General features: G+C 34.3%; 3 protein-coding genes across 5 annotated transcripts in view; all 3 read left to right on the forward strand.

Moving 5' to 3' along the window:
- Nucleotides 1–21205: 21205 nt before the first annotated feature.
- On the forward strand, nucleotides 21206–37856 carry LOC119633163 (prominin-2). Of its 2 annotated transcripts, XM_038026508.1 has the most exons (18): nucleotides 21206–22111; nucleotides 23782–23993; nucleotides 24048–24103; nucleotides 25670–25899; nucleotides 25979–26166; nucleotides 26312–26407; nucleotides 26609–26820; nucleotides 27800–27956; nucleotides 29747–30329; nucleotides 31558–31849; nucleotides 32629–32882; nucleotides 33290–33673; nucleotides 33731–33919; nucleotides 34541–34705; nucleotides 34807–35103; nucleotides 37431–37514; nucleotides 37574–37630; nucleotides 37747–37856. In XM_038026508.1, the coding sequence occupies exons 2-18, from the start codon at nucleotides 23840–23842 to the stop codon at nucleotides 37823–37825; spliced, it is 3477 nt and encodes a 1158-aa protein (XP_037882436.1). In that variant the 5' UTR covers nucleotides 21206–22111; nucleotides 23782–23839; the 3' UTR covers nucleotides 37826–37856. The 2 variants fall into 2 exon arrangements, with proteins under 2 accessions (XP_037882436.1, XP_037882437.1); XM_038026509.1 differs by lacking the exons at nucleotides 34541–34705; nucleotides 34807–35103 and having other exon boundaries at nucleotides 21207–22111.
- Nucleotides 37857–39464: 1608 nt separating this feature from the next.
- On the forward strand, nucleotides 39465–52091 carry LOC119633162. Of its 2 annotated transcripts, XM_038026506.1 has the most exons (11): nucleotides 39465–39558; nucleotides 41395–41610; nucleotides 41678–41908; nucleotides 41974–42653; nucleotides 42717–42837; nucleotides 44274–44488; nucleotides 45226–45642; nucleotides 46264–47497; nucleotides 47570–47929; nucleotides 47992–48120; nucleotides 49284–52091. In XM_038026506.1, the coding sequence occupies exons 2-11, from the start codon at nucleotides 41446–41448 to the stop codon at nucleotides 50163–50165; spliced, it is 4434 nt and encodes a 1477-aa protein (XP_037882434.1). In that variant the 5' UTR covers nucleotides 39465–39558; nucleotides 41395–41445; the 3' UTR covers nucleotides 50166–52091. The 2 variants fall into 2 exon arrangements, with proteins under 2 accessions (XP_037882434.1, XP_037882435.1); XM_038026507.1 differs by lacking the exons at nucleotides 39465–39558; nucleotides 41395–41610 and having other exon boundaries at nucleotides 41870–41908; nucleotides 41953–42653.
- Nucleotides 52092–69978: 17887 nt separating this feature from the next.
- Nucleotides 69979–72089, forward strand: part of LOC119633231 — a 2165-nt gene continuing 54 nt past the window's right edge. Inside the window, exons 1-3 of the mRNA XM_038026663.1 lie at nucleotides 69979–71067; nucleotides 71286–71650; nucleotides 71716–72089. The exon at nucleotides 71716–72089 is cut by the window's right edge and continues 54 nt beyond it. Coding sequence (XP_037882591.1) covers nucleotides 70416–71067; nucleotides 71286–71650; nucleotides 71716–71889 — 1191 coding nt within the window. The 5' untranslated portion in view covers nucleotides 69979–70415 and the 3' untranslated portion in view covers nucleotides 71890–72089. The remainder of the gene's footprint in view (nucleotides 71068–71285; nucleotides 71651–71715) is intronic.

Here is a 72089-nt window from a genome sequence, read left to right on the forward strand (position 1 = left end):
AGTTTTTCTCAGTTTAGAGTCATTTTGTGAAATGCATAAGAAAATTTCAAATTTTCCCTTAAAATAATATCACTTTCATCAAAAATTGCGTTTGTTTTTGCTGAAATTCACGAAACGTTGCACATATCCATTGGACATCTTCTCCCAAAAGTGTAATGCTATTACCGTACTCCCGAACTTTTTTAAGCAGCATTACATTTGCTATTAGCATTGTTTTAAGAAAAAGTCCAAGATTCTCCGTTCATAAATATGTCTTCCGGAAGCTGGTTATTCACAGTTTAACATTGCATCCAAGCTATCCACTATCTCACCATTTAAAGCGGTATAGTTTTACATGCTAATATATTGCCCGCTTGCAGCACATAAAAGCGTAATGAAAGCTTAATGAGAAGTCTTTTGCGCTCAGAAAAAATAGACCAACCCGTACCTCGAAAATTATAAGAAGAATAATCCGAAACAACGTACACTTTGTATTGGAACCATCTCGTAGTGAGCAAGCTTGAGATAGCCTAGGCATAATTTTGCCTCTCATTGAGCCTTGACAAAGGCTATCAATATGCAAATATAAACAAGCATATAACTGTATCCTCTATTTTGCAATATTTCACCTTCTTGTTAAAGAGATATATATATATAAAAATGAAATTCAGTTTGATTGAATATTACGTAATAGTCATAACGCATTAATTAGTGCTGTTTTCGCTTATGTAGCGAGTTTTTTACAAAAAGGTTAACCTCACATGGCTACTGGTGAACGATGCACTTCTTAACTTTTCTATGAAAAATTTCAAGTATAACAGACATGAAGGGAATCAATAACAAGAATTATTTTGGTGGCTCTGTGGTGCCGATCCAGGAATCTGAGTGGTCAAATACAGTTGTGCACGATTGTTTCCGGACTTCAGCAGATGCAAAGTAAAGTGAAAGATTGCATTGAAGCAGGCTTAGGTGGTCTTCTAAACTTGGTTCTTAAACAACTTCTGGAACACCCGCTTAGTGGGCTTGGAAGTGTAAAGTACTTTTGCTGGATACAATAATCTGTTGGATAATGCCATTAAATTGGCTCAATATTATTTGTAACATTGTTTTATTATATTTTGCATCATTTACAACGTATTCAAAGAGATAGTCAGTAAATGCTAAGGCAAGATGAGGAAAATAACAGAGGATATTGTCCCACTGCATCTAGCATAACAACGCAAGGGATGATGATGTTATACATTGACATTTACATTATTTTATTCACATTATTTTATTTTTTATATAAAGCCATTCGTACACACTCTGCGTTTGTGCATGTAAATGAACATTAACTTTGGTTCTTATTAAGGGCATTGCTGCTCAAGTACAAACTGATTATTAGCAGTCGAAAAAGCTGAAACTCAATAACAACGTCCCATGGCGTTGTAAAACAGACCCGTAACATCAGCTAAGCGCATTTAATAGCGATTTCTTAATCAATTATAACTTTTTCACAATTATTATTGCTTTTGACAACCACACATGCAGCTACTCTACAAAAATCGAAATATTCCTTTAAAAAAAAAAGAACAAGAAATATGCATTTTTTACATCCGCGCCAACGTCGTTCGACGCCATACTTCCTTGTAAATATCTTCAATCAATTATTCCAATTGGAGTAAAAATTAAATATTTGGAATTGAATTTGTTTTCCTGGAAAGCCTCTTACACATGCTTACGATTCAATTTAGGCCAGGCGTGCAACCATTTGACGAATGTCATACGGCGACTCTACTTCCTACGCTATGCATATGCAGTCAATTTTCTCCATTTTCCTAGGGTGAATATACATTTATCTGTAGAATAAATGCGTGAATTTTAATCATTGTATTTGTTGTAGTGCACAAGTAGCGAGCAAAAATCCAATTTTTTCTTTTAAAAGCAGAGAACCCGCCCATGAGAACTTCTAACATTTTCGCCGAATGTGAACCCGATATAAACATTTTTGCGACATGCTTAGATCGCTCCAGAATTTGATAGCTTACATATTGATATGTTTCATATACAGTTTGCAAGGCTTCCTTCCGTGGAGGCTATAAAAATATAAACTGTGAAACCCTAATTATATCCCGATTGTTTCTAATTTCTGAACTTAGTATAAGAAAACTGATTAGAAGGAATTTAAAATCAAATTTGTTCTGCTAGACATAGCTTTGCTATGTCTATGGTTGTAATCGTAATCTTAATCGATCGACGCCAGCTACAGATAGATGAGTCGACAGCGGAGCTTTACTTTCAGCGGTACGAATTCCTCCAAGTTAGAAACGGTATGGTAAGGTGAATGCAGGTTTCTGCTCTCCTGCTCTGCTCATTAGTTCACATCTTTTCAAGGCGGCCTCTGAAATAACAATCATTTACAATTCACATCTAAATTACGCAAGCCTAAGCAAATGTTATTTCATCAAATGTTATTTTCATCAACCTTTATTTATAAAATAGACAGCAACGTGATAAAAAAAACGAAAAAGGATGAGAAGGGAAATCAGCTCGAGTCAGACCTTATTAATGAAATTTTCCTCGTTGTTTATTGACGGTTGGAGCCTAAAAAAAATTTTCTTTAGAATTTTTAATTACTCGTACCCGAGTTATTCAACCTTTTCCAGGGAACTTTTTTAAGTTTACTTATCTTACCGCTCACTTCTCATAACTGTACATAAAGTTCGTAATTATTTGCATTCTTTTGTTAATTTAAAAGGCAAAGTAGAAGATGTGGAAGGAACTTTAATCTGAGCCATTATTAATTGTTATCGTGTCCAATTTCAAATTCTGTAGATTGATGAAAACGCACTTAAATTTCCAATTTTTTTAGTGTTTTTTTTTTTTTAGTCTTTGAATTGTCATGATTATAGCCAGTTCGTATCTCCTTTAGAACAACACGTATATAGAAAAGAATTGTATATATGTAAACATGTTTGCCGCACCAGCATATACAAATGTTAAGAAATATAAGTACATGCAGCACTAGATATGATATGATAGCACCTATGATATGATGGTGACCCCCTATATGAAGCGGGAACATACGAAAACATCAAAGGAAAGCTTAATCACAATGGAAAATAAACCAAAAAATAGAACGAGAATGTTTCAGTGAAATTCCCCCAACCCGGTGTAGCTGATTCTATCTTTAAGTTCTTTATACCTCCTCTCTGCGCTTTTCACAGACGACCCCACTAATAAATGCAGAGTGATTTGCCTACTTTGCCTAAATGATATAAAACTAGGCAGCTGTATATCAATGTCGGTGTAACTACGAGCTTTTTAAACCATTCAACCTGAATGATTTCCATAATATAATCTCAACGTCAGACTCGTTAAATAATATTAAAATCAATGCGCTTCAATACGCATGATCTGCCGATGTCATATCCGGACTAATTCATCCATGAAAGTTAAAATATTGGTAGTTTCGCCTGTTAATCCAGATATGCTCAGTACAATAACCTTCCAAGCACTTACTTAAAACTTTATTAAATCTTATTATTTCAAGTTCACGTAATAACATATATTATAACTTGTTATAGCATCTATATCCGAAGGACATAAGATAGACCCGACTTTGGATTATACCGATCGATTCCTGTCTGCCTATTTGTCCGTCTGATGCCAGTCATTGCAAATTTGTGTTCACGCTACGGGTCGCAATTTTCGAGATATTTCGATGAAATTTCCTATACTGCTGTGCTTAGGTCCAATGGCGAATGCTATTGAAAATGTTTTGCCTGGGTCCGTTCTTTCGAATACTCAACCAATTTTTCGACAAAAGTGGCTAAGCAAAGGATTTTGGCCTTCTAATTTGGTGCGAAAACTTTGGACCGGCTGTGGCAATTTCTTGAACCCACTCTTATGTAACCCTCCCTTTGAAAATTGCATTGTTATATGAAAAAAAGTATAACTTTCAATATATCATGAAAAAAATTGGTCAATAGTAGCGAATTGACAGAGAAATCTATCTTATCGGGTTATAAGTTCAAGATCGTGTAGGCTTTGCTCGACCACAATGTTCTTACTTGTTGGCCAAAGCAGGGCTTTATGAAGTTAGTGTCATCAAACTAAAGTAACGCAAAAAAAAAAAAACCTATTGTGGTAAACACCACAAAGTATTCTTCTGTCCAGATATATTACAAAAAAAGAAGATAAATGATTTTTTCCTATACTTTCGTTTGTCTATTTTCATCGGAAACAAGCGTAATCGGCAAATAGATACATAGATGTAACTTAATATCGCATGTTCAACACTCAGATCACGTAACAGGATAGTGCAAAGATGATTACATGCCTTATAAACAACAATATGGTGGAGATTTCGGTAAATGTGGACGTCTTGTGCTTCGTGCAATGTAGTAAATAATTCCTAAGAAAAAAGTTCTTTTGATCATAGTCAATGACTGAAATTCATATAACGAAAAGGTCGAATTTTTAAATTAATCATAATAGTAATTTAAAATAAAAAAATGAACTGCAGCAATTTGGATTATCCCGGCCTATTGGTTCTATTCTACCCTATATAAGAATTTGCTGGAAATTTGATTCCTTATAGGGCAGAAAAGTCTAAATAATATATTATGATGAAAATTAAGAATTGATATAAAAAATAACTCTACCAAATTTGGACCACACACGCCCATTTTTATTTTTTAGGGCAAAAAAGTTCAAGTTTTAATATTTTATGATGAAAATTGATCCGTAATAGAGATTTGGTATAAAAATATCAATTTTTGACCATGTAGCTAAATTTTTAAACCTCTTGGGTACAATCATTCTTACGGATAGTAAGTCGTTATTTTTAAAGAGATCTTGTCTTTAATATACAGTTCCATAATAATAAGTTCATACAAAAACAGGCTATAATTTTTGGGTTCTACGGCAAACATAAGAATGGTATTAGACGATGCGGTGTAGGGTATTTAAGAGTCGGCCTAGCCAGACCCTAATGTTTTCATTTGTTTTAAATGTATTGCTAAACAATCGGCAGAAAGAATTGAAAATTGCTGAACTTACACTGTCGATTTCTATCGCACCCTTTCTTACTTTCTTGGCAGAAACGGTGACTTTCGAGTCGTGATTGCCTATATCTATCTATTCGAAGGTAATGATTTGGAAATGCCCTCAAATGAGCGGAAACACTGTAAAATAATATCTATTGCATTGAAGATGTTTGAAATCAACCGGCATGGCTTTTGGTTGTAGCTTCCCAAGAGGGATTTGTTTGATACCGGTAATCTCTTGGGATTGCTTGGAAAAGAGTTTGCGGTTTGAATTTCCTTCAGGTAATGAAGTTTTTTACCCCAAATTGTTAAAATATCCTTTGAAAAAAAAAAGACAAAAAAATTCATTCTCTTGAACATCTAGAGTGACGTAATCACTTCATTTAAGATTTTAAGTGATACTTTGATCAAGTCAGCCTAATGGTGAAAATATTTAGTTGAAGAGGAAAGAAATTTCAAGTTAACGAAGATTTTTGTTTTTATGTTTAAAATACATGTTTGTGGATCCCTTTCACCATTTAAAGTTCGAAATGTTAAAGTATCAAGCATATATAACTTACTATTATTATAATTGTTACATATGAACGAAAAATAATTATATGGAATATTTTTGTGAAAATCCAAGTTTTCTTCAGGAAAAAAAAAAGCCTGTTTCTTTCTTCAAATTGGGAACTCCTTATCTAAAGCTTAACTAATCTGTCCAAATGGAATAATTTTATATATCCCCACTGGTATTTAATTATAAAGCATTCTTCTTTTTCGTGTACCTTGACTGCATGCCGCTGTGTGAGAACATTTTCTATGTAGGAAATTTTCTAAAACGTAAAAGTTTGAGATTTTGTCTTTGATAGTCGTATAATTATATAAATATTCACCCAAATGTAAATATACGCATATCTATACATACATATATACTATATAAATATGCCATACCTTGCTTTTTTGTTCACATTTTCATTTACAGATAATTGAGCTCATCCCACAAATTGTAAGACTGCAATTAATAAAAACACACTTAAGCCTAAATAAAAAGAAGACAGAGGAATGATAGGCATGTAAGCAGTTGAAAGTTGTTGTTGTTGCTATACACCGCAGAACCATAGAAATCTTAACCGACAACTTTTTTCATTAGTAATTTTATTTCTTAAATATTTACGTTATTTTCACATAAGTGCTTCAAACGTATTTACGTATTTACGTGTTTACGTATTTACGATTACACCCATGAACGTGAGAGTTGAAGAATGTTGTCGAGAAATGCGTACACAATACGTCCTAAATTGTGGAGCGATCTATTTCGATGTTTTTCTGTGTGTATGTATATATGTGTGTGTGTGTGTGTGCGTGACAACATTCTACAGAAATGACTTCCACAACATATATTATCCTATTATCCTTTCACACGTTATACATTTCAGATATAGTCCTAATTGATTGCCGCAATCCAGATTTGAATAAAAACTTAATCAGCGCACAAACACCCTCATAATTCTCTGCTTGTTTTATATATGAGTTTTGTAAACAGATATAGACGTAATTACATTCCGCTATCTGTGTTGGCGCACTCTGCGAGGTATCCGAGATATATATTTCTTTATGCTGAACTAACTCCCAACCTACTCTTAATGTGACTTTTAAGAGAGCAACAGAGAGAGAGAGAAAGAGAGATTAGTTACATATTATCCGCTTTAAACACTCATGGCTGGTAATGCAAGAAAAAGGTTACAACAAGTGTGACTTTTGGATAAACACTTAAGGCCTCAAACACGCTTTGATGCAAGGTTATAAATTCAGCGGCTAAAACATTCTACATGTCGGGGGAGCAGATCAGTGTCCCAATTGTATTCCAAGCACCCAACGGGGCTGCTATGGGCGTGGCAGCTCAACATTCTCAATATTTTGCGGCTTGATATTCCCTTTTTTTTTTCATCAGCAGTTCCTAGAGGATTTGCAGTGTTCTTTAAGTCATCTTCTTATCTTTTATTTTATTAAGCTTAGCTACGTGCAAGCTTGTAAAGTACTATTGCTCTACAATTCCATCAAACACGCCTCCTTTAGATTCAATTCCATCTTGGCCTCAGTGGTATGGTAGCTCTTTATATTTTCTTTTTGCCTCACTTAAAATGATTTGAAAAATTTATTTCACCCCGAAATTTTTTTAATATAAACAACAGGTGCTCTTAAATTTCATTTGAATACACAAGACGAACTATGATTGTTTGCGCAGAAGCACAAAAAGGTGATAAATCATCAAATTTTATTTACCTATCTATTCGAGATTCAACTTTGATCGACTTATGCAAGAATTAATCAAATAAAAAAAACAAAAAAATAAAAACATTAAAGTAAAATAGTATGCCTTAGAACTACATCTCCTATTATGTATAGATAGGTGGTATCATTTCAGATACTAGCTTGGCTTCTTTCTAAATAAGATGGGCTTTGCTTACATACGATTAGGTTAGGGAAGTAAGTAGCAAAGCATGAAACAGTTCTAAAATGCTCTTGTCATAGTTCGTAAGAGAAAAGGAAAACAACTGTTATCTCACATTGGAATAAACACAAGAGAAGGAGAAGCAATTATTGTAAACCGTTACCAGACATACCAGGCAAAATGAACCGTGTGTGTGTGAGTAATAAAGGAAAGTTTCAGGCGCGTACATGTCATAATTGTAGCAAAAATGTTTCAAATGCTATTTGTGCGTCATCACTTATAACAAAGTTTTATTATAAATTTAGTGTTGTTCTTCAGAAGAGTTGCATTAAATTTGTTGGCAACGCTAGGCGACTCCGCAAAATATTTACACTCCTGCTAATGATAATTAGCTCTCTCTTTTATTTCTTCTCTTTCACATTTCTTTCAATTCACCATCAAGAGTGAACTAAACGTGCACAAAGATTTGTTCGCAATTAGCGAAAAAATTCTATTTAGAAATCCCCCTTTCAGTGCTGTTGATGTAATAGGCTTTGAATTATACTATAGCATGTTATCAATTAGTAGTACCTTACAATTATGCTACCATGCAAATAAAGAAATTAAATGCGGCCAAGTTGTGCGTACATTGTTGCCAGCTGCTATTGCAGTCAGCTCATTTAAGCTTGCAGATTTTTCTACTGCAACACGAAAATCATTTTGAATTTAATGGAACGTCCACAATACAGCGTCTATTAACCATAGTTACGTATATGTGTTTTGTTAAACAGTTTAACAAATTACGGTTTTAATAAAGAGAGCATGAAGCATATCTTCGTTGAGAAAATCCTTCTTCGAATTTTTTAAGTGGAGCGAAATGGTCATCATCGACAACTATGAAGCCTAACTTCCTAACTGTTAAACAGATAGAATAGTTGTGTCAGATCGTTTAATAGTCGCTATAATCCACAGGTGAATGGATCAGTACCCATTCTGTCTTTATGTGACACCGCATCGCTTAAATATATGCGTAACTATGAAACTCCAATCTTAATCATATTACTATTAGCAGCTTGGGACAAAAGCAGATTATAAGGGAGAGTTCAAATTGTAAGAAACAAAGATCTCCGGCCTTCAGCAGTCTTTTCCAAAAGAATGAAAAAAACCCTAATTAGACTCATAACTTGAGGTTGACACCGTTCGGATAGTTAATTATTCAAATAATGATTTCAATTTTATTATAATGATTTTACGGAATGTAGCAAAGAGTGTTACAAAATTTTATTCAATTCTTTAACTCAATATTTAATTTTAATAATAATTCTGCGTACTTCGTCCTTTCTTCGCTCGAGTTTGTACCTCATTCACATAGTCTCCTTTCCTCGTTTCACTCACCTATTCATTCACTTCTTACAGGGCTCTTTCTGGTAGCATTGCGCTAAGTATAGGCAAAGATGGCGTGCATCAATAAATTAGAGGACAACGCGTTCAATGTTGACGGTGTTCTGCGGAAAAGGACACTGGTTTGCTCTCGTCAGTGTTTGAGTCAAAAACCAGGCCAAAACTATCTTCATTTCGACGTTTGGCGTTACCAACTCATAACACATAGCATATCTCTTAACATATTCGGCGGAGTTGATCGCCGCAAACATAAGGCATTACCTTGGCGGTATGAATATATAACAAGCAGCACTGGACACTATTTTTCACCCACATTTAGCAAATTGACATTGTACAAACTGAGTTTTTTCAAATATTAAATAATATATTATAACTGATTTTGGCTTTAAATCACTGAATTTATTTTAACCTTCTCAAATGTAGTCCGCGAAAGCTTTTGCACTTGATTTTTATAGCTGTCGCTACAGAAAAACTATATATAAAGATCTTCATTCCGTTTGCAATCACACAAATATATATACTAAAGCAGACGTTTGCTATCGCAAACATTGAAGCAACAAATAAGCGTATTCTCATTTTTTATGCATGTATTGTCTGCTATAAGATGCATTCTTATTTGAATTATACGGAATTATTGGAGTTAAAATTAAGTTGAGAATAAACATATCCAAAAGTTTTAGAATATTTTCACAGATAAGTGGTGCAAAGTGGGGATTCCAAAGTCGTTGCAAAGCATCTACAACTCCCTACCATTGCTTCGAAATAATTGCAGCGATTGACTCATTTTACGGAAGCGAAACGTCTCTAAATTAACTAATGATTTAGAAGAAAGAACTTTATCATGAAGAAATATGTACTCATTCAAAATTTTAAAGTATCCTTTAACAAATATAAAATTTTTTTTTTTTTTTTTGTTTATTTACTTTTACAATTTAAAGCTTTAATCACATTTTCTCCAATAATACCTGGAGCTGTGTGTTTCTAAATTTTGTAAAAAAATCAATCAAATCAATTCTTATTCATTCATCTGTTTGCAACACACGTAACGCGAAATAAATTTGGTTTAAAAAAAAAAAATGTTTATTCTGTAAATTGTGTTAAGCGCGCACTGCTCCAGGATAACAATTTTTAACTTTAACTTATACGTTAAAGGCAATAAAATGTGGATAGTAGCTCCAATGAAAGCAGGAAACGTCATATATTTTTCGATTTAATTGATTCTTCAAAAGACCGTCTACATGTTTTTATACATACATCAATGTAAGAAACAGATGAGACTTGTTATACAATTGTCTAACAATTTTTTCGCTCAGGCAATGTCAAGAGACTTATTTAAATGTATTAGATGCTTTCAAGTGCATGTGCATATAAACACGTAATCATCGTGTAGGACACAATGATATTGAAAATAGTGGGAACGCTTCAAGATGAGCATTTAAATAAACAAAAAATAAGATTTATGTTTTTTTGATGATTTCTTTTTTATTATTATTGCAATTTGTTGTTTTTTCAATATTAATGAAAACTTTAAATAAAGTTCGCTTTCATCACGACCGAGACCATTTCTAATTTCTGGGATAAAGATCGAGCTTTAGATCAGAGTATTTCGAAAAAGTTTTCATAGAAACGGGTGCAACCGTACACTAATGCTTTAATTGCATTCAAATGAATCGAAGTGAGATTTAGTCTGTAATCATAGGAGGATACAACTGCACGGTCACGCTCAAATAAATCTTTCGCATCCTTTTTTCTCGAAAATTTTTTGTTAGAAGGTCTCGTGCTTGCCTCATCTCTCAACGGCACAGTCCCATATTTTATGCTTTACGTACTGCGGAACGATACTGAGAAAGAGTATGGAAATTATGACTCATTGGCGAAGTTCCCAATTAACATCACTATCTTCAACGCTGGCAGGCTCTTAACTTCTTGGCAAGAGCACTGACTCATTTCGAGACGCTCTCAGTTGCGTGTCTACTCAACGTGTGTGTAATAACGTAGCAAATAAATTTTATTAAAAGGTATATTTGTTGTATGACGATATCATGTCATGATATCATAAAATTTGAATAATTTTTTGCAAAATTTTAATTCGAAAATACATTTTTCCTATCCTTCAGGCAGAGTGCGAGCTTCGTACGAAAAGAATAATTGATCGTTTGAAGCTATTCATGGCAGCTGACTTTTTTTAGGATATTGAATGAAAGCCTTAATTGAACAGAAAATGACAATTAAGAACATTACAGTCGGTCAAGGCCGACCATTGAATACCCTACACCACATTCTCTAACACAATTCATTGTTTTATTATAGAACACAAAAATTACACCTTGTTACTATATAAAGACAAGCGTAGTTCTGGGGAAGCGAGCCCGGCACGCAACCTAATGTAGCACAAGTTTAATCCTTACATAGGTCAGGATCGAAAAATAGGCGTAGATGGCCCAAATTTTGCAGGATTCGTTTTTGTTGGAAAATTACTCTAATATTTTGGTTCAATTTCGATCAGCACACATTAAAACTTACACTTTTCTGCTCTGCAAAAGAACAATTTTTGTGAAAATCGTTATTAGGGCAGGTTCCAAAAAATAGACCGAGATGGTTTAAATTTGGTACAGTCAATTTTTTGATGTTAAATTGCTACTGTGATATAACTTTCATCGTGAAGCATTGAGAATTTTAACTTTTTCTCGTATCAACTTCAAGTTTTGTTATATGAAGGGGTTCAATAATTGCTCCAGCCGATCCAAACTTTTGACGCCAATTTAGGGAACCAGAATGCTGCTACTTACACATTTTTGGCTCAGCTTTTTATATAATGTATGTAGCACCCAAAAAGAGGCTTTAGAGAGCCTATAAAGTATATATATCCTTGATCAGCATGAAATTCTGAATTGATTAAGCCAGGTCTGTACGTGTGTGTCTGTGATGTCTGCTATTCGCACAAAATAAAGATATAGACTTAAAATTTAGTAGAAGTATTGAAAGTTTTTGGACAAGGGTTAGTATTGAAACTGGACCAAATGGTCTGGTCGGAGCAGACAGAAGTGAGCAGTGGAGCGTAAACTGAACGCATCTCAGTCTTTTTTAACAACAAGTTTTGTTCGTTACTTGGAAATTATAAAAGTTAGAAGGCTGAAATTTTCCATGTTTACTTTACGAAGCGCTCCACTGTCTACGTTCAAAAATGGAAAAACACACCCATGTCCACATAACGTTACAAGTAATTAAATTTTCTTTTTTTCATTTTGTTGAGATTTTATGCTTATTTATCATAAGGCAAACAAGACAGAATGTGTGAAACTATTTTGTGCACTCCTCAAATGAAGATATATTATCTGCCGAGAAATGGATTAATTGTAAAATGAATATGACAGCTAATGCGATTAATTTTTTTTTTAGTAATATCACCGATAGGTGTATCAACTAAAATAACTTGGTGAGTAGAATGCGAAAAAGGTTGTTGTGGGGTGGATATGCGAGATTCGGCCCCAGCCGAATATAACTTTCTTACTTGTTTGAATTTAATTTTCCTTTATGAATATAGCTGCAGTATATATGTACCCACACAGATATAAAATGTAATATACAAAAACTTCCTAAACAAAGCTTCCTTTGTTGCCTCTGATTCAATTCGGAGTCTTTTTCAGGTAACTAAAATATTCGTGTTAGTAGTAGTGCCTAAGCTTTCAATATAGTTTATAATATTATTTAGTGTTTATTGCATTTAATATCACATTTTTATGGGAAGGTTTTAAATTGGTTTCTCTTTCTCTTTAGCATACTGTACTGATATATTTTCCTGACAATATATTAATAAAATGTGTACAAAAAGTTTGGTTACATTGAATATTCATCGGACCATCACTTTTGTCAATATTTCCAAAAATTTTATGTTTTTCTAAATTTTTTTTCTTTTTTGCAGTTTGTTTTCCTTTTTTACGTGTACAAGAAATAACAAGCAAAACAAGTGCGTCAGTAAACAGGTATTCGTTTTTCGTCGTGATTTCAGCTTTTTTTCTCACACGATGACACTTTCCTTGCTTACTTCTTCTCTGCCCAAAACTTTGCTAGTTTTAATAATGAATTTTTATAAGACGAACACAATGCCTAGGAATGCATTATGTTGCCATAGGTTGTTCACGTCAAATGTGACAGAGGGATTGATAGATCCGCTACAATCGAAACAATTATTTCAACATTACTTCTTGCCCGATCTGGCTAAATCTGCTATAAGGATCGTCATACATAACTGCACAAGAATCAGGAACATTGCGGCTTTTAAACTAATTGTCTCTCACGATGCTTTTAGTTGGCTTTGTAATAAAAAATTTTGCTTGCTACCACTTTGGCTAACGAGTACATTACTCGTGATCATTCTGAGCATATTGCTCAAGAGAAACGCTACATTACCCACAATTTATCAAAAAGTCCCTGCTCTACCGCAGTGGCACACACTGCTGCCAATACCGCCTATGTTCGCTTGTCTTAAACGTTTTTAAAACTCCAGTTTAATGATTCAGTTTTTTTTTGATTCAGGCAGTTGCAGTAAATTATATGAGCGTGGCGAAGAGACACGTGCCCCTTTCACTTCTTAATTTGCGGTCAAGCTTGGCGTCTTGGGATATATATGTCGCGTTCTGCAGTCTCTTCAGATGTCAATGCCTACACAAAATCTGCCTTTTTAACGAGGACTGTTTCCTTAAATATGAAACCGACATATACTTTTCTTAGTAATCAATGAAATTAATTTATTTGTTACTGACAGTTTGTCTGTATTACAAGCTACCCGGAACCCTTCGACTTCGAGATGGAGCACCATCAACAAATTAAGGAATATAATTACTACACCCGACGGAAAAATTAAAATATTATGGGTACCAAGTCACATCGGTTTACTGGGAAATGAGCAGGCTGATCGAGCGGCAAAGTATGCTGCTTCTGCTCCTCTAATTATGGATGATGTCATGGAAAAGTTGGATCTTCAAAGATACATTGGAAGAAAAGTAAAAGAGAAAATTGCAGAAGGAAATTTACGATACCATCATCAACACTACTCTTGCATTAACCCTCAATTAGCTCCACCTCTATATCCAACAAATGTTGAGAAAACCAAGATCCAAACATTTTCGAGAATTCGCCTTGGTCATACAATTGCAACTCACCAATGGATCCTGAAGAAGTCTTCTCCCCCAATCTGCTGTTGTGGACAAACTCTTACTATAAAGCACATTCTCTGCGACTGTCTCAACTTTTCCTTGTCTAGAAGTATTGCATTTGGAACGATTAACCCTTTGAACATTCTACAATCAGCTTCAGAACAGAATATCAATTCAATATTTTACTTTATTAATACTACTAAGCTTATTATATAATATCCATTTATTTAAATTAGAGCCGATAGCCTGTGTTGCTAGTGCTCAATGTCCTTTTTTTAGTCTAAGAATTCAATTCATTAGTCTAAAATTAAAATAATAATAATAATAATAATTTATTTGATGTATTCTGGTAAACAGATGACAATAGTTTGCCAAGTGAAAATAGCCGACCAAGATAACTCACATTTTTTGCGATAGCTTTTAGGGTCTCTTTGGAAGTTATCAAATACCTGCCCTTCAAGAAATACATTCAAATTTTTTATAATTAAATTTCGTTTAATATCTTATGTATGTAGAGAGAGGGCATATTTGAAGAAATTCCTTCATTATATGGTAAATAATAATTCATGCATTATAAGGTAAATAGTAAAAATAACTTTTTTTTTTTGATATTTTATAACCGTTCTGTACGATTTCTTGTTTTATTTATGTTTGTATTTTCTACTTTTTTTCAGTTTTTCTCACCATTTTGTTAGTTTTCTATTATCGTTTAATTATCAATTAATTACCTTAGCCCGGGCACGAATCAAGTGCGAAAATAGCCACAGTTTTAGCAAAGACAAAATTGGTGGCTAAGACTACATGCATTGGGGTAACTTCGTGCCTGCAATAGTCTGCTTATTGCTGTGCTAAATAAAATATAAATTGTTCGGTTTATTCGTTTCTCTAATCATAGAGCCATTCGTTTAGCCGGAAAATATTTGTCACTCCTCTCTTCTAATTTGCCCAAATGTTGCTTTTGGAAACGTTTCGTGTGAACTGAGTTCTATTGAACTGCCAAACTAAGCATTATAGCCAAGTTAGTGAGAAGTATAGTTGCAAAAAGATTTTCTTGTCCTTTTAGATCGCTTCTGTTACCCTATCAACGAGAGTGACTTTGGTCTGAATGTTGCAAAGTTTTTGCCGAAATGAATATACGCCCATAATTATGGACCTATGCACGTACATTCTATAGGTGAGCTTACAATATGTGGACAAAAATGAAAAATTCATAATGATGGTAGGGTACAGAAGATACGTTCATAGTTCAATATTATTTTTTTACTTCTTTTGGCTTTTTGGAGGTTCCTTTTTTCTTCAAGCTTAAGTTGGTGAGTATTAAAGTTTCGGCCACAGCTCACAAATAATTTGCTTGCTTCCTTTCTTCTTCTCTAACTCGCGAGAGACAGAGGGAGAGAGAGAGAGAGAGAGAGAGAGAGAGTGAGAGAGAGAGAGAGAGAGAGAGAGAGAGGAAAGAAAATGTTTTATACTCAAAAACACATGAGCAATTTCTTAAGCGAATTAAAAATTTTTACATTTGGAAATGACGGATTACTCCAATTTTGCTCTAATTCTATCTTCTCGTTGATAATGAAAAAAAGCTGAGAAAATTAAAACGTAACAGAGAAGATATAAAAAAACGACAATTTTCGTTTATTTAACTAGAAACTGCATTATATTACAATCACAAAACATATATACAAAAGTCTGATTTCATTTTACACATCAAACTGTTTTACCTCTCGTACACACAAAAACATTTATTTAAATGCTTTAGACTGTTGAAGTGAAGAGAGCGTCTGGCTATACAATGAGTAATTGCCTTTGTTAAGTGGCCATATATGTACAGGGGTCCCTCGTTTAACACGATACTTGTTTCGACACAACACGGTACAAAATTTGAGAATATTAGGACACGGTTTTGAAAAAACCTAATTTAAAAGAGTCGAATATGCGTGTCTCTCAATTGGATTTTGCTTGTATTTTTATTGTATTGTTAATAAGACGGGTTTTAACCAACAAAGGGGAAAAGCAAATAGGTTAGATGTAATTTGTGATAAAAATAAAATATCTGTGGTCATCATTATTTTTTGTATTTCATCACAATATTGAATTTCGTATTTTTTTTTTTTGGATCTTGAAGAAGTCTTCCTCCCCAAGCTGCAATTGTGGACAAATTCCCACTATAAAGCGCATTCTCTGTGAATGCCTTAACTTTATTTTGGCCAGAAGTATTGCATTTGGAACGATGAACCCTATGTACATTCAACACAACAACAACAACAAACAAAATATCAATACAATATATTACTTTATCATAACTGCTAGGCTCAATATCTAATGTACTTTTATAAATTGGACCCGACAGCCTGTGGTGCTAGTGCTCAATGCCTTTTTTTTTAAGTCTAAGAATTTATTTCATTAGTCTAAAATTATAATAATAATAATATTTTTTTTTTTTTTTTTATAAAAATTTGAAGTTAACTTCGAATATGGTCGAAACGAAATGCAAGCTATCCGAAAATTTTACATCTTCAGAGCTGGTATCGATATAATAGAATACACATTGTCTTGACTTATATTTTATCTAAATTTAAATTTTTATATTAATATTCGTCTAAATAAATAGATAAAAGAATTTCGCATAATATGGTTTGAGCATAGCGCGGTACGAATAAACAAACCGTGCTAAACGAGGGACGTCTCTCTATGATATAAAGAATGTGTAGAAGAATTTTAAAGCCTGCAGGATGTGAAAAGTCCAGGAATTGGTCAGAGAAACGTATCCCCGGTTAGCTACACACTTCGAATCCTATCTTTATAAATTTCGAACAAAACGCTTTCTCTCTGTACGCTTTCAGAACGATACACAGAGGAAATATTTTAAATTTGAACAAAAATATATTAAACATATTGGGAGAACTAAATATCTTAAATAGATGTGAGTTATAAGTGAGCGGCAAGTCTCAGGCATTGCAATAAAGGAGCAAGACTTTTACCTTATTCTCTCTCTATCTAACCTATGCTGTAGTCTTTGTGTGAAACGAAGGTTCTAAGAGTTTCTGAGTAAAACCCAGTACTTCTTCAGACTGCTTGTATTTACTACGTCAAGTGGAAAATTTCTTTGCGTTTGCTTAAAATTGTCGCACAATTTGGTCATAGGTGATCTCATAATACGATGTAAATCATTCCTTAAACTTATTGCAATTGCGGGCGTGTTTTCCTGTGTACTTAAAAGTTTTAAGTAAAAAAAAAAAACTCATTTTTACAACGCAAGAAATTTTTTTGCTTTTGTTATTGCCACTGTCAGCATCAGGATGTTCAATTTCCGCCTCTTTTCTACTCTGTTTAGATTTTCCTCGGCTGTACATTTTTGCAATCACACACACACACACACACACACACACACACACAGAATTGCTAGTGGCAGATGTTTCCTTTTATTTTTCCAACTCTTCCTTCTCCCCAATTCGTCACTTTCCTCGCAAGATATGTACTTTTACTTTCCTTTCATCAATTCAATTTATTAAAGAAATAAAATGAGCATCTGAACAAGTTTCTCATAGGCAAGCGAAAGCAAAGCGAAAGAAAATGAAAAACTGCATTTATTACATTTAAGACGGAGCACGACGGTTCCGTTACCTCACTAACCCTTTCTGGGGAATTGTTGTAAGACATGTCTTAACGTAAACTTACTTACTTAAAAACTTGTTATGGAAATTACAAATATTTAATTAATTTCTTCACTTTTTATTTAAGCACAACATATTTGTTTATTTTGGAAACAATTTCCTATTCACGAGCAGTCTACAGGAGAGCATCATTTCAAGAAATTGATGGGTATCAGCTAACAATCCTTTTCAACACATAACCAACAGTCAAGAAAGTTCTCAATGAATCCAAATAGTCAGAATTTGTAGCAAGGGTTTAACGTGGGTTCCTGCCTGAAAGGCTTAACCCCATGGTGGCCCAAGCCACTTTAAGCGTATTGCGCCCTCTGGCGAGTTAGACAATCCCCACAGAGTGGGGGCCTAAACAACACCTGAATCCAGAACGGTTTATTGTGTATGGAACAATAAACCCCACTCTGGTCAGTGGTGAGGCCTAGCTGCACTCAAATTGTTCCACTTTGGCTAGGAACTTGCCAACCACAACCATCACGAGTACTCCCCGAAGGGCCGCACCCAAGCAGTCAGGACTCACAAATTGATCAACGATATGCGTTCAAAAAGGGAAAAATTGCGCTCGCCTCCGCCATAAGGCTTCCACGGCGCCGTTGATCAATTACCACCATTACCCGCAGGCATCCGTGACATATGTTCAAAAGTAAATAGTCAGAGTAATACTGAACTAGGTTTGAAATGGACATGGCAGTTGATTGAATGCCTCGCAAAGAGTTACGTAAATGGCAGTTTCAACATGGCAGCCAACGCATAACTCTACAGTGGGGAAACTTTTAACGAATAAATTCATATTCATATAAAGAAAAAGATTATCGTTAGGACTTGAGAAAGGACATTTATGCCTGCGATTAATGAGTTGAATCGAAACGATAAACGATAACGTTCTTCAAGCAGTAGAAGTTAGAATAGAGTAAATAGATCCGATTCACCCAGAGTAACAAACGATCTTAAAGGACGGATAATTTCAATGTAATTGCAACAATAATCTATGATCGATGCCAGATACGGTTTCGAACATTGTCGCCCGAATCATGGTTCATTCCATTGCGGCGCTTAAATTGTTAATGAATTATTCTCTAATTCGAGCGATTCGCTTAAAGAAATGGATTTCTAAAGTTGGTTCTTCATGTGCTTTCAATCTTTTTTAACTTTTTTTTTGCTTTCACAACAATAATCTTGAAATCGAAAATGCTGCTGGCGAACTGAACACATAACCGTAAATCTAGTTTATTTTCTGGCTTTAATTATATAAAACATGGTCGTATGAACGCTTAAATAATATGTTTAATGTCTTGTTGCTGATGATGTTAGCATTAATAAAGCGTAATATACTTAATCATGCACCATTCATTATTTACTCAAGTGTTTAAGTGAATTTCAGCTAAATATTAAGGAACCTAAATATGCGATGAATTAATTGATAAAAATGACTTTTATAAGCTCATTATTTATATGCATGGTCTTGCGGTAATTTTTCAAAAAAGATTTGATTTAATTGGAAAGGCAAGCGGGAAAATTGTGTTCGCCTTATATGATGATCTAATTTATTTGTATGCGCATTAACGGAGTATAAAGGAAAACATCTGTCGACCTACAGCGGCTAGGGACAACAGGAAAATTTTAAATATATGTGTTCAGTAACGCTACAATTCCTTCATCAATATTACCACTTTTGCAGACGAAAAAGCTCACTGAAATGTTAATATCTAAGTATTGGATGTCTGCAGATGTTCCTTTTGCTTGATGGTACACGGGTTAATTTTACGTAGCGGGAACCCTCCAGGGAGTTAGACAGTTCTTATAAGATAGGTGCCTGAACTATGCTGGAGAAATCAGATATATTTATTATATATGGACCAAGAAAGCCACTCTAGGGAATATTAAGGCCTATCACTACATCACTAATTTTTCGCTTTAGGACTCTTGCACCGCCAAAATGAAGGGACGGATCCAGCAGTCAGAACTCACACATTGGTTAACTGCTCCAAACCAAACCAAATCTTTCTCGTTAGCCGGCAGACACCGGAAAACCTCTCTACCAACTGTTGACCAACTGTTTGGTCAACTCAATTGGCGAGGAAAAGAACTTCGTGAGGGACGCCACTAGTGGATTAATTTATTGTTACCATTAACCATTTCGTCGATATAGGTGTCAAATGAAAGGGCTTGGGTAATAGAATGCGAATTGTAATAGAGATTAAAAAGTACAAACCCGATTATATAAAAGCTATTAAGTAATTTTTATCTGAGTCACATTTTGGAGGCGTTTAGCAAAAAACTGAACTTCTTACCTTTCGTGCGCAATCACCTAAAGTGATTGAGATAAAATCTATTTTTCACGGTTTAATTCACTTAAATAAAAGCTTATGTAACAGATTTTTGTTGCATAAAAATTCATAATATTCCCACAACGTACTTTTCAAAGAAATGTTTGCATTTTTTTTTTATACGGAATGTGGTATAATTGTGCGTTACGTTTATCGAGCGTACTCACAAGCTTATTACACGCTTGTACCATAAATGGTCCATGGTATAAAAATATTTAAGAATTTGATAAAAGAATAAAAAATTTCCATCACCACCTATTAAAACTTAGACTTTTCTGCTTTACAAAGGATCGATTTTTTTGAAAATCCTTATTAGAGTACGATCCAAAAAATAGGCCGAGAAGGTCTAAATTTGGTACATTTGATTTTTTTATGTTAAATTATTATATATGATATAATTTTCTTTATGAAGAATTGAAAATTATACCTTTTTGTCGAGTGAAGTTCAGTTTTCGTTAGATGGGGGGGAGATTCGAAAATTGCCCTAAACGATCCAAAGAAGAATTTTGAATTTTCCAATGTTAACAAAAACGTTCGCTCAAGATACATCGCGCGCTCTTTTACTTACGATTCATAAATGCGTGTTGTCCCAACGTAAGAGAAGACCTAATGAATACATGAATGCACTGTAACTTTGTGCTTTAATTAATCAATTAAAATAAAGTTTCTGTCATCCATACCGTCATAATATTATATATGGTTGGGGTTGGAATAGAGGCGAGTGCTAAGAGGGCTAAGAAGGCTTGAAAAAATGGGGCGAGATGGTTCGAATGAAATGCTGCCGCTCGAAAAGATGATGGTAAAGCCATGTCTTCGGCTTTTATAATTCGGCATTTTCTATTTCAACAAGTGTTCAAAGAAAATGTAAACAAATGGCAATAGAAAATTTGTGCTGTGTGTGATGTCGGTGTTTTTTTTTTTTTTTTACCCCGTCATTCTCTTTCCATTTGTATTCCGAGATAGTGAAATAAGAACTATGTAATAGCAGCTTGGAAAATAAGGGAAAAGTAGAATTTCTAGGTTTTCTTTAGAAAAGCTTCTAACCGAACTAAATCGAACTTCTCCTTCAGTTGTTAAAGCGTAATTAAAACGTTCACACAACGAAAAAGTTTACTACTATGCTTAAACAAAATTAAAAAATTCATTTTCACAAATTCAAAAGATTTATCCTAAAACAATTCGCCTAAAGTGAGAAGAAATACTCTTTTAAATTCTGATTTTAAAGACATCGACATGTGCGTTTCTAATAACGAGTTTATCATTGAGCAATGTGACATTTTGGTGACTCAAAGTAAAGGTAAAACATGTGGTTGAACCTTTCAACTTTGATTTTTTTTTCTTTTTTTTTTTTTGGGTTTTTTGTGGGCTCAATTTGGCCATTTACAAAATTTAATCTATTTGCTCTAATATGCGAATGCGTACAGTGGATCATTGCATCATGCCTTTCTGTTGTTGTGTTTGAAAAAAAATTTAAGGAAATTTAAATAATAACGACTTAGACATGTATACTGTGAATTTTAATACAAGTGCAGTCGAGAACGCATCAAATATAAAGCATATATTACGTAATCTTATATTTGTACTTAGATTCAGAAAACTTCCCAAATAGTATCGCAAAACTGAAAGAAGACCAACATTTCTTGCGATTCGGCAAACATTACAACGTCATTTTATTTTATTGACATAAATGTGCTTTTTTTTTTTTGTCTGCAAATATTTGCTTTTAATATATCATAAAATCATATAAGTAAAATTTAAAGAAAAACTTGCAAGTGGAATGAATGGGACAAGTTCAGTAATGCCCAATACCCTCAAACGGTTAACATTCATTGGTGATGGGATATTCCATTAAAAAATCTAAGTTATGAAAATAAGATTTTCATAAAAAAAAAAAAAATAAAAATAAAAAATATGAAAAATATAAAAAAAAAATATATATTAACAAAAATGCAAAGGGGAAAATAGATTGTTTACTTAAATGAGAAAATGTACAGTGTACGTGTACGTTAGTAACCGTAAATCTTCTTAACTAACACTTGCATGTTTCATACTGTGCGGCGTACAAGCCATATACGTAATTGTATGCGCTTATGTTCAGATTCCCTTCAAATCGAAAGACCTTTTGGCTAATTGTACTGCCTCGGTTTGTATTAAGTTTTAATGACCCACTTAGTAGACAAAAATAATAGTAGCGAGTAGCGTTGCTTGATTTCATGGCTGTTACTCATTTTCCGCTCAAGAATGCTTTACATGACAATACAAGTAATCTTTTAACGAAAGTTAATTGTTCCTTAGTGTGTTTTATACGCTGGTCGGAATGCATGTAAATAATTTCGCATTAATGAAGGGACGGCGGGAAATTTTACGTCAATTTTAAGGTTTCTTCGAAGATCTCCCTTGTAAAAATGAGAAAAAAGAGTAAAAACATAGTCTTGCAACTAATAAATAAAAAAAATAAATAAAAAAATTCAACTGAGAGTCAATGTCTTTTTAGACGCTCTCTCTCCCGTAATGGATACAATTTAGTTTAATGCTGCATTTAAACAATCCCGCCCGCATTTGTGTTTATATTCTATGATTTATAAGATTTATAAGACACATAGTGATCAGTTTACAAATTGTTTCCCATCATATCGTGCGAATTGAAAAAATAACTAAAGTAATTTTCGAAAAATTCCACTCAAAATACATTTAGAAATATTGAATTTTTGACGTCTACATCAATTGTGGTGGTGCGGATGTATGCAACGCTAAGAAGTACTTGAGATAGATTCACCATCTTGTCTGTCTCGTCTTCAACCTAAAGATCCCAATTTTTGAGATATTTTGATTGTATTTAACGCGAAGGCGAACGCAATTGAAAATGGTTTGGATCGGACTACTTTCTCGACCACTACCCATATAAAGCTTTATTTCGAAAACGTATAAACAGTAGTAACAGTATAAATGATGGACTGACGAAAGTAGAACTCTCCCGGAAAAAGTTAAAAAAATTATTAGCGACCTAAATAATATCTTTAAGAGAATCAAGTACTTTAACGATCTAAATGGTACTGGGGCTAAATCATATTTACGCTAGAACATATATGATCTGTTTTCTTGAAACCTGAATATGTCGAAATGTGTGCTGAAACTGAGATGGCACCCATCTGCTGTTTATCGGCATTGAAAGTGTGAGTTCAGCCTATAAATTGAAACGAAATATAGATCGATGAGTCACCTTTTGCCCCGCTCTATAAAATTAAATAGAAGCCAAGCAGATTTATGTCAATCATATTCGTCAAATTAACGAAAGTTAGGTCATAACTAATGCAGCCGATTTCGATTTACAAAAAATTGCCTTAACTTGTTCCACGTGTCACTCTTCAAAGTCTCAGCCCTATGTTTAAATTTACTTTATCATCTCACTGTATGCTTGTCTTGTATGTTCTTCTAACCAATGCCGCAAACTACCTTTATATGCGTATACTTTCTCTTAAATTATTGAAAATTGGAAAATTTGGCATTTCCTCAAGCGCGGATTAAGAGGTCAATGGATAGAATTTTAGAGATGGCTTGCATCATCGATATTATCTATAGAAGCTTTATCAAGGCTGAATTGTCTCTGGCCGTGACTCAATTTCCTACTCGATGTTGTCCATTTCTCGATGCATTTTGTGAAAAGCATTTATTATTTCTTTTGAAAAAGGGCTAACTATTATCGAACAAAAGGGATCTAGTATTGAATTATTCTCAAAATTTCAATGTTTATATTCGCTAAACTGAAACGAAATGCGCTTAAAGCTTTAACTTTATTGCAATTTATTATTTCAGTTTAAATACGTACTGTACCTAATAATAATAATAATAATAATAATAATAATAACAAATCATGGAACACAAAAATGCAGCACTGCCTAACACAGTTACAACGGGGACATATTTTTCCTATAGTATTCCAGGCTTGGATATTACTCCGGGACCTTTTATTTACACCTTAGTGAGTCAATTTTTAAGTATGATCACACCCACAGAACTGCCTTTCGGTGAGTAGACATTTCTCATTATGTAAAAATCTTGTAAAAATGCTTGCATTTCAGGACAAATAAGGCAACTGTTGCACACAAATCTCACAATCATAGAGTTCGCAACAAACGTGAGTATTGCTTTGTTTTCGAAACATATTCAACATATTTAACAAATAAGATAAGACTTAGTCATCTCTTCGAATTCGAATTGAGTAAAAGCAAACACAATAAACACAGTCAGCTAAAAGTACTAAAAATACCGGTATAATCTATCAATGAAACCAAATTAACTTCAAAATGAACATTGAAAAATTGAAAGTTTTGCTAGACTGCTCTGCAACTCTCTCAAGAGAGTCAAATGCATTCATAGGCACAGTGTTTTGTCATATCCATCACGGAAAGTTGATAGATCTTTCGCAATATCTATAAAAATCAATTTTCATTACCAAGCACAATAATTAAATATATGTCAAAAATAACTTTAAATATCGGTGTCCCTACTTTCGTAGTAAGAGATGAGCTTACCTTAGGTGATTGTAAATCAGAACATGCAGTGATATTACGCTCTTATAAAATGCATGATGGGAATAAAAGGGGGAAAGTCAGTAATCTAGAAAGGCAAGCTGGCAGAAGAGAAAAAAAACACCAAAGTCCCACGAAGCCTGTCCTGCCGAAAGATACACGGACTCATGCCGTAAGCTGTGATCAAGAATGGTACAGTTCTAAATGTAGGTGCAAGTCTGCACTTAGGTTGCAAAGGATTTTCAGTGATTTTCAGAGTGTATCACATCGAAGATATTGCTTAGCTATATTTTATTCATAAGTCAATATTCCGATACTAATAAACAATATAAATACGTCACCATTTAGATTTACGATAATTTCAGTAGTAAAAGCCTACTGTTGACAAAAGTCTACATACGCCCCCTTCTTCAAAATAAATGCTCAAGGTTGTTACCTAAATTTTTTCAATTATTTTTCTTCGTAACTTGTGGCTACATTCCTATAAGAAACAATTTCTTGATATTCAAAACAAAAAATCATGCATGCGCATCGTTCAGGTGTCAACCAATCTGTGACAGTCATCACGCAATAACATATTTTCGTAAGACATAAAAACATGTTTCATTGCCGGGAAAACTCTATCTATACAACTATCGTTGTACTAGTTATACTTACCCATTACCAAGCCTCTGTCATTCTCATCAAAAATCCCAGCACAAATAAAATTCAAGTGGACCACTGTCAACACACACTGATTAATCTAAAAAAAACAAAAAACCGTTCCGTGAAATTCTGAATTGATTAAGCCATGTCTGTCTGTCTGTCTGTTTGTCTGTGTGCTATGTGCTGATCGCAAATATGAAGATATCGACTTCAAATTGGTCGGAGCAGAAGCCCGTAGTGGAGCGTAAACTGAACGCAACTCAGTTTTTCTTAACAATCATTTGTGTGTTGATTTGATATTATTTAGAAATTAGAAAAGTTAGAAAGCTACAATTTTCCATATTTGTGTGGGTTACAAGTTAATTGTGGTGAACTTGCCACAAGTGATGCGGTATGCGAGATTTGGCTGCCGTCGAATATAATTTTTTTACTTGTTTTATGTTTGTTGCGTTATTTGGCATATGAGCTAAACCTGGCTATAAATCTATTTAAACGTTTCATTTATTTTTAACTTTCTCTTTTCAAAGGCAATAAAAATTGAATCTGGATTTATAGTTTTAATGAGCATATTCACAATTCTGGCTCTTGTACCGTTCATAGCCACCTGTGCATGGTGTTGCAGTCGTCGGACGCCAGACGATGATTTTGAATTTAATCGTCATATGCCAATAATTATTGACAATTCTTTAGAAACATCACTTCAATGTCGTAGGAAAGCCTCTATAATCACGTTATGGATTTGTTTCTTGCTATTAGCGTAAGTTATATAAGGAAATTGGAATTGACAATGGCACATTACTTCTTCTTCTTCTTCTTCTTTGTTTTTATTATCATAGTGTATGCGATCTAAGTATATTTTATGCCAATAGCCGTTTGGCTACTACGATTGAAATGACACCGGAAATGGTTAAGTCCACCATACATGATGTGGAAGTCTTTCTGAAGGACACGCACTTGCAAATAAAACATAAACTTGATAACGGTTTTCATGTTTCCATCGAAAAAGTTGTTAAAGACTTGGAAGGTTAACATAACTTTTATTCTCATTCCTATTTCGGTGTATATCCATGTACGAGGGCATGGACATGAATTTATGCAACAATTTCTGTGCTAATGTTTTTAATGGAAAGCAAAAATACATTCTTGTAACATAATATTTATTCTTGCAGATGTTGATGTACTCCTTGGCGAACCAATCCAAGCGGAAATTTCAGCACACACAGGAATCGAGCTTGCGTACGATTCTTTAGCGACAATTACATTAGGTAGGCACAAACAACATATTTTACAACAATCAACAACATTAGTTGAATTAGTATGAATTGTTTCAATTAAATGCTGAAAAGCGGATAACGGTATTTTATGTTACTGGACGTCGTTTACAATCTATTACTGTTATATGATTATTATGCATAATAGTCTATGTTTATCGTTAAATTGAATAAAATTTTACAAAAAATTTCTAGCGAACGCTGAGTTGATTTACAGGGTGCTTATGCTACAAGAGACAGTAGGACGAGCCTTGAAATTGTCACAGGAAGCCGCGGTACGTATGGAAGAACTTCAAATTCAATTGTCAGTTTTGCAGCGACAGTGCACGTACCGAGATCGTCCGCTCTGTGATACACTGCGCATACGTAGCTTTGAGGAAAACGGTCTTATAGATGCTTTAAAAACGGTAAGACCGCATAATGCTTTTATATATGTATTTATGTTATGTAATTATCATTTTGCATAAATCACCATTGCACATATCGATTTGCCTCTTAATATTAGCCTCCTGTGCTACAGCACAGCGAATGGGAAATAATGGCGGAGGCAACATTTCAACTAAAAGCAGAAGACAAATGTAAAGAAAAGAAAGCTTCATCTACAATAACTATAAATTAGATCGAACACATTTTTTATCACCATCGTAATATTCTCTGTCAATTTAGTTTCCCGTCCGTCTCTCCTCATCTCCTTAAGCCGCTATTAAAAAACTCAGATTCACAACAATTAAGACAAGAATGATACAATTGCCTATAGTGAATAGGGACAGAATTCGAGCACGGATTTAATCCGCTCTTAGTCGATCCTACGATAAAGAACATATTTTACCTTGAAATTCAAAGCCAGTATTGATGTAAAAGCGCATCGCAAAATTTTGGAGATCAACAAGCTTGCTAGAGGATACATTCATACTAAACTTTTATTGTTCGCTTCTCAGGGATATAAATCAACGAATAGATATAGAATATATGTAACTATGTACACATCGATGTTATTCAAAAATCGAAATAGAAGGCTTAAGCATGAGCACTCATGAGTTTTATCTTGAGTTCATAGGCCGGGCTTGAATTTTTATACTATGTCTCTGTTCAAAAACGTTTACACTTAGATGGAGGGTATTGAAAGCTATAGATGAAGCTTTTTTCCGTTACTTGTATCGAAATAATACCACGATAAAGTGAAACACAAATACTACGTAGATGTCTGTAATTAAAGAAATACTAAGAATTTCAAAATCCACCATTGAGAACATATAATAAAGTATATTTAAAAATCTTACGTGTTATGGCATGGTGGCGGTTTTGCAAAATCAAGTTATGATCACATTAACTTACGCGTTTTTGCTCACATAATATTGAATACATTTTTCTTTCTTTAATCGTCAGTTACAAGAAGATCAAACCATATTTCGTATGCGTTATTTGGGTGAAATCGAATTTGGATCAACTATACGGAATTTGTCCTCAGAAGTCGGAATGTCACGTTCAATATTTGGAAATTTTCCTCAGCAAGTAAAACATGACACAGCATACGAGAGAAATTGTAAGTGGTGCTAATCATAAAAGAAACAGACAAAGATATGTCGATTGACACAAATAATTTATATATTATAAGCTAGGACCGACATTTTCTGGCCGGGCGGAATTAATCGTTGAATGTAGCGCGAGAAATCTATCAGAAATATATATATTATTGTTATTATTGTTATTATTAAAAATTTCCCCAGAGAATAAATTCTAAGACTAAAGCCTTAAAGCACTAGCATATCTAAGGCTCTTGGCTTTATTAAAAACTCTACCGCACTTGAGATTTGAACCCATTGACCATTGAGTAGCTAGTCGAGACAATTGCCTACTCGGTCACTCAGGCGGATTAGAAATATGCGTAACATTTATTTGGCGCGAGCCTGTTGGATCAGCTATTGCTCAATATTAATCCGGAAGTTGATACTGCATCACACAAGCCTTTAGTCTGAACATAAACGTTGCAATCACTAAATAAAATTATGCTTTCTTATAAGATCGACGACTAATCGAGCTCATAGGCAAAGTCATTCATACCTCTCTTTCTGCTCGGGTTATGAACGCATATATAATCCAACATTTGGGCGCCGATATAGATTTTAACGTTGTTCTACCATTTTAGCTGTGTTTAATAGACATGGCAATTCTTCCATTTCTCCTCAAATTACTAGCTTTTTCGTAGCATATTAATAATTAATTATATTAATTAATTTTATAAAACTTACTATATATGTTCGACATAAGTTAAGCTTCAAACTTTAAGACAACATCAATCAAAGGGTAGCAAAGCTGGCACTTTTTGTAATCAATGTTTGCATTGTGGAAGCTTCGTATATATAGACAGCAACAATAACAATACTTACATAGTAATTTTAATTGGCCATTCAATATGCCACATTTTCCTTACATACCCAAGTCATATATGCATTGAATATATTTTACTCAAAGCTGAGTGATTCACACGAACCGCCGTTCTCCTCTTTTCATTTTCTTTACACGACTGAAATTTTAAGCAAACGTGAAAGTTCTAACAAACTTTGGGGTTTTGTTCGAGACCTCCAGCGCTACACCGCATGATGATCAAGAAAAGACTCCTTGTGTGGTTTCTGAATTTATTTTTTAGGTGTTTCAAACATTTAGGCAAAATGATTATACGTCCTTCGAGGGATAGTTATAAAAAATGTATACAAATAGTCATTAAGCCGCAAATACGCACAAGTGAAGTTCACTGAAAACAACGAAATTCAATGAAACAAAGCTTTCTATATTCGGGCTGGACTGACCTTAAATACCCTACGCCACATCGCCTAGTAAAGTTCTTCCTTTATTCTCATCATAAAACGCCAAAAATGATACCTTGTTGTGAAAGCATACTTTTCATGAGAGCCACGCTATATAGCGTCGGATCTCAAAAACAGACTTTCCTAGTCCCAAATTGTTGTTGCGCGAACTGATTGGCCCTTTTATCGTACGGTTTGCAACGCATAGATAAATGTAAAGTGTCCCGTTCCAATCCAATCCAAGCCATTTTCCATAGGGTTTGCCTTTGGTCGATAACAAGTGCGTGAGTTAAAATACCTAAAAAATTGCAGACGGATGGACGAACAGATAAGCTAGATAGCTGAATGGATTCAGTAAATGTTCCTCAGAGTAATAAAATCTGGATCCATATTCAATTCTTCTTTCGTATATGCCCTATACTATAAGCGATGGGCGGTACTGATATGATATTACAATTTTTTTTTTTTGCTTAATAATCTGCAGATTTTCTTTCTATTTAATAGATACTTTCTTATCCCTGTTTAATAGATACCTTGGAACAATTGGAAAGCATTCGTTTTCGCACGACTGCAAATGCTCAGATGTTGACTGCAACTATAAATGCGCTTTTAGAGCGTTTGCAGGGAATCTGGGAACGTTTATTCCCTTCATACCTCAGACTACAGGAATGGTCAAATATTTATTGGACCATTGGTTGGGTGACGGCGTTAGTGATCATTTGGATTGTTCTATTCATGTTGATGTCGTATTGTTGTTTTTTATGCGATGCAAATGTCAAAGCCGGTATCGTCCTATTTATTGCCGTTATTATCGTATGCATCAGCAGCATTTGCATAACACTATATGGTGTTGTATCTCTGGCTATAGGTGGTAACGCTGAAGTGTTTCTTTGTCGTCCGTTGTATGACGACAACAATGATATCAATAAAATGGTCATGAGTGCCCTGCCAGATAATGACAATCACAAAGCGTACGACATGCTGAGTAAGTTATTCGACAAACCCGGCTACGTTTATGCAGACGAGCCGCAAACTAGCATTATTGGCGAGTTACTACGGCCAGCTGGTGTGAACCATTCCGTTGTAAACGTTAGTCTGGCTACAACTTTGAGGTGAGTCACATACTTCTAAAAGCCGTTGATTTCTTATTTATTTTGTATTTATTATGTAATTTAAAATGTATGCTTATGTGTCCTCCTTAGTTTTGACTCGAATCGATCTCTAACATATCTTGTATATGTTACACGGCTGACATTTTCGCAACAGATTTCAAATGAAAAAATTACGATAGGGCAAGGTGGGCCATTAAATACGCTACACCACATCACCGAATACAATTGTTTATTAGTATTTCTACCCCTTTTGGTCATAAGGCGCTAAAAATTGGACTTTATTGCCACGTGAAGGCTTACTTTTCATAAGCATTTTCTTGTGAGGGATGAGGTTTTAATTAACTAACCGTGTCAATTGAAAAGCGCTTCGTGAATTAAACCATCCGCGTCAACCATTCTCTCTCTCATCGCTGGCTCGATGGATATCTGCCCAAAAATATTTGAGCTGTCAGCTTGTTCGCTTACAGCAGGTGTTAGTGTAATTCGATTCCAGATTCCTTTTTCCCATACGAATAGAATGCAAAAGCGTTGCAAATTCTTGCACACAGTACTGCATTGAAAGTTGTCCAAATACGAGAAAAGTACAGAGGCACGTGAACTGGCATCAACTTCCATTTTCAAAAGTAAGACAACATGGTTTTGCCCATGCACTACGACAATAAAAACTTGCTTATCTTATTTGGGGGTAAAGGTAGGTGGTAGGACACAAAAGACTTGGCCATAACCGAATAAAATTCTCTTATCCGGTATTTTTATCTTTTATGAAAACACTTTAGCTTAGCTAATAGCATTTTTGTGTTGCATAGGGTGCATGGATTATACATTTTATTTTGCAATTAACTTTTAAATTAATTAATAAATAAATTATTTGGACTTGCTTAATTTTTGAGCAAACTCTGCGATACTTTAGCACATAACATATTCGTAAAGAGTATCACGTAAATCAAGTTTACAGTTTATACAAATGTATGCTAACATAAAGTATGTCCCATTTTATAGTAATAAACCTTAACTGTATCTTTTGATTAATTATAGTATATACATATTTGTACATATTATTTAGAGATGTGAAAAAATTAAATTAAACACGATTGTTGTTGTCTGTGCAGTAAATCAAAAAGAAATGGATAAATTTATATAAACGAAACCTAATCAAAATGTCTCGCTCTCGATTATACTTTCCCCGTAAACCATGAATAAATTCCCGTGCGGTACATCACTAACATAGAGGTTGTGAAAAAAATGAGCCGTCATATAATGTGTTTCAATTGGACGCGTTCGTTAACACAACAGCCATATCGAATTTGAAGCAATTTCCCAAGGTTACAAAGGCTATTGATTCGATTGAAGTTTCTGAGCGCACATTGCTATCGCTAACACAGACAATACAAAACATTTTAGAGAGTATGCTGCAAATATCTTCCTTTAATTTAACTGCCTATCGCGCTACCATCGGTTCTCCGACACCGGAAAAGGACTTAGCAACGTTTATTGAGCAAATGCAAAGGGTCGCGCTACAGGTAAGTAATATAAAATTATCCACACATTTTTCACTCTTTCCTACACGTACTTGGTATTTTCACGACTTGACTTGACAAACTTACAAATCCGAATACTGCAAACCCAAATTCTTTTTTGGGAGTGTATAACTGCTAGGTACTTTAAAATTTCGAAACAATTTCACTTAATGTTTGTTCACTTATGGAATTGCATTGAGAGCAGCTTTGAATTCTTCCTACACGAAACACCACTCGGTTAAAATATACGTAATTAAGTGTCGTAGAGCTTTTATGTGTTCTGTGTGTAGGTTGTGTAACTTTGAGTTGAGACGCTTGCATAGCTTGTGCAGAGCATTCGTTCCTTACTTCTATTATATTGAAAGCATGCGACAATCGGTTTTTGTCTTAAGCGGAACAAAGCTTTTTTTGTTGTTATTAGCGATCACGGGTGAACTATCGGTGCGAAGTTCTTACCGTTCCCATCCGTGGTCCGTTTACCTATCCTCTGCAATCTGAAAATGCAAGCATTACATGACAAAATCCAAATCATGAGAAACTTTATGCCACACCAGGCAATTTGCTAATAACTGAAACTGAAATATCGAATTACTTAACGTCTAGAGCACGTATCAATCTAAAATTCACCAGATTGTTTCACCACATAATTTCTTCAATCGAGTAATGACGACCGACAAACACACAGTTAGAGAAAAATGTTCGGTTGGAATGGTGGAATGAAGAATTCGCCGCGAAACGACTCTAATATTATTACTTGTCCTTTTTTTTCTTTCCTTCCGCAGATTCAAGATGTGGCAACATCGTCACGCATGACCACGCTTGGTAGTCGTTCGAAGCGTTTGCAGGCATCCATATTACAACCACTGGAGCAGCAACAAAACGAGATTTTGTATCACTTAACAGCACTAGAATTACAAAGAGATCCGTGGGCTAAACAAGTTAATCAGACAATGAACCATCTGCGCAATGTTCAAGAGTATTTAGAAAAGACAGTCGGTGAAATTTGCCACAATCAAACGCGAATTTATACTGAACGGTTCGTTAATATTAAAGATGCTCCCAAATGTATCCATCCACCTTGATATATATATATAAAGTATATTATCCTGTATGAAGCTTGCTTCAAAGACTTCCCAACAAATGTGGGCCGACTTATTCCTATCGGACGATCTGTCGAAAGTAATTTGTACAAAGCAAACAATTGGAAATTATGAAACTTAAGAAACATTCGACCACACCCACATCCTCAATTCGGAAAGTAATAAATCTGTACAGGAAGGGTGTTTTAAACTTTAGATTATTTTGACCATATGAGTGTAACAGCTATAGACCCCAACCTTCCCTTTGGCAGGAAAACTAACGTAACACTTGAGTGTCTTTCAATTTGGCCCGAAATTCCTCTCAAGAAGTAAAGATAGTTTTTTCAAGTATTTGAAATTTCAGATTAAAAACATATCTAACCAACAGTAAGGCTACTATGTCATCGCAATTGGGCGATACGACAGCTAAATGTCGGCCTTTCTTCGACATATTTGATGCCAACCGTATATTTATTTGTCGGAATGCGGTTGATTTCATTAATGCTTTATGGTTCTGTACGTTCCTGGCACTTCTTCTATGGTCCATTGGTACGCCAGTGGGATTGAATATGATCACATTGCAGAGAAAAATGAATTCCCTTAAAAAGGCAAAAATGTGTGCAGTTCAAAGGGCGGCTGAACGAAGGGATTCACCGAGAGATACCGGACGAGGGCGAAGAAAAGAAAGAGACTCCAGCTCGTCCAGGGATAGAAGCACAAGCAGTGCTGGACGACAAAGACCACAATTGTAATATAAAATGAAGAACGTAAACCTTTAAGCAATAGATTATATTTGAAATTGTAGAAGACGTTCCGCTACAGAGGAAACTCTCGATATAGCCGAAGAACCATCGTCAAGTCGAGGTCAGCCTGAACGGCATCAGCGTGAAAGAGAGAAATCGAGAGAGAGAGATCGAGATCGTGAAATAAGTAGAGAGCGGGATAGAGAAGGAGATCGTCAAGGCCGTTCACGTGAGGCATATCGTCGCAACCTGTAAGTACGACTTTGTTTATCTGTATTTTACGCTCTTTTTTTAAATTCATTTTTAGCTTTGACTAGAGCATATTTCCACTTATTGTATATACATAAATACTAGATGAGCATCTTTAACGTGCTTGTCTCTTAAATTCACTTGTAGCTCTTTAATTGAACGCACTAGTAAATGCGTATATTTGCCCCGACAATAAACAGCAATACAATGCAAATGGATTCAATTCCGTCCGCGTATAGCTAGCATGGAAAAGAGAAAATCTCGCCAAATTATTTTCTTTATTTTTTGATCGAAACTCCCTGCCATGGTACATACATTTCCCTCTTTCAGCAAAAGGATAAGACATGAAATATCAAAGCAAAATAGATATTTGTACTAAAAACTAGGGAAACTTAGCATCGTACACGTTCGTGACTTGCACTGAATGTTTTTTTCCAAATTTTAGTCCATTTATGTATTTTTTTTTTTGCAAACGAATTGGTTCATTCTTACTATTGACCGTTAGAGAAAAGGCAGGAGCGCATTTGTTCGATTTAAAAAGGTGCTATATCAGTTATTCAACCTGCATATATATAAATCATTATACAGTCAATCCTTCCTCTTTATTTTCTATCAACGTAAAGAGCGTATCAAGGCGCTCGGCCAGAAGATAGGTGGGGTTCCTCTGGACCTAGACGTGGCACATCCCATGAGCCCGAGAGTAGTCAGTCAAAAGTCGTAATAAGAAGTAATAGCATGCAACAGCAGCAACAGCAACGACAACCAAATTTAAAAACGAAACCTCCTTTGTAAGTAAGATAGAAAAATTTTGTGTCAGAAAGTCCTCTTCATCCTAAACGATCACCTTTTTTCTATTTTAAACTTCTACGGCAAATTTAACTATCAATAGACGTAAGCAGGGCACCGAAGAATCGGAATTAGAACAGGAACAAGATTGGCAGTCTTCCCCATCGCAGACTAGCCGATTCAGACGTAAAGAACGGCAACCGACAACATCTGAAACACCTAGTCCAACAACACCTATTAAAATTAGACGTTCTATGACCCCTGTTTTACACACAAGACCAGATGCACAACCAGCTCAACCTTTGCCGAGGACACCGACACGTTTGAAAAATCGCGTTTCTTTAACTACAAGAGCTGTAGCCCAAATAACCAAAGTCAAACATACCAGAACTAAAGGACTGTAAGTAACTAACGAAATAATGCAATTGCGGCGAAAGTGATCAATTAAATAGCTTTGTAGGACACGTAAATTTCACAAATCTCACAATTATCAAAAAATGTATCCAAACGATTTCTAACAAATAAAAAATATCCGACTCAACATATATTATTCCCGGCCAGTCACTAATTTGACAGATTACATAGCAAAAGCAACAGGTAGCAATAGTCATCTTAAAATCAATATTCAAGAGCCATTACTTCAAACATTTTTTACCTTTGGATATATATAGTGTTTTATCAATTTTTGCCAAAATCTTCCGCTGTCTTAACTTCGTTATAGAAATCAGAAAAGGTTTGTCGAACTAAAGTCAAAATTGCTCACCAAAATTAACCTCTTCTCTTATTTTACACCACACAAAGAATAAACGAATGAGTTGGCGTTGCGAATTGTCTTCAGCATTGAGCAATAATCAATCAATCCGAGTTCGCTAAGCACAGTTCCACTCATATTTTCATAGCATTGCTGATTTCACATAGCGCAGAAATAACTCACATATTTAATTAGTCTGTAAGTAAGATTCCTTGTGACTATGGTGGGATAGACTTTCGCCAAAGACTCAATCGAACAGCTTTAAAAAATTGAATATTATATTTATATACGTGGCAATGGAAATAATCTCTGAAAACCCATAAAATTCTTCGCTCCCTTATACACTTCAAATAAATGCATTTAGCTCCCGCAAAAGCAGACACATCACATCCCATCGATTTAATCATATTGGAAAGATGCGAAATGAATGAATGCACAAATGAAATTAACCCAACCAGGGCAAATTATAATTCTAAACGTAGAGTCAAATGCGCACAAATCTAGCGCCGATTCATCTTGAAATGAATGCACAAAAGTTTTTCAAAGTTATAAGCAACGTAAGTGACTTACATAATCATCTTTATCGAATTCAATACCGACGAATCTTTTATCGTCCCATAAATATATAAACGACAAACACACATACGCATGATTTATCTTACTTGTTAATTTTCTATTTCATTATCTGTATAGTGTTTTATAGACGATTGCAAGATGCTGTGTAATATAGTGTAATGTATTGCCAAAGACTGTAATTTCTCTGAGAAACTATACATCAACCTACTATGACTATATCCTTCAAATTATTGTTCACTTATTCCCTCACTTAAATTCGCCAAAAATATTTGATTGACTTTGTCTTGGGTGATCGTGTGTCTGTTAAAAATTGCGATATGGTAAATGACCTGAACTTCTCTCTGGTAGAAAAATTAAAACCGGCATTTTCCAGTATTTCCAGTTACAAAATAAATTTATTTACTGGAACGAAAAACTCATAACAATTGATCTTTTAAATATTTCTTTCTTTCGTTTACTGCAGTTTGTCGCTCTTCGTATTTACATTATTGGTTTAGCATACCGTTTGAATTATGCGGCAATAGGTTTCAGTAACTTAACTGGCAGGGAGCAGACGTTGGTTGGTTGGATCGACTAAAGCGGTAACCAGGCGTGCTTTAGTTCAATTTTCATGATAAGTCGGTCAGATTGTTGTTTAATATCCCTTTGGTTTTTTTGCTAGCGTACTTTGGAAGCATTGATCCGTCCTCCCTCTGAGATTGCTCGCTTCACGTATTTATGCGTTAAACAATGGATACAAAGAAGTTTCCTTACCTTTGCTAAAGGTCTAAGACGCGCGGTACCTTTTGTATAGGTATGTAGTCGCTCACCAAGCGAACTTAGAAAATTAGAAATGTGTAGCAGAGATCTCACAAACTATTCAAGTTATTCAACTAAATGTTAAACTAATCTTATGAATTACTAATTAATTTTCTGACACTTAGAAAATGCAGCTTTAGTTCTATGCTTGCAAAAAGGGCCAAGCTACACACAATAGCTAAAAAAAAAATAAGAAAAATCCAAACAATTGATGAGACATGCAGTTGAAACTTGTCTCCAATACCTGTGGCAATTGCACAATAGTCGCTAATATTTGAACGATAATCTTTTCGGATCCTTGCTCGATTCAAAGCACTAGTAATGTCTCGAATCTCTTTTCTATTTTATTAATCTTTGCTTCTGTTTACTAATTTTATAAAAATTGCTCATACAATTTAAAGCAAATTAATTTATTGATTTACTTCTAAACTTCGTAGATTTGATTTTCATATCAATTCAAATATTTTTTAATCAAATTATATATTTTGCGATATTTAAGAAAAAAGTTATTATTTTTCATTCTCGAAGAAAATCTTCTGAATGCTGAAATAACCGAACCTATAAGTTGACAGGCATTGGTGTGTTTCTTTCTTTTTTTGCAGACAACGTACTGGCACCGAGGAGTACGATTTAAATGAAAGTGAATCATACGGAACATCCAGGTCGAAAACCGCAGCGTTAGAAACGTAAACGTTTTAATAAGATCTAAAGACATTTCGATATAAAGATTTTAATTACTTCACAGTGCCCGCAAAACTCCGCCGCGCTCAGCACCCCCACCGCCACCGCTTCCAACAAGCAGGTTCTATCAACGTTTCTAATTAATATACGATCAGCGCTCTTAATATACAAATTTTTTATTGAATCTTCTATTTCTTTCGTATTTTTTCTTCTTTTATTTGAATGCCGAAAACACAGATTTCCCGCCTCCCAACGAACTGTCCGTTGGAATACGGACGACGACGAAGAAGATTTAGTTTTTGAAGCATGTAATTAATCAATACCACGCTTGCACGAAACCCCATTCAAAACAATCGAATGACAATCGAATCAATAAATTATACAAAAGTTCAGTAAAGCCAATTTTTTATTACACACAAAACCTATTTGCTCTTTTATTTTTTATATTTAATAAATTCTTGAAAATAACGATGTGAACGAAAAAGGCCGAAATTAGGTTAGGTAGGTAAAATATTACAAAAGGATTTGTGCGAAAAAGTGACAATTTTTCAATAACATATATCTCCGTCCCGCTGCTCTTTGAAAATCCGTATAGTTTGCTTTCCACCCAGCAAAAACAATAATCGTTCGAACGCTAAATCTCTACCAAATTAAAAATTCCAACTCCAAGCAATTGTTATAGTTTCCGAAATACGCATCGCATGCGAGATCATTGCTCAGTTTTCAGTGGAACCCATGTTGGTAGAGTTTCAAAGGCCGGTAGACACCTTCTTAAGGACGACAAACACGATCAGTGAGTTCTGTAAATATTCTTAATTATTTCTCCTTTCAACTGCGACTTCAAAAGCCACGATAATCATTTTGAAAATTTTTGTTGTATGCTAATTGGATTGCATTTTCAGTTTCTTCTGAAACCAATAAATATTTGTTAGAGTCAAGGTCCACTTAACAGATTCTTCACTGAGTCCACCAATTGCATAAAGACTGCAATAACAGAATTCTGGGATGTAGAAAATTTTCTTAAAAAGAGATAATTTCGAAGAAATGAGACAAGATTACGAAACTTTCTTCTAATCGAAAACACTTGCATTTCTTATTGTCGTAGAGGCTAAGTAACAAAGGATGCAGGCAACCTACTTGCTCCACCTTTTATTTGATACCCAATAATTGATTCCGTTTTCTATTCAAATATAATTCAAACCAAAACCTACTCCATCAATATTATCCTTCGTCTTCGTCGAGACCCAATCTGACTAAGATTTTGGTTGTAGCGCAGCCCTTAGATGCAGCGCAGCAGTTGAGTGCAGCGCAGTCGCCAGTGGGCCGTGTTGTTCTCTTGGGTTGCACCTATAGACCGCAGTTTTAAAAATATTGCAATGAAATACTGATGGTATACTGACGTGTTTTGGCCCAAGGAGAAACGCTGTTGCAAATGGCACACATCGGACTACTTTTTCGACCTCTTCCCATATAACGAATTATATCATATCATCAGTTATATGTATAACTGTAGGGTTGTGTAGAGTATTTTATAGTGGACTGCGACCCGTTATTCAATTTTTTTATCAATAATCCAGATCTCTTGGTCTAATTTTCAAGACTTGGAACTTCTTCCTTACCAAAACTTCAATTGTAAACATAGTAAAACGATCGACGCCATTTACTAACGGAACAACTGTTAATATCATTTCTATTGTCCTGTATTTCATTGAAGATATATATAAGCTCCGAAAAATGCAACTCTGTAATGTAAAATTAGTCTATCACTAAATCAAGGTGTTTAGTTGGCACTACTGGTTGCTTTCATTTAGTCAGCGAATAATTGTAAAAATTTGCAAATAATCGAGGCGCAGGGAAATAATTGTAAATTTATTTAACGTAACGCATATGAAAATTGTAAATGTAATTGAATAAGAGCTTAAAACTTAATAATTAAATGTGAAAAATTGTAGAATTAGTCATTTGAAAAAATTGAACAGAATAACAATACAATCTTGTTTTCTTTGTCTCATACTTAAAATCAAAGTCGATTGAATTGTCAAATGATTTGTAAGTGAATTTTGATAAAAATGAATGGGAATTAATTTGTATTCATCCTACGCTTTTAAATTTTTCTACTAACTAATAAAACCAACTTTCTCAGCATTCGTCATTAATATGAAATTCTTTTTTTAAAAAATAGCAAGTGGTTCAACGTCCTCCAAAGAACATACATATAGATACATATATGAATGTATATATGTTTACATTATTCAAAACAAGCGATTTGTAGTTTTTCATTACCAATTTGTAATTTTTAGTATCCAACTTTAAAGCCAGTTAGGAATTCGAAATTAGTAAGTGAATTATACCAGTTTACTCAATTTTGGCATCGTCTTATAAAATGGCAGCAATAAATGCAAATTTATATTAATAAATATTTTGGTTTTTCTTATCTCTTTCTTGCTACAGTTTCCTTACTGTTGTTCTTTAAAAGATGGTTTTTTACTATGCGCTTAACTAGGATAAAAGTCTTTCATTCATTTTTGGAGTTGCATTCATTTTGCATGGCTTACAAGTTAGGATGTTGAACTAAATGCACTAAAAAACTTTTGAAACCTTTTTATCTATTTTAATCTTTATTAACAGTGTATTTTCTCTTCAAATGTTTGAAAAACCTAAATATATAACTTTTGTTTTTATAACATAAAAAGATGTTTCTAATTATTTACCAAGCAATATTTAAAATAAAAAAAAACGTTTCGTTTGATCGTAAAAGAATTCGATTGTCTTTATAAGGTCGTCCTATAATTAGCCATATTTATAAATTTTCGTTTTTATTTGACTATTGAAATTAACGCACGCAAATTCTAAATTCTGGCCCGGTTCCTCAAAATTCAATTACGTTGAATTTAGTAATTACAATATTTCTTCTTCTTTGACGGACTTTTAGAGACATTAAAGCAAGGAAAACACTTCATCGAGTTTTTCGGTTTTTTTTTTAAGGGCCTTTATTAATAAGCCACTATTACTAAAATAATATTGAAACCATTAGAACTTTCTTACAGTATTTCTAGCAAACAATGCTTGGTTTATTGGGATATGCTAATGCCTTTATTACAATATGCTGATAGCAATAAAATATTTGGTATATAAGTCATAAAGCCGGAAAGCGTGAAAGACGACTCTCAATTTATTTGCGTGTGTGGTCTCGCGTGGTTATATGTATATTTTACCGCATTAGTTGGATTTTTTACTTTCAGCTTTACCTTCTATCTTTCAAATGATTCAAACGCGATTACTCGACTAATTCCGAGTGCACAAAGACGGTGGACATTCATTTTACTTTGCTTGTAAGCGAAATTCAGGTGTTGTAGAATTCCAAATGATAAGTCGTTTTGACCCACAGATACTTGTTGCTCCTATTATTGATTACGTCATAGCATAAAAAAATTAAAATAAAAAGGAGACCATGAATAAAGTCTCTTTTGGTAATTATTCTATTCAACTAATACAAACGGGCAGCGTACATGTTCAACTTATAGGCGTGATTTTTTAATTTTGTTTACTTTGTGCACAAGCTTTTGAAAAGCGGTTACTTGCCTTTACGGCACAAGAATTGGCGTATTTATTGTTGAATTTTCTAGGAGAAAATAAATCAACCGATTTACTAGAAAGAAGCAAGCACAAATGATAATGTGGAAAAACGCTGTCCTTACTCCGGCGATTCCTGAATATTCCACCCCGTTGTAAACATTTAAATATGTATGGTTGTGTCAACAAAGAATATAACCATCATGAATAAATGCACTGCATATATATGTGACTGCAATTTCCGTACTTTCACAATATTGTATCTCTCATCATGCTATATAAAAAATTTACAGTTTTACTTTATTTTAAAAGTGTGCTTCAGACTTCGATGCGAACGAGGGATACAACACAAAGGAACATAAAATGAATGCTCACAGTCGTACGTCCAGCGAAATAGAAACAGTTCCATATTCTGATATTTTGCCAGTATTTACGCCGCAATTTTGCAGAGATTTTGAATTCAAGGATGTGCAACACTTCTTGAAAGATTTACTGAAGCCTGAAGAATTTCGTTACATTGCCAAAGAAGTAAGACGCCGAATTAAAAGCATACCTCTAATTTCATATTTATCGTTCTGCTTAATTTCCTTCGAAGGAAGGCAAAGCTCAGATATTCCATATGCTATGGGTTCTGCAAAATAAGAGCGATGCAGATATCATGAGTTTTTTGAATTGTATCGCTTATGATTACAAATGGATTGTTGATGAAATTAAAAACGCTTTGCGCGATCACAGCTCTGTTACTGAAGAATATTTGGAGACATTAAAAAGAATACGTAATGATCATCAGAATTTTACGGATTTCAATGTACATCGCACTAAACCTGTAAATATTTTTTATGTATGTAAGATGTGCTATTTGTTTTGAAGTTTTTCTCTTTTCTGTTTTAGTTTATGAAATTGCGTGCGGCCTTGCGTTCTTTAAACCCGAAAATTGGACTTGCGAGTGTCGTTCTTCTCGGTGAACTAGGCAGTGGTAAAAAATGGTTGGCTTTAGATGTCTGCTCCGAATTTACTGTTCTACAAGCCATGAATTTTAAAATATTTCATATTGATACGAAATATTGCGATAGTCCTGATGAGGATTTACATGCTTTGAATACTCTAATGCTGAAACTTAATCCAAATCATCATTTTACACTTGAAGGTCCTTCAAAAATTTCATATAAGATACTGCATTTGCAAGAACGGTTACGTGAACTTCTAAAAGCTAAGCAATTTCTCAATTGTCTTTTGGTTTTGACAAATGTGCAAAATATTAAAACACTGGAAGCGTTTAACTTGGGTTGCAAACGTTTGATAATTACGCGCAATAAGAAAGTAAGCGAAAAACTATCTACTAAAACGAATAAGCATTTCAACTTGGAAGAAGGCTTGAGTTTTACTGAGTTTCGTTTGCTGTTGGACAAATACATTAAAAAGTATGATTGGCGAGAGTTTGCTACCACAAACGAAACCGATATCTATTATCTTAGTAATGGCGATCCATATTTATTGAGCATCATAGCAAAACATCTGCGTGAAAAAAAATCAAATTGGTTTCAATGGAAGAAATACCTAGAGAATTTACAGTAGGTTCTTAAAAACCCTTAGGCCAAGTTCATTTTAGACAATTAAAATAAATTCCGTTTTAGGATACCGGACAAAAAATTTAAACGCGACATTGAAACATCCTTAGAAGTTCTAACACAGGAGCAAATGCGACGGTATGCGGTGTTTGCAATTTTTCCCCACTGCGTCGGCATACCTGTTAAGGTGAGCCAAAACCATTCATAACTATTTCCCCATCTCTATATTTGAATAATTTGACAAGAACATTAATCGAATGTGCGACTATTTCAAATCTATAGGGTGAACATTATTTCCTAATTAACTAAGGAAAATTTACTGTGTTGCTGCATCACTCCATGTTGGACTTAAACCATATTAGGGAAACGTGAGGGGATTCATAAAGCACATATGTTCTTCAATATAAGCAGAGTGAATTTAATCAATTTCTGAATCGTCTTAAACACGCCCATTTTTTTCTTTGATTCTTTGCTTTGGTTTGTCATGGAAAAACTTTTAAAATTACAAACAGATTCTTTTTCTTTACATGTTGACAATACGGTTGCTTTCAAGATATGGCAACCACGTCAACCGTTAAACTTTTATCATGAAGAAGAAGAAGAACAAAATTATTCATCTGTTCACACATTTCAGTTAAAAGTTACCCTTCAGAAAGCATGGATTCTCAGGGCTCTTTGTCAATAGTAATTAACTTTTCTGTTAAAAGTAGTCAATTCCTCTGTTAAAACGCATTTACATCTAATGATGTCGAAAAATGATTTGCACTAACGACTATTTTGTATGACGAGATATAGTTTTTTTATATATCAATCGTATTTAATTTTCGCTTATTTTTAATTAAAAAAAAAAAAATTTTCTATTACCCCACAATCAATTCCACCTTTATACCCAACAAATGTTGAGAAAATCAAGATCCAAACCTTTTGGAGTATTCGCCTTGGCCTTACGATTGCAACTCAGCAATGGATTTTAAAGAAGTCTTCTTCCCCAATCCTCAATTGTGGACAAATTCTAACTATAAAGCACATTCTCTCTGACTGTCTTAACTTTTCCTCTAGCCTAAACGTATTGCATTTGGAACGATTAACCCTATAGACATTCCACAATCAGCTACAGAACAGAATATCAATAAAAATATTACTTTATTAAAACTATTAGGCTCAATATGTAATGTGCTTTTATAAATTAGAGCCATGTCTTTTTCCTTTTAGTCTAAGAATTTATTTCATTAATCTAGAATTACAATAATAATAATAATAAAATGCATGAAACTAAGGCGCTAAGAGCTAAGACTATTTTTTTAAAAAAAGTCGACGTTTAATGTAATGCAACGTTATTGCACTGCATCGAGGTTAATATTTTATCTACATTATGTTCTCAAGGTAGTTTCAAAACTTGCATAGAAAAAAGTATATATAATTATTATATATATAAAATATATTTATTTAAGATGTATGTATGTAAGTAATTTTCAAAATATTTTTTTTTCTGTTAAAAATGGTAAAGCAACTATTGTTATATAACCGTCCAATTCCCGATACGGTCGTCCATATCGTTGCCTCCAGCGATCTTAAGTATAAACATGCATATCAGCGCTCTTTGTTTCTCTTTCTCTATTATAGTTAATAGCAAACTTATGGCGGACATCAATACATGACGCCGAAGAAATAGTTTATATATTCTACAAGTATTCAGTTATCAAAACGGATCTGGACGATAACGATACAATGACTTGTCACTTAAGGTTTGCTTACAGTTCTTACCTAAAAACTAGTCCTACTATACAGTCGCTTATTAATCAATTGGAATTACATCGAGAAATCGTGAAATATTACAAGTAAGTAAGAATGCTTTACTAAAACTTAATAGATTTTCCAAATTAGAATATAACATTATTTTTATTATTTATTACAAAAGTGTACGACTATGACAGAATATTCCTAAATGAACGGTCGCTGTTAATACTGCCGTTCTCTCCCCTGTTGTGATGACGTTAGTTGGGAACCGCCCTAGCATCATCTTTGTCGTTGAATTTGATTACATAATTTTTCATAGTGCGAGCTGTATGCCGGTACTAAACCTACTTCGTCAATACCTCCCAACCAATTTTAACCCTTAGAGCTACTCTTTTGGACCATTTCGTTTTTACGCTTGGAGCATTCCCTCCCTTCCTCTTATCATCTATGCAAAATAGTTGATTTATTATTATTATTATTATTAATTTAGCCAGAGAATGAATTCTAAGACTAAAGTCATAAGGCACTAGCATATCTAAGGCGTTCGGCTTTATTAAAAACTCTGCCGCACTTGAGATTTGAACCCAACGACCACTGAGTTGCTAGACGAGACAATTGCCTACTCGGTCATCCAGGCGGTTCATAGTTGATTTATTCTACATAGAGTACATAGAGTCGTGTTTTAGATTGAATTCGTCGGCGGATATTCAAACAAACATGACGCGGTTTAGCATCGCTTTTAAGCTAGTGTTTTTGCTCAGTTTAAACCAGCAATTATGTGTTCAACTGTGTACCTTTATATTATAATATTTTTTCTGCTTTTTTTAATTCCTTTCAGAGTTCATCAATGTCTTGAATTTCGTTCTGAGGTGGATTTATTTTGCGATAAACCTTTGCATGATAAGTATTTCTTCAAGTACATCGGTTTTCATCTACTGGGTGCTGAGTATTTTGATTTATTCCCCAAATTATATTTCGATTTTGGTTTCTTGGAGCAAAAGATGCGGTCGGTGGGCTTACTTTCTTCTGTGGCTGATTTAAAAGATTACAAACGTGAAATTACAAGTTATGATATGTCTCGCGCTCCAAATTTGTTTAAGCATATTATTGATTTTTTGGCTAAAGTGGAGGAAAAAATATATCACATTGCCGATACTTGTTTATTACAATACGCTCTAATGTCCGAAGAGCCAATACAAAATTTAGCATTGAAACAAATTTCTCAATTTCCACGCCGCGCATGGTTTCTAGAAAGGTAAGAAACTAATTATTTCAAGGTTATTCTAAAAAATAACAGAGAAAGTTATAGGCTGCAATGTGATTCCATGTGATTCGTATATTTTAAATTAGGCAACAAAGTGAGTGAAAAAAATGAGTTATTGTTAACACGAAAGGTGTTACCGGAAAACTCAGTTTTCTCTTATTTGCTGCTAACTCAACTTAATCAAGTCGAATAAAAGTATCTCAGGCAGTCTCTGATTTCTTAATCTTTCCTTACTTACTTAATTAATGGACACTGGGCAGATTAATGCTAATAACAGGGAAATCAGAAAGAGGTTTTAGCGGTGCCCTCTTTTCAAGTAAAATTTTACATAAGAAATTCTTCTTAGATTAAAATTCTCACTATACAAAGGGTTCCGCCTGCAAATTTTCCAATAACCAATTTTCTCTTTTCTGAGTAATTACGTTGATGCTAATGATGATGTAATACACATGTTACACCTTAAAAAAAGAACAAAATTGAGAGCTATTAACAAAAACCACTATCCTTAAAAAAGGCGAAGTTATGACTTTAACTACATAGCGGATCTATAGTTAAAAAATTATTTTGAAATCTTCATTTTTAATATTTCTGGCTATCCTTGTCTAATTTCAGAGGTAATTTCCATCAGAGACGTTTCATCGTTAATTTAATTCAAACACCAAAAATTGTACATGTATTAGTGGAAGACTTATGCATTATTGTATTAGAAAACAATGATACTTACTTAGTAGATATATCGCTAGATTGCAGCTGTGGCCCAGTCCTAATTATTAGAGAAAGTATTGTCAACATAATCGATATCAGTTTGTTCGGTCAAGAAAACTTTATGCTAACACTAGATGACCATGGTCAATTGAAATTATGGTCAATTGCGAATGAACGTAAACGCAGTTTAACCCAACGCCGGAACAGTACCAAAAAATTCAATCCTCTTAATTTGTACTTGTATTCCAGTCAAGTGGAAATGAAAAAATGTAAACAACAAATTGACGATATGCCATTATGCAAAAGAGATCGAGTGGTAGCATTTTACATTGAGTTAGTATCGCAATATACCGAAGAAATTTATCTGCATATAGCTTTAAGAAATGGTGACATTTGTGTGCTAGTTTGGAACCCCGATGAAGAGGAATTTCAGCGCAGCTATATTCCAGTTTTACAAACAAATTTCACTAACATACGGTTTATCTGTAAAATGTTGAAAAAATATTATGTATTAGTGAATACGTCATCCGAACTAAGTTTCTGGAACTTGCAAGATTGCTCTAACGTGCCTACCTCCTTTGAATGGCCATTACACGAATCTAGCTTAGTAAGGTATGAAGTTTATAGCGATGTCGGTCCATCATCTTACACTCACTTGATATTTATTTTCACCGATAAAATTTTGAGCCTAGCCTTTCAAAAGCAACGTGTCACTTCTTTAAATGGCGATATGCAAGTGTTATTAGACAACGCTGACTATCATATTACTTGCGCCAAATTATCAGCAGATCGACGTTACCTGATATTGGGCACGAACACTGGGCTAGTGGTCTATGATGTCTGCACATGCAGTGAAATAATGCGTAGCGTTGTTAGTGAACAAATACGATGCGTGGACGTATTCGATTTGGACGATAAAGAATACAAATGTATGATTGTTTGTGGTGTAAAAAATAAACGCATTTTGTATTTGCTTTGCTTACGTAAAACCGGAGAAGATGCTTTAGGTTGGCAACATAGCTCTATTACCGATGACATTATCCTAGAAGAACAAACCAATATAAGACTTTTAGGGCAAAAACTTTTCGACGTAACGTATGATGACTATACCAATTTAATCGCTGCCGATTCAAAAAATAGGGTAAGTGTTACGATTTTAGTTATCTAGATATTTTACGTACTTAATGAACATAATTTTGTTCGTCGTTGGAAGATTCATCAAATTTGCACATCGGATACGAAAAACTGGTCAATTATAAAACCTGCGGGAATAACGGAAAACATTTCGGCAGTTGCGGCATTTAGAAACTGGGCTTTTGTGGGCTATCAGAACGGTGTCATTTTTAATGTAGGTGACGAGTCACGCGTGACGCCGTCTTTTACTAATAACGCCATTAGTTACCTCAAAGTAATCAATGAACGTATCCTAGTAGCTTCTTCTTGCCAAGATGAATTAACGCTTATTAAAGATCTCAATCAGAACATTAATACAAGATGTCGAATTAATACATTGTTTTCCTATTCGGTGCTAGACAATTACTTGATTTTGATAAATAATTATGGTGCAGTGGTGGTAAGAGAAAGCGCAATTTTGTTCACTTTTTTTGTGAAAATGATTAAAGTGCATTTTTACAGGTCTTCAAAGCCAGCCCCAAATTTGATTATATTCATCATGTCGATCCGGAGCCACATTTCTACTTAAGTGATAGCGATTTTCAAAATAATACTTTGTTTTTAGCCTCATCATGTGATTACTGTATACGGGTAAGTTTGTTTATATGCAATGTAATGTAAGCCATACACAAATTGGACGCTTATTCTCACATTTTTCGCTTATTCTTGTATGTGGCCAAATTTTTATACAAATACTTGAACAATTATTCATACACGTTGTTACAGTGATTCCTTTAGGTTATAATCTTTTCTTACACTGGCTGATCAAATTTTCTTTTTATACCCACCACTGTAAAATCGGTGTATACTCATTTTTTTTTTTTCCAATACCCAAAAGGAAGAGACCCTATAAAGTATATATATATATATATGTTCTTGATCAGCGTGAAATTCTAGGTTGATTTTTAAACAATCTGTCCGCCGATCCGGTGTGTGTTGCTGACATTCTCCTGGTGGCAAAAATGATAATATCACCTTCAAATACGGTAGAAACATTGAAAAGGGCCAAATTGGTAAGAGCAGAAGCCCGTAGAAGAAAGCCTCAGTTTTTTTTAATAAAAATTTTTGGATTTTTGCTCGTTACTCGGAAATTATTAAAGTGAGAGCCATGTATAACATACTATGCAAGCGTTAACATATGCCCAATTATAACTATTTTTGCGTTATCATACACAATCCCGGTGGTGAACGTCGAGAGTAACTCATCAGCATATAACGTATGATTACCGAAAAACAGATATAATAAAATAACGGGATGGCAGAAATAGTTCCAAAGGCTTGAGTTATTTTTAAAATATTGCTTATCTTGCATATAACTATAGAACGATATGAAGGACTTTTTAATTTGTTAAAGAAATGAAGAAACTGAAGAAACACTTTCTTACCTTTTTTTACCCTCCAGCATCGCAATGCACATAATACGTTTGGCGGTTGGCGATTCGCTGCCCAAGATTACATGTACTTTAATTATTAATGGCGTATTAATTGGCCATGAACATGTTTTTACTGTTAGAACTTGCGCAGACAACTGATTAGAATAAATAAGTCAAACTCACCACTTTCTAATATTGAAATTCGCTCCAAATTGTGGCAATGCATTATAGACTTCATAAAAGTTCGCGTTGACGAAGTATAGTCGACTTTCCGTTTGCCGAAAAAAATAATAAGAATATAATATTTATTTAGATTGCTCGTTTAAAATACAGATTTTTTCAAATATATTAAAAATGAAATCGATTCGTTATGCTTTTCAGATACTCACATGTCAAAAGTCACCGAATGATGATTTGGAATTGATACAAAAGCATCAATTTAAACGATGTGAAATCGAGTGTAAATTAAGTTGTTTGGCGGCAACTAAAGATGCGTCGATAGTGGCTGTTGGCTTAGAAATTCAGAGCAATGAAAAGACGAACTATCATAACGGTGACATAGAAATATTTCAAGTATTGGATAACTATAATATACAATTTATTTACTGCCTTAAATCTCATAAAACTGCCGTTTGTGATATGAAATTCTCAAACAAAAATGAGGTGCTAGTAAGCATTTCCGAGCAATTGTGCATTTGGAATACAGCTCATGTCCAGAATAATCCATTGAATCGTGATGTATTTAAAAGACGTAGCTCCAGATTTTCATCCCAAAGGAGTTCGGATTTAGAAGAAGTAGATGCTAATGTTTTGTCAAAACAACATAACCGGATGTTTTTGTGCGTTCAAAAGGACACAAGTAAGCTGATAACACCGGGCGGCATCACGACAAAAATAGCAGAGACATCGGATTATTTAAATAATTCGACAGATTCAGTCTTTGATTCACCAAAGATAGGTGGAAGTTGTTGGGAATGTTTCAGTGGCCCTGCCGACAAACCTGAGCTATTGACCTGCATTAAATTTGACGGAAATAAGGCCGAGCAAATATTTACTGATAGAGAGTTTACGCAATTTAACACAATTGATAATGAAGGAGTATTTTACAATCTGACATTATTAACACGCTGCCAGCAAGTCTTTGCAGAAGAAATGCCAGATCAATCGTGCAAAATAATTGCAGGTGACAGCAATTATTTAGATCGACTCTCAGTGATTTCCAATAACTCAGGTTGCGATGTCGTTGATGCTAGCAATACGTGACGCACTAAGTTACACAAATACAATTATAATAATGTGTACAGTACTTTTATTATATGCAAGAGGTTAGTCTCTTATTTTACAAGAATTCTTTCTTACTTCATTATGTACATTTACTTAATTTTAAACGAATTGTGATATATTTTGTTATTAATTATAAGCTATAAATTTATATATATCGTTGTTTATGCAACTGTTAATTCATTTATGTACAACTGAAGTAGAGTGTTTCAATTGCGTAAGTTTTTCTAGTATTCGCGAACAGAAGACTGCAGTTGAAAGAGAACGATATACATGGAAGGACAAATGGATCTGTTTATTATGTCAATCTCGAAGGATTTTGTCAGATTAGACAATTGCTTGGTTGGAGAGTCCATAAACTTACAAAAATTGCGATGTATACCTTTAATGTGCACACATAGGTCTCTATTTAAAAATATTGCTCATCGTCTCAAGCCCAGTAATAAGTCGATTATACTGAGGGATTTTAAGAAATTAAAAAAGCCTTGCACCAATTTTCCAAAACAAATTATAATCCGCTTAGAATTTTTTTGTCTGACGTTACTTGGTATTTTGATCATGAAGACATAAATGGCAACTTTAGTGTTATTTATAACATCCTTTTCTCAGCTATTTTTTTTATCGATTCCGTTAAAGCCATGTCCTACGAATTTCTGTGTGTCTATCTGTCTGTCTGTCTGTCTGTCCTGTCTGCTTTAGTGATCTGTTAAGAATTATACCTAATATAAAAAGCGAGTTATTTAAAAAATACAAACAAAGTCGCTTCCTTAGAGACTTCACGTTATACTCTAGTGTTAGCGGTAACTATAATTCCCTAAAAGAATCGTGCTATGCTAATTTTATTCAATCAATGAGAGGTAAACTTCTCAATCCTCCTCGGTAAATTCTAAAAGCAAAGTACGAGGAGCTTGCATAGGGTTGATTTTTCTAATTCTTCTGTAATAGCTGAGCTTTTTTGCCTGTTTTTTTCGGGGTAGGCTACCATTCATCAAATACTCCGTTTGGTAAGTTCATTTGACATTTTTCAGTCTATGCCCCTCTCTGAAGATGAAGTACTTGTATCGTTGTTGACTTTGAATGTCTCTAATTTTCCTGATCCGGATGGAATTGCGTCTGTTATTCTCCGCTGTTGAACTGATTAGATATGCTTTCCTCTTATGCAAATTTTCAATAACTGCTTGAAAAAAGTTTGCTTTCCATCGGACTGAAAGGCTTGTTTTATTTTCCCAATTTACAAAAACGTACCCAGAAAATGCATTGAGAATTACAGAGGCATCACCAAGCTTAGCGTATCGCCTAAACTGTAAACGTGTGTTATATCCCCCTGTGCGGTTTCTTAAAAGGCAGAACAAGTTTCACTAACCTTCGCAAGTTTTGCATTCAAATTTTCAAAACGTTTTCCGAACGCATGGGACAGAGTGGATCATGGCTTGCTAGATTGTCTTGGTTTTTCGAATAATGTAGTAACTTGGTGCAGTAGCTAATCCACTGGTCGCACTCAACGTGTGTTATTCATTTCTGTCCGATCCAGACCAATCTCTGCTACTGCTCATGTTCCATAGGGTAGCCATCTTGAACCACTCTGACTTATATTATTTATGAATGACCGCCCTGAGTGCCTTCAACACTCCAGGGTGTTCATGTTTGCGGATGAAATTACCCTTTCCCTCTGCTATTACTTATTGTGTGGTGTTAAACTCCTTCCGTATAATCTTGCGAGTGTGCACTTGGTGTGTGACTAACGGGAGGATTTTGAAATCATAAAAATTTAAGCAGTTGTTACTTGCTGGGATTAGTATGTTGTCCTCGTCTTATAAGATTAGTAAACATATTCTGAAAGAAGTGTTAAACTTTAAACATTTAGGTGTGATTTTTCACTTTAAACCTAGGTTTGATACCTATATTGAGGTTGCTGTTAAAAAAGCAAGATCTCTGCTTAAGAATATCAAAAGATGGTCTAAAGAATTCATTGACTACTACGTTACCTACAGCTTGTACACATCTTTAGTTAGCCCATGGCTTGAATATGCAACTGTTGTCTGGCTTTCTAGTTACAGATGCCATGTTGAGCCTTCTTGCGTCTATTCAATGTGGCTTTTTTTGCTTTATTTGTTTTACGTGGTTTGGAATGGAATCCCGCCTTACCTCTTCTACAGTATGAAAACAGACTGAAACGCATAGGATTATCCACTTTAGAAAAGAAACGGAAAATGTTTCGTTTATTCGAAGTCACATTTACACCGTCATAACAACTTTTCCAATTTTGTTTATGAAAAAATTCCATTTTCTCTTAGCACTAAACAATAGCATCTACATGCGTTTTAAATTTAAATTCTATTTCATGAGCATAAATACTTGTAGTCCTGTATTGATTATATATACTTTTGGTTTTCTTTCATTCATTGTAATTAATTGTAAGTTGGCATATTGTTGTTACACTTTGCATACATCCTTGTATTCCAAGTTATTGTTTAATTTGACGCTGTTGCAGATTATGAGTAAATTTTAGTTAAGTTATACTTTAGTTTATATTCGGCTAACGATTTTATCTGCAGCAGAACTTAGTTAATTACATAAGTGAATAAATAAATAAATTTCCATTCCATAAACATCTTTATTACGTATTTTTATGTCATTTGCTCTATGAGTTTTATTGAAGATTTTCTTAAACACGAACTTTTAAATTTGACGTATGTCGTTGTTTATTTAGGACGTTGCGACAAAGAGTGCACATAACCTCATCTATCGTTTTATATGAAGCCACTGCCTCGATTGCGATCGAATTTTCCTGAGCAAAACAATAGAAGACTAGTCTTGCTTGTGGCATGCATTGCGGACTGTGCAATGGATCATATACATGAACTTTTCATACCCTAAATCTCTTGTGATACAAGAGTGTATTAAATTTTTGCGGGTTCTATACAATACACAGAAGCATTTTCGGTGGACTCGCCTTTTATTGGATTTCTAAGCGTGTCTGTGCGTCAACCTGCAGGTTGGAATTTTTGAGATATTTTGATGAAATTTGATACTCTGGCGTGAACGAAGGACACTCCTGAAAATGGTTTGAATTTCGCGCTCTTTTGTTCCACTTTCCATATAAAGTCTTATTGTGAATAGTCTTTAGTTGAACAATTATAGGGTGGAGTAGAGTACTTAGTGGTGGGTCGTTACTTATTTAGTTCTATCATGAGCTGGTCTCGAAATAAAAAAAAATACTATAACATGTGTGTTATATAATTTTACTGATAACGAATATACGTTATACCCATGACTTGACTCAAAAATACTCTTTTATAAATATATTTATGCTAACAGTTGAGTTTTCGAAGTGTTGTACTACTGTGCAATTTCGTGCATGTGATATTTCTGAGCGCAAGTACGTTTAAGATATAATTAATTAATAACAATTAATGGTCTAAATAAATTCTCATTGAATTTTTGATTGTCGAGTATATCAGTTTATCTTACTCTCTCCGTACGAGTATTGAGTACTTCAAAACCTAGTTTTGATGCCTCTTCTGTACTAGTTTTGTTTCCTCTTCTGTAAAGTTAAGTTTAATAATTCGCACAAAGGGTAAAACAAACATTAAAAAAGGGGAAATTTTACCAGTTACCGATGATTATATAGAAATCTTTTTCAATATTTTCCAAATCTGCCGTTCGCCAAAAGTATGTTACATTAAGTAAGTTGTTTTAATAAATTTTGATTGAATTCGATATGCAATCGGCATCAATCTGGTCTTTGCTACTGACCAGCATTCGCAAATATCCGACTTTATCAACCTTTTTTTATATATATATTTTTAATATACAGTCTATTTAAAAATGTTACAAACGAATGCTATGGAAAGTTGATGGAGATGATTGCCTGCTAATGGGAACAACATAGCAATGTAAAGTTAAGGCGGAAAACCAGAGATGTTAAAATATATTAAAAACGGTGTTTAGAATTAAGATGTGTCGAGAACGATGCTTAAAATACAGATGTGATCTTTAAATATGTAAAAAACAACAATACATTTTAAGAAATTTTACTAAAATAATTTGTAAATAAATTTGTAAATGAATGATCCACCATATGATGGCTTTACAAACTTCTTATCTCTTTGGCAAAATGTAGAAGCGAAAGGCGAGTGTAGGCCGAGGAAGGGGGAATTGGAAGGGGTAGCCCGAGGTATCTACGTGATTATTCCATGTGCGAAGACATTTAAAAAAAAGACGTTCAACTAGGTTTTTAACTCAGGAAATATTTAACTATTTCCTATATTCAATTTTAAACGAACCACAGAACGTTAATAGCTAAAAAAGTGCGTCCTATGTTGATATTTTTAAAGTATTGCAATATTAAAGTTACTGGCCTTAAGTTGAAACGAGTTGGTGGATATTCTTGTATCGAATGTATTTATTCTTTAAATTCAGTTGAGAATCTAGACGACCTAGTCGATTGAGTCTTCGGGTTTTTAATTAAAATTCTTGTCTTTTGGTTTTTGTACGATGTTAATTGTTTTTTTTTTTTTTTGTTAGTTTTTTGTTAATTTGGAAGTCAAGATATTTTACACAATTCTTTACAGGTTGTTTCCAATCAAAAAAAAAAAAAAAAAAAAATAGAGGGACAAGAACCATCTAGCGTGAACGTAAATGCAGTTGTGTAAATCTTTCAGCAAATGCGTTCATTTTCCCGTTTTTCGGCCAAAGTGGGATGATTTTTATTAAGTTTGCGGATGGCCTACAAGTTTCACTATATAATAAAGCCTAACATTATACCTTTTCGGTTAGTGCGCACGCAGAAGGGCTTAAGATGGACTCATCTTCTAATATATCCATCGATTCAGAATCATTTTCTAACTCGAACTAAGCCTGTCTGCTCGTCTAACGACTGTCCATGTGTTTTTGTGTTCAAGCTGCAGGTCGCAATTTTACAGATATTTCGATGAAATCTGGTACAGTGACGTGTTTCGAACCAAGGGCGAACGCTATTGAAAATGGTGCGGATCGGTTCACTTTTTCGACGCCCCAAAAATGTCGTTGTATGGAGAGAAATTGCAATTTTCAAAATTTCTCGGCAAAAGTAGCTAAGTAGTCGTATTTCGGCATATTAAATTGGTATGAAAGCTTTAGATCGGTTAGGGAAATTTTTGAACCCCCTCTTGTATAGCGAAAACTGAAGTTCATATGACAAAAACGACGCAATTTAGTGTAAAAAAGTTAAGTGTGCCAAATTTGGGCCACCTCGGCCTATTGGCCGATTGGATCCTACCCTAATAACGATTTTATCTCGTGAAAGAAGAGAGTCATTGATAGAAGAAATAGGAAACAATTCACAATCTGCAGACAGTCGATTTTATTAGATTTAACACTTGTTAAAATTAAAATGTTATTGGTCTCCATAAATGCAAACATCAGATGAAATGAAAATAGCAGCAAATAAAACGTTGCTAGACGCGACTAACTAAACATAGATGACACAGCTGAGGAATAATTTAAAGACCTGCGATTACCGGAATTGACCGCATTTTCCTTGTTTGCCAGCAAGCATACCCCTTTCCTTGACCCACAAAATAAGATTAAAAAATCTATTTTCACACATTTAAAGAAAATTTTCGATGTTTACTTCTTATCTGAGGTGATATACATTCAACATTCGCTATTAGACTTGATCGGTCTAGGTGCACATGTTATCTGAAACTCTCCATTCAAATACTTGATATCAATTAAAAAATAGATTAATTTATATGCGATTAACGCAACTTTGCATAATTTTTGTTTCTTTTAGTTTAAAAATTAATATTTTATTCGAGTTTCTTTCCCCACAAATTCACGATAAAATTTTATTATTTCACTGCTCTTAAATATGAAATTCGTAAAATAACTGTTTTCATGATACATATATTATCTAATCCAATCGTAATTATTGGACCTAAATATTTCGACGCAATAATAATTAACTTTGGATCTATGCGCATTAAGGCAAATTTTGCAAAATTTTTGCTTCAGCACTTTACACTCTCGCAGCAAATGCATTACGAATATGAGTTCAACAAACCGGATGCGACTATGTTAAAGATGAGATGTGCGTAAATTGTATAAAATAGAATAAATATTGATCCTGGTCTTGCGTAATGACATTTGTAATGGAATTATATTAAGTTGATAGTCTTAGTGGATAGTTCGACGTTTGCGGTATTTTAAAACTGTTCTGGTAATTGCGCCCGAAGTTCATTTGTAGCGATATTTTCGGAGATCTTAGCTGCGGGAGACGAAATAAACTTTTCGATGTTTGAATTAACTCCTGTTTTGCTTAAAGTTAAAATAGGGTAGGACTTTTCCGCATTATTGGATGGATAAGCTCTTGAATGACTTAAAATATTCGATTTCAAATTGGAATTTAGTAAAGCATTCTTTACAGCCGCATCTAAAATACGTTTACTGGCTTCAATTTGGGATTTCCAAGAACGTACGGCATTCTTAGCTTCTTGAATGAATTCTCTTGGCCGAGATGTATCGTTTACATTCTCATTTTTTACAGGGACCGACCATTCATTAATCATATAAGTGGGAGTTTGTGATCCAACGTCCGGAAATGTTAACTTATGTGCGTTGTTGTTGAGATCTATTCCGCTAATGGAGAAATTTTTTGAATTAAGTGAAGCCTCGTCCGAATCGTCTGAAGATGTCAAAATATCGGTTTCCAATTCATTCATATTTTTGATAAGAGCCATTACATGTCCTCTCATCGATTTAATTAAATTTGTCACATGCTCAATTATATCTTGGGCTTCTTGTACAGTTTCATTTCTACATTGGCCCGCCATTTCCGTTGTAATCGGTGAATTTGTTGCTGGCTTAGTCGTTGGGATATTTTGGCTTTGTGTTGGCGAACACGCACTCTTATTCTCTTTTCGTTCTACTAAATCTAAAGCACGCCATTCCAACGCATCGTTGACTACTGATTCCGATTGTTGTTTGTAATCGTGGGAATCCATGTCCGCTAAGTCGAAATAATCGTAATCGCTTCTATATATCGGCGATGCATCGATTTCTCTAATATTCGCAAATGTATTACACAAGCAAATTACAACAAAAATGTAAGAAATATCAAGAATCAAGAATCTTTTCATATTTGAAAATGTTGGAGAGAAACGGAAGTATTGTATAAAAAAGAACGAACAGCAGTAGGTGATTACTAAAGATTTTATTTAATAGATTTGGGTTGCTTTGCTTTTAATTTATTTCCCTTAAAATTGCTGATCCATTAAATGTATGCCTTTTCTCCCAATATTTGGAGACTCATTTTAGGGAACCCTTAATCCTATGAACCTTTTGAAAGTACTTGGCGAACATTTGGCAACTAGTCTAACCATCTACCCAATCTTTTAGAAGAAAGACGGTTCGTCTTAGTCAGATCTCTCTCCACAAATTATTTAAATAGGAAGAAAGATGAAATATATTTGAATATTGATCAGACAATAACTAGTGTGTCCAAAGTTTGTCCAAAATTTTTTGAAAAGCGCTTAAATTTGTTATGCAGATGTGATTGATAGACGTAAAATCCCAAAGAACTAAAAGTTAGTTTGGAATAACTCCACATAGTGGGTAATTTTGAACAACGCTTTTTATCCTTTTTATATTATTGGCTTAGATTCCACGCCTCTCTTGCGTCCAAAAAGTATGAAGAACTATTGATGTGAATATAAATATTTATATTTCTTAATTTCACTCTCAAGTTCATGTGGGACTTCCTCGAGTTGCGCTAACTTTGAAGGCCGGTCCAAACAAAGTAAGAATTGCAAGGTTTTTAGTTCTTTGCCTAAATTTTCAAACCTTCGGTATAGACTGGTTTGGTCTAGCGAAAACAAATTGAACTAACTAAGTGAAATTTTGTCCAGTTCGCACTTTAAGGAGAAGGCCACTCTAACAATCAAAAACACGTGTTTCCCAACGTTTTTTTTTTTTTTTGGATAAATATTGAAATAGAATAACAATATTCAACTGTGCAATATGTAGTGTAACTGGTGCAAGCATGAATTTGAAATCATACCACTTATGTGCACAGAAAGTTTTTTTGGTAAATTTTAAAAATACTGACGTTTTTGTATCCTTTGAATGACATGATAAGAAATTTCCGGCAAGAGAGGAAAAACTGTTAGAGTTATGTGGCAGGTCGGTAAAAAAATCATGTTTCGAAAAGAATTTATATAGAGTTGTGATATGTGTTGAAGACATGTTTTTTTTTTTTTTTTATCAAAGTTTTTCAATTCATTTTTATCATGAGTCTTCGCTGTTGGGTTTTCAAAACTGCCTATCCTTCTTCAAATACGCTCTGTCACCTTCTTTCTTTGAAGATTTAATCTTCAATCAATTCAATGACCAGAAAATTTATAATTGTGCAGCGCGGATTGATAATTAACCTCAAGCCTTCAGTACACACTTTTAATTCCTTGCCCGAAGCACCGATATTATGATCTTTTCGAACACATATCGATCGATAAAGTTGCTCTAAACAAAATGGGGAAAAAATGGCATTTTCAGCCAATTCGTGCCGCCACGTTTAAACCGTTAAATCCAAACCCAAAACCTCTGAACGTGTTTGGTGGGGTTCGACAACAGATTTCTTCAAATAAACAAGAAAAGCAATGATTTTGGAAGAAGAAGAATTTTGAGCGCTTCATCATTAGCATCGGCTTACGCTGAATAAATCAATAACATTAAATGGAAAACTGTTATTTTATGCAGAGGACGGTCAAATACCACTGGTATTTCCCATTTCTTTATCATTTTAACCTGTAGAAGATGCTGATCACAATTTTTGCAAACACATATAGCTTTACTTTGCCTAACGATGTGCTACTCACAGTCTGGCAACATGTTTGCAAAGCTGAAAGGAATCCAACCGAAGGCATTTCAAGCATTTTATGAAGAAGAATGAAAAATGTTCTCACCCTAAACTAGAAGGTAAATTTTCAACTAGCCCATGTAACGATCAAAAGATTGCCAGTTTTCGAAAATATTTAACTCAACGTTTTCATTTTAGCAGTGTTTTGATGAGATCTCTAATAGTTATCTTTTCACTTCAGACTTTTCCACTTTGGCTTTCACCTTTCGTCGAGTCATGTAGTTTTAAGAATTTTATGAGAACCTTAGGGACTTTTAAAATATTTGGATAACCTCGCTTTTGTCAAACTGGTAATCGAAAGTTTTAATTATGCTCCCATAGAAGGAAGAGGTTGCCACTCATTTTGTGGAGACATTACTTGTTCATTGCTGAAATACGCAGTTCAAAAACAAGTAAGAAGAATATAGTCGGACACCGCCGACTATTGCATCCCCTACAACTCTTCGCTTAGTACAATCATTCGCTCGTTTTGGTAATAATGCACCAAAAAGTACTTATTATTTTCATGCAAAGCCATACTTTTCATAAAAGCCCTTATTTTGGAACGCTAGATCTTCCCTCCATATAAGAGTTTGCGTTTTATATATATGCTATAACGCCATTGTGAATTAATTTTCATTTTTCCGAAGGCCTAACTACTCGTGAGATATCTCATGTAGAGTGAGGCCAAGAAATAGAAACATGTGGTTCAAATTACGTCCACTTAATTTTTTTATTTAATTACTATCATGAACAAACTTTCATCACAAAAAAATTAACAATTACGCCTTTTTTGCTTCCAAGGGTTTTTGCTTCATGTGGACTCTTATAAGTGGTGATATCGAGAAAATAGAAGTAAGTTGTCCAAATTCGGGAAAGTGGATTTCTTTGTCAATTTACTATTATGAATCAATTATTGGAACCTTGTTGGACTTTGATACCCCATAAAAAATCAGTTTACTTGGGAGGGTTTATATGAGTTTTCACAACAATTCTTAATGCCGAAATTCTACTAATTAACTAACTTTTGCGAAGAAATTTTGAAAATTACAATTTTTTCCATATATTGACTTTTCAGAATAGATCGCCATACGGGAAGTCGTCCAACAAGTTGACCCATCCGAACTATTTTCAATAACGTTTGTCCTTGGACCAAAATAGATGTAAATAGCAAATTCCATCAAAATATCTCAAAAATTGCGATTCTGAATCGATCGGTATGATAAAAGATGGGTCGATTTTAAGCTCTTCTAAGTGTTACACACCTTCTCAATACCTTAATACATCATGTAGATCGAGTGGTGTAGGGTATAAATAGTATCGTCGAAATATCAATAGTGGCAACAAAAGTCTTTTATGCGAGAGCAAACCGTCGACAAAAAATTTTGATTTTCCCTTAAAACACCACTGAGACAAGCACTTCTTGCGCATGTCTTCCTAATTTTCTTTTAATGAAAGGTTATTACTTGCACACTAAAAATATATTCTTAGTTAACGACCAGCTACCAGGCAGAGGCCGCATTCTGGCGGATATGTCTGAATATTAAATTGTTTGTTCCGCTAGACGTAGATACCAAGTTTTTTCATACGTGCGAGAAGTGAAAAATTTTCGGCGGATGAACTCCCCCAAAATAAAAAAACAATCAAAACTTATTGTTTATTGCTGTTTTATATTTTTATTTAATAAATAAGTTTTTAGCTTGTAAATTCTAAGTTTATAAATACGTACGTAATCATTTCGTTCTAAAAAAAACTTTCGCGACTTGGGCCGTGAAAAGTCTCTCGCGAGATTTTCCCAATCAAATAAACATTCTGTCCAGCGTAAATGATTTCGAAAATCAATATGTGTGAAAAAAAATTAATTTTAATTTTTTTTTATTATAACGGTTCTTATAACTGGATTGAAAACCTATATTAAAATTTTCCTTGACTAAATTTTATAAAATTCCTTTTGTACGAGGTAAGGCATACGCATGTGTGTACGTAATCTCTTCATGTGAAATTATTGATTTTTGCCGAAAAGTGAAAAATTGTCGCGCTGCATTTCGACTGCTGCACTTTTATTTTATGAAAATGATTCATGTCAATGTTAGGGGTAGAAAAATTTTAAAAAATTTTATAATTTTAAACCCTATTAGCGATGTATGTGTGCGTGTGTGACGTCTGCACGTCCCAACAGTGTGACAATTTCATATATGTTAGCCTATATATAACCTTTCATATTATTATTATGATTATCGTTTGTTTCATTTTTTTTTTTTTTTTTTTTTTATTATTATCTATAAAGAAATAGTCATCGGTGCGAGAAATTGGTCATAGGTAGAGGTGCGTTTTACTTTTGTTCATCAATCAACCCACAGTCACAATGCCTCACATATTCAAAACGTGCGTGTTATGTCTGCCGAATGAATTCAGATTGGCAAACGGAGAGGAGGCTTACACCTGTTTCGTCGAAGCTTAAGCACAATTTGATGAAGCTGTGTGATCAAAACGCTTGCATCATGCTGAGAAACTGTTGGTATTTTTCAAAGAATTTTCAAAGAAAATCTTCGTCGCGCCTTTATTATGGAGTCGCCACAATATATTCAGAAATGATTAAGACAAAGTATTTGTATAAGAAATATTCCTCCAGATAGCACCCGACAAAAGCAGAAAGAGAAATTCTTATGCGCCTAACTTTTTTTCAAATTTCAGGGTCACTCGCGCAATCCAATTAGCCTAGAATATCAAAAACATTATCGGCGCCTATGGCATTGCGTTCTTCCGGATATCAAACAATTAACGCTCTTTCTTTCTCTTGAAAACTATTTTGAATTTTGCAAATCTCCTAAGGAAAAATGAATCTTATATTACTTCTTGCATTTCTCTTCTCTACGAAAAATTAACATTTTGTAAAACAATCGATTTTCTTATTCTAAAAAAATTCTTCGGTTCTTTGAAACAATTTTTCCGTTCAAAAAAATTAAAGTCTCTTTAACTAAATACAATTAACGTAAGAACCTTGCTGTCAAATTTTGCATTTTAAAAGAAAAGCAGCGTTTCCGAACATATATACATATGGTGGAACACCGGGGACTCTTATGAATTTCAATGTACTTCGTTGTAAGACCAATTTTTTTGCGATTCCCTTCGAATCAAATTTTTATAATTTCTACCATAAATTTTTATAGTTTCTGCCGTCTTCACCCTGAATCTGCAAAATGAATTCCATCTTCTTGGCATATGCTATCACGTGTGATGAATGCGTTTACTTGCATCTTCATCAATAGTTTTTAGATATCAAGTCGCAATATTCCGATCTTCGGACGCTTGCGATGTTAGTAGCAAATGAATTGTTTTTCCTTATTTTCTCGGCCGTGTAATCGCCCGCAGTTCCATGTGCATATTAGGCCTTTCTACTCATTCCGAATATTGTGACGAGAGCGCCATTCTTTCACACGTCACCTTTGGCCTTTCACCCTAGATACTCGAGTGTGAGGACAATGACGAACAATTAAATATTGCATACGCAATATTTAGCTCCGAATTATTCACTTCCTTCAGTGCAACGACCTCGATCAGCTTTAAAGTCATATGTCCGACGACACATCAAATCCAGCAAGCCCGTTTGGCGCTTACAATATGAAACAACAAACGCTTGAAAAAGAAAACTACTCCTTAAGAGGTATCTTGCAAACAATTTCTTATATGGAAAGAATTAAGTTACGGTATACGTCTTCATTTGTAACCGAGGCATAGGCAAGAAACTACCTGCCCATTACAAGTTTGAAAGCTGTAATAATTTTGAGCAAATAATAATCGAATTTTTCTTCTTTGCATTATTGGAACTGATAAGTCCTCCACTTGGGAAATTTTTATTTCAACATTTTCAAATATTTTTGTAAATAACCCATCAACGTTAACAGATAACTTTCTAAAGTGCGAAGATAAGTTAAATGCCTTGCAAAGTCGAAACCGTTCTGTGCTAAAGAAAACAAATAGAGCCTCCATGCCACTTGTATTTGTACTCATTGCTTGCAAGAACAGCTGTTAAACAAATTCTTAAAGCAGTTGCTTTTGTTTACGTCTTACGCAAATGAAATGCATATAAGAGCTGAATGTTGAACACTTTCTTATTAACCTGCTTAATTATCAGGAAAAATAAAAATTTTTTACGCACGATAAGCCAATTAAAATATTGTTGATTAGAAAAAAAGAGTGCAACCGGAAATTATGAAAACGATTCGATCGTAGATGGGCTCATGCTTCATTCTCAATGATACGCATATCTAGCATGTGACGTATGAAATATACGTTACTTGCATTTAGAAGTCGCTTAACTCGCTTAACTTAAACCCTATATTTAGAAAAGAAATGCAGGTGAGGTAACACAGATCGAGTATTTTTCATAATAAAAACTAAGAAATTGGTTGCAATGAATAAATAGCAAAATAGCAAAATAGCAAAGCGGTTGGTTGTACCGACCTTTAACGTCTGCACGTTCTCATGCTCACTATTTAGAAATGTGCAAATCTTTATAAATCAAATGAAAAACTAAATTGCACTGTATAATTGCCTACGTTCTACGTAGCATGCATTGATATACATGAGTCATAAGTACGATCTATATATTGATTGAGCGTTCAGTCGCGGTACGACTCTCGATCGTTAAGCAGCAAAAATTAGATATTAAGGGCGTAAAGCTGTAACACTGTAAATAAAGATCGCTTTCAATGTCGACTGAATTGCCATTCGTCGTCGTTGTTCTGTTGTTCGTTTGTAATTAAACAGAGCATATTCATCATCATATACACGTATATATATTTTTCTAATCGTATATACATAATAATAATAATAATAATAATAATAGTATGTTATCAGTTTGCATGCGAGAATAAAACAAAGAACAGAAAAACATTTTTAATGTCTAAATTGTGAAAGGCAGTGCCAGTTGTTTTCATTTTTTAGTTTCTGTGTTTATTATAAAAAAAAAAAAAACATATTATCTTTTTGAACAAAGACACAAAGAAATTTATTGTTTTTCAATTTAATTTCGGTGTAAACTTTTTACTTGTGACTAGTGTGTAATTTTGAGAGAGACGCAATAAAATACGAATCAATTTTAAACGTCGGCAGTATAAACAACAATTTTGGGGCTCTGGCCGTTGTATGGGTAAGCACAAATTTTTTACATATATTTTTTATTTTTTTTTTTTTTTTTTCCTATTATTAATAAAAAAAAAAAAAAAAAAAAAACAAATTCAGTTAGAATTTACGAGAATTTCGCTAAGAATATTCAATACATCTTTTCTTTCGATTCAATTCAATTATTTGGAAAAAAACAAAATCAAATTTTTGACAAACGAAAGATTTAATAATGGCTGAATGAATTGGAAATTCGATCAAGTTAGCTAAGATCTATTTACTTTTCATTCGAAATGTATGCCATGTGACCATAATATTTTTTCTCACTTGAAAACCTCTTCCAATTAGAATTCTAATCTATCAATATTTTCCACTTTTCACACTATCGCTAAGACTGTTAACTTGAAGACTTTTTAAATCTCAATGCAAATATTTATACACGTACACATATACATATATATATATATATAAAAGTATTGCAATTATCAAAAACAGTACTTTTTGCTAAATATAATAAAATGTTGTTGTTTAACAGTTCGGTTTAAATTAAAATGGTTTAGAAACAATCCAAATCGCGCTACGTGTGAATGAGAAAGTGAAAGGCATCTTAAGCTGAGCTTAGACATGAAAACATACACTACGAATTCCTAGAGAGAAAATCAGAGATTTTCACTCCATCAAGAGAACAATTTCTATTACAGTGAGCGAGCATAGGTTAGCATATAGTTAAGGCTTGTGAGATAAAACAATATCAATAACATAGATAGAGAAAGACGGAGTTGAGAATTCAAATATAACAGTGAATAATTTATACGTACGGTAGCTTTCAAAACGAAATTCTTCTACGTTTTTGCATACTGCCCCACTTATCGTATAGTATAGTAAGTAAGCGAGTATTGAATATTGCGCGTATGCTTGTGTCAATGTGATACCACAATAGCTTCAGATAAGGCCCAAGTTCTATTATACTACAGCGAATTCAGAAAATTCAAGAGTGACAGTCGGTAGAGTTGTCCATGTATTTCTACGTTCAAACGTAAAGATTGGAATTTTGTAAACGTTTTAAACAAATTTGAATCACTGGCATGTTTTAGTGCAAAAACGAAAGCTCGATAAAAGGTCTTTGACGTAATTGCATAGGTATGCTAACAGTTTGTTTTATCCTTGTTCTACAATCTATTAGCCAAATTTCTTCATAATTCTGTTTTTTTTTTTTATTTTCTTTGTTTAGCATAATTTATTTTATATACTATAATATTCTTAAGAAATAATAATTGAGGTGGCATGTGTACGTTAGTAATTACGAACAAAGGAAAGGAAAGCTAAGCACTGAGCATCATGAATGCATTTGTATCGAGCGTTAGCGACAGCGATAATGATGGAATACACTAAACCAGCACATTGTATAGCTTGTATTGCATTACTGCAGCAAAGTCATATGATTTAAAAGACTGAACATATTATTAATCTTTACTTACATAGATATTTATTATTAAACGTAATGTTAATAAAGAAGAATTTTTTTTTTTGTTTTTTTTTTTTTTTTTTTTTTAACAAAACAATTTTAATCGCTCTTTGTAAGCTAACAATAATTAATAATACAGTATTTGTAACTAATTACAGGAGCAATTAACAACGTACTATTTTAAGATCATATGGTGTTTGAAATATTAAACACATGATTTCGTTCGGTTTTTTGTAAACATAATTGTTTTGCTTGGTAATACAACTGTATGCAGCAAATGAAAAGTTTCCCATTCATGTCATTTGCATTGCTGCCATATAATGCAATACAAACTATATATGCCGCACTATACCCAAACACTTACAAAACGAACATATTTTGCCATTTGGTTGAATGACGCACAATGCAAATACGTATATTCTATTCAGTGCTTTAGAAAATGCGATTCGTAATATTTCAATATTTTGTTTGCCCTTTTTGGAAGTCATACGAAAGGATAGCGAAGAGTTTGAGACAATTTTGTAATGTAGTTTAATGAGTGTGAAAAGATCGTTTAACTCTTCCTATAGAAAATAGGCATTTGCATGCCAACAAAATGTGACCACGTACAATGGTGTAGTGTATTGAATGGTCGGCGTTTCTCTGCATGCTTTCCATTTCTAAATGTGTTTGATAACGACCAGATGTTTGAATTGTAATTTTTCTCATCATAACCTTTAGCGCAAATTTGAAAATCAGCCGATCCAATGCGTGCACATAGAGTTTGTCCGCCTCTTTATCCGTCGTCTATCGCTATGATGTCTAGTTTCGACGAAATCTCAAATAGAAGCTCCATTACTCAAAAGCATCCCCAATTCTGGTCTTGAACAGTCATCGCAGGTTGTGCAATGATGGTTACAAGAAAACGTTGCATCGGACTTTTATTATTTATTATTAATTACGTGGGCAAGACGTAGCGCGGCCTACAAGATCGATTGTACACGCCCATGCTCCTTGCCATCCATATTTAGAACGGTTATGGATCCCTTCTTCGGATCACAGTACCATACAGTGTCCGGCGTAGTAATATGCTCGGCAAAACCCTGATGTTTGATTCTGCAGATGGCCTCACTTTCGCATAGAATATGATGGGACGTTTCACTCGTCCCTTGACAGAATCTGCATGGAACGGTATCAAACATAACCATTTTTTTCAGGTGGTACCTGAGGGAATTATGATAAATGTAGGTCGCTTCTCCTTCTCCTTCCAGTAGCTTGTGTACCCTACCGGAAGATTTTATGAATCTTTTTGCCTGCCGTTATCCTGCACATTATTTCCATCGGCAATCCGCTTTATTCCGTGCCCATTACTATACCGACCTGTTAATATGACTTTTTGGTATGCCATAGAATGGTTCTGGGCCTACCATTGTGTCTTGGGCTCCCCTATTAGCTAGACAGTCAGCCCTCTCGTTGTGCTCAACACCCGAATGACGAAGCACACAAGTGTACATATTTGCGCCTGCCTAGCTCATTCAGTGTTTGAAGGCACTCCAACACCAGCCTGGACGTTATCATTCGCCCCCTTGGGATATTAAGGCGGCTTGGGTGTCGAAGTGTATTGAGGTTGCAAAATTTTAAGCTTTATATTTCGTCTAATCTCCTTTAATTATTAGCAATGATATTCACGTTTCAAGATAAAGTTCCTTAGGAGAATGAAAAATCGATTGTTCCTTACATATCGAAAATCCATAATGACATACGGGCATACATTCCGCAAGATATGTGACGCAAGTAAACGCAACCCATTAGATCAAATCTTGTGGAACAATTTAAAAATAAATGTACACTCGCGCGCACACAAAGTGAAATGTTTTGCACATCATGGATGAAGGCGTCTTGGAATTTTCTGCATCATTTTCGGGGGGTTTCCATTATTATTTGGGCCATCAGTTTGGGGGAAAATAGCAAAGCACACGAAACTTTAAGTTAATTACTTCACCTATCTGAAATTTTACCTATAAAAGAATAATTATTATCTTATCAAATCAAATATAAAGTTATCAGAAAAGTTAGTGGTGACTTTTAATGGATAGATATTCTTAGTAACAGTCGCATTTCTTCAACTATTACTAATTGATTAGTAATCTCTCACACTCTTTACGTAAGCAATCCAGTTACCAAACACGAACTATAGATGATTGTCATCCTTATAATAATTTCAGATTTGCATATCGCCTAAGCTCTAATAGTGCTGTTTTGATTCTGAAGTAATAGTCACAGATAGGTCCCAATATTTTCTATTAGTCACACCTCGTTATTCGTTTACCTGAAGTTATATGAGCTTTTCCTAGCTATTACCATAAAAATTATTTTAATTGAGTTTGCCATAACCTCATTTGTATTTTAATAACCTAAGCCGAATCTAGTCTGTTGGGACCTAAACCTAAACCTTCACTCTGCGCTCGCACCTCCTTCGTTTTGTAATACGATTAAGTTATTCTCCCATATTAATTTTATGGGGATTAGTATACAATATACTGATCTTCAAAGAGTTACCACACAAATAATTATGACCACATTTTCATCGACCGAGCACTTCGTTCGTGGAATACCGCCCAGGCTAGCTTTGCTGCTTTACGGGCCTGTTCAGTGCTCTTGTGTCGGTTCGTCCGAAGCTACTAATCAGTCGCAAGAAGTACATAATTCTTGTAGAAAAACTTAAAAACGCGACGAAGAAGTCGCAAAATGTACACAAAACACACTTTTGCAATTTGCGATGTGAGACAAATTTTTTTCAGCATGTGGATTGGACCGCTGGCTTATTTCTGGAATACAAAAGCGAGATAGTTGCACAGCGAGATGAAATTGGTTAAATGACTTCGTGAATAAGAATTATTGCCCCTTTGGGGTAAGCGAGAGAGACATTTGATGTTCCTCAAGAAATTTCAATTGCGGCTTGTGGGCAGAAAACGACATTTGCGAACACGAAAATGGCATTGCACTCGCTGTCTATATAGAACGCTAGGGAAATAGGCAAAAATAAGATAACTTTGACTTGGACGATGTGTGGCTTTCACAAAATGGTGCAATGTGCTATACATATTGCCAAAAATGTTTGATCATCGTGTAATATCCAAAAATGCCTATATGAACTTCCTACAAAGATCATGCAATATAACTCTGTTGGGCTCCATACTTTGAGATTATGTTGTAACATTGGCTTACTTCAATAAACCACGCGCTCTTAATGACCATGTTCACCAAGATTATTTGTAGTATTGATGAAATAACAGTAGAGTTATGTGGAAAATTGCAAAAACTGGTATTCCAGGATTGATTTTATATAGACACCCGGTACGAAATCATTTTCAAATAAAAATCGCATAAACCAATGTCTAAAATAGGAGGAAACTCATTTTGGTATCGGTCTAAGAAAAACGTCCAGTTCCAACAATAACGTTTACATTAACTTATCGAAAATCCCCTACTCATTTCGCAAAAAAATCCCATTTTAAAAATGTTGTAAAAAACTGGAACAAGAAAGACGAAAATTGCTCCGCTTAAGGTTTTAATATGTATCTAAAATGGTAACAAATTTTTTTGCCATTTTCTAATATTCTTCATCATTCTTCTTTTCCAAATATTTTATCCTAGAGCCTACTGCCTTTACAGTATCTGCCAAAGACAGGATAGGATATTTCACTGTTCACATTTACAAGATGGCAGTTTTTCTAAAAATACGCACAACATTTTCGACATCTGTTAAAGCATTACAGACATTAGAAGTGCATAGAATGTACGGTTATAACTTCCCAGCAGGAATTCATTTGACGCAGATGGTCTTTTCGGAGCGCTCGAAATTTCAAACTAGTCTTTGGATATAGGACATAGGAAGCTCAAAGCATCTGTTGACTTAACAAAAAAAATTGATTTTCGGAAAAATTTGCAATGACTTCCTGTGTGTAAAGTAGGCATCCTTTGCAGCACGCCTTTGGTTATGTTAGAATAGGATGGAGAAATTAATACTTCCAAACCCCGAGCTTGTTTTTTTATATAAAAACTAAAATTTCTTGAAATCATATATGTATATATTCTTTTTATTATGATTGTAGCGCAACCTAAACAGCCAATAAGTTTTGGAGACGAGCCGGACCTGTACAAAAAGGCACAGGGCCGGAATAGTCCGATTTTGAATAACGGCAACACAACTGCCAATTCTATTGCTGATACTTCTGTTACAACCATCAACCCAGCATCCGGCAAAATTAATCTAGAGAATTCATCGAATGATTGCGAAAGTGGTTATGTGCCCACCGTTGGCCGCTGGGGAGCCGAATGGCCAAGTTGACTCGCCGAGGCGTCAGTACAACAGAGTGCTTCTCCCGAATTGTTGGCAAGATCAGTCAGAGCTAAATTGACTGCTGATGCCGACAAAGAGAAAACCTCTAAATGCTTTGCGGCTGCACAGACATGCAGCAGTAACAAAAATGTACATCTTGCTCTTAACCCAGCAAATGTTGACACAAACGAAAGGGATGATGTTTTCAGATACACTCATACAAAGCAAAGGACAGTCAGTGAAAGTGCAACGACTTCAACCGCAAGTGATGCGGTTGTCAAAGAGTCTAAAGTTTCGTCAACTACCGAAGCAAATCTGACATCTAATCTACCATCGGTGCAAGGCCTTAGCATCGGGAAAGTATTGGAAAAGCAGCATCTCTTGTGGTGGTCTGAAAAATTAAAAGTAACTCAGCTTGAATGTGTGCCTTCCTGTGAAAAACTTTTTATGGAAACCATTTGGCAAAATTCACAATTATGGGACAGCGATGATGGATATAATTTGTCCGCGTTTAATCAAACCAATGGTATTTGGCCCATTGGCCATCCATTACCACTACCAGATTGGATATCTCATAACGATATTGAAAAGCAAAAAGGAATTCTGTATTTCGATTCTGTTTGGCAGTATGAAGATTTGAGTGCGATAATTGAAACAAAACTTCAACGCATGTTGGAAGAGACTCACTATGACACTATTCATTTATTTGTTGATTTTTATCAAGCTTTCAAACGTACTCGCCGATCAGATTTGAGATCGTTTTATCAATTCTATGATATACCAATCAATCGTCGCCATCACATGTGTGTCTCCTTAGCTATGGAAATAATGGCATGTCTTGTCGAATTGACTCCTTTTCTTCTACATTATCTTTATATAGTTTCGTGTGAAGAGCAGGTAGCATCTTTAAGTGATTACATTGAGTCTGCGGAAGAACTAGGCGGCCTCAATTCACCCCATGCTAATGTCGAGAAGGAACATGCCATGGTTGCCATGAAAGTGTGCATCGCAGGCCGTCGAGGTGTGCTGATTTTGGATCCCGGCTATCATGTAGGTCGCGCCGTAACGATAATGCAAGACCAAATGTATCCTCACACAGGTAAATAGTGTTTATGTAAAATTGACTATGCCGTGATTTTTATTTATAATCGCATTGCGAAACTAAAATATAGAAATATCAGAAGCTCAAAAAGTTCACCACTATTAAGTATGTTAGCAATCAATCTTTTATTTTTAATTGCCACCGTCATGTTTATTTTGTGCAATTGAAATGTTGGACAGTTACATGGAATCTATTTGCTTTGTTTTCTACTCAAGGTTGGTTTACGCAATCAAAGGAGCAGCACTTGCAACGTGACTACTGTTACAAATATAATATACAGAATAATAAATATATCGAATGGATGGAGAGGGAGACGCGTGGCGATCAAGCTACATATAAAACTTCGCTCGTATATATAGACCAACCATATGTGACTGCGATTGACGTAACTGTGCGACGTAATTTAGTTTATAACTTCAGATCAATGTTATCGCGCGACGCAAAGGGACGTGTGTTTGCAGGCATTTACCTTCCCATTTCCCCCGATTGTAATGATGCACATTTCACGATATTTTACGAAGGCACAGACCAACGTATTAAAGCTAAATTTCCATTTTACATATTCAAAAATAATTCTAAGGTAAATACCTCTTAATCAAGGTTACATACTCTCGAATTATTTAAAACTTATTTTAAATATTACAGATTCCCGATCAAATCCAAAATCATTTGGAGAAGTTAGCACCTCAACTAAATATGAAACAACGGGACCTTGCAAAACTTCTACTGTCCCTAGCCGAGGTAGTGATGGATAGAGACTTCATAAAACAAGTCCTCGCTATCAATGATGATATTGGCAACATGACAACGGAAAATTGACAATCGCGGAAGCGCGTAAACACCATTCAAAAGCAACTTACTAAACGCAGCGAAAGTCTGGATACATTATTAGAGAAGCACGACACAACATAAATGCGAAAAAAATTTCTTTAAAAATGCTTTTTTCTGCTTACTTAATATTTTATATTTATAGTCTAACACAAAGAGAACAACATACATATGCATTCTTGATCGTATGT

The sequence above is a fragment of the Glossina fuscipes genome, unplaced genomic scaffold, assembly GCF_014805625.2.
Source record: "Glossina fuscipes isolate IAEA_lab_2018 unplaced genomic scaffold, Yale_Gfus_2 2, whole genome shotgun sequence".
Taxonomy (NCBI): domain Eukaryota; kingdom Metazoa; phylum Arthropoda; class Insecta; order Diptera; family Glossinidae; genus Glossina; species Glossina fuscipes.

Excerpts from the sequence above, each read along its gene's own strand:
- LOC119633162 (XM_038026506.1), top strand. The coding sequence starts at position 41,446 with ATGAATGCTCACAGTCGTACGTCCAGCGAAATAGAAACAGTTCCATAT. Across the intron at positions 41,909-41,973 it reads ATGTACATCGCACTAAACCT|TTTATGAAATTGCGTGCGGC; the intron begins GTAAATATTTTT and ends TTTCTGTTTTAG. Across the intron at positions 47,930-47,991 it reads ATAATTATGGTGCAGTGGTG|GTCTTCAAAGCCAGCCCCAA; the intron begins GTAAGAGAAAGC and ends GCATTTTTACAG.
- LOC119633163 (XM_038026508.1), top strand. The coding sequence starts at position 23,840 with ATGGAACACAAAAATGCAGCACTGCCTAACACAGTTACAACGGGGACA. Across the intron at positions 24,104-25,669 it reads TCATAGAGTTCGCAACAAAC|GCAATAAAAATTGAATCTGG; the intron begins GTGAGTATTGCT and ends CTCTTTTCAAAG. Across the intron at positions 25,900-25,978 it reads ATTTGTTTCTTGCTATTAGC|TGTATGCGATCTAAGTATAT; the intron begins GTAAGTTATATA and ends TTATTATCATAG.